We start from the raw sequence: 58,017 nt of genomic DNA, 5'->3' as shown, positions 1-58,017 counted from the left end.
GTAGGAGAGACGAGACTGACATGGACGAGACGAGGTTGACATAGACGAAACGAATGGCGGTTGAGGACGGCTGGGCATGGGATGATCTCAGGGTCGTGGGTCGATCAATAATCGGGCGCCAATGTTGAATTCGAAACAGGAAGACTGACGACATATCCAGACATTACAACGGGAACAGGTTAGTGGGAACGACATTTATTATACTAGTAGACGACGAGACAAGAGACCAAGACGAACGAAACGACTACATTGAAGAGTGAGAAAAGAGAAAAAGAGATCAAGTCTAAACGGCAAGATAAAGGGCCTGGGTAGCTATGGCAAATATGGGCGCGCAAGTAGCTACCCAGGCCAACGGAGCAAAAGGAGACAAAAGGTGCGTACGCAAGTGCATGCAGGCCAGCTAGAAAAGGTACGGGAGGAGGTACCTAACAATAGTAAAAAATAAAATAAAATAAAACAATGTTCCCGCTCTCTGTCCTGCTTTAGGTCAGGTTTTCAAGAACACCTATGGCACGCCATGCCGCCTCTTCGTAGCCGATGGGGGCGAAATTCTTTCCCGTAAGGGGACCTGCCAGGGTGACCCCTTTGCAATGGCCATTTACGCTGTTGCTGTTATGCCTCTCACAAACAAACAAGCACCACCCAGCTGTGGTACGCTGATGACGATTCCGCTGCTGGCACCCTTCAAGCCACACCCCTTTCCTGGTCTAAGTTATTGCAGCTGGGACCCTACTATGGGTACCACACCAATCCGGAAAAAAAACAGTTCTTCTGGTGAAGCCATCTCTCAAGCATGCAGCGCAGGAAATATTCGCTGGGACTGGGGTGAGAATTGTTACAGATGGTTGCATTTATCTTGGTGACGCCCTTGGGTCTGAGAGATTCCTGCACACATTTGTATCGGTTAAGGTTGATAAGTGGGTTTGCCAAGTCGAGCACCTTTCCGAACTCGCCACTACTCAACCACATGCTGCGTATACTGTGCTTGTGCACAGCATTATTTTGCGCTGGCGTTATTGCCTTCGGGCCATAACTTGCTCTCCCGACCTATTTAATAGATTGGATGATGCAATTAATAATTCCCAGCTGCTGCAATTGCTGGTGTGTCTCTAAGCAGTGACGATACCCTTCGTCAGCTTATGGGACTTCCATGCCGCCATGTTGGGCTAGGCATCCCCCCAGTTGCACCATTATGTGAGGCTGAGTATTCGCAGTGTACCTCAGCGGTGCGCCCAATAATTGAGGCAGCCGTGCCACAGCTTGCTGCCGATAGCACGCGAACCGCTGCGGGCCGCCCAGATGCAGCTGTGGAGTTGGCTGGGGTCGAATTGGCGGATGAGGAATCGTCCGGAGAGGCAATGGAGTGGAACTCAGTAACTAACATCAACAACGTGAAGGCTATGCCGCCTAATTCTGGGTCGGTGGATATTGTCTCTGCTGACCGGGAGCGCAGTGATGTTTTTTTCCGCTAAATGGGGTTGATGCGTCAGAGATTTGGCTCCCACTGCGTCCGCCGCGTCACACAGTCAACAATGAAACCGCTGATGAGTCTCTCACCTCATCATGGCTTCCGTCTCGGCCACCGTCAGCTTCCATGGGAATGCCGTCACGTTGTTGTTGTATACTTTATTTATAGTGGAAATCAAAACAGGCAAAATGCCTAATAACATTGGACCCACTGTGAATAAAATGTTAAAGGATATTGTGGAAAAGTAGATATAAGAGAAAAAGAGAAAGGAAAGAAAAGGGAGGGTTGGATGCAACGAACAGATATCAATCCAGTGAGCATTGGAAAACCTATGTCGCTGATAATATATACTGCAGGGCTTGAGATTTGAAATCCAAATACCTATTTGAACATTTTGCTGCTGGCGGCAATCTATTCCGCATAATGGCTCCAGCGTGCGTTAGGCGCTTAGCAAAATGAGCAGTGTTAGCAGGTGGGACCACAAGCAAGTTGCTTTGGCCTCCTCGAGTGCGAATTGAGGACACGACAGCAAAAAAGGACTGAAATAGGGTGCTACATGCATCATGCAAACATCGCCAGATGAAACAAAATATAGTCAAGTGCACAGAAACCTGTAGATCACATACATGCATTCGATTTAGAAGGGGAGCAGTACTGGTCCACGGTGGCGACTTGCAGACTGCCCGAGCGGCACGTTTGAACAGCCTATGTAGCCGTTGTTCCTGAGCAACTGTCAAATACGGGTAGTAATTAATAGAAGCATACAAACATTCAGTAGTAGGTGAGTCGGCATGGATATGGCAGCGAGGAAGCATGTCACAGCAGGACAGCAATTTTGCCGGCAACACGACGAGCAACATGGTCCAACATTGTGGTCCAACTCATGTCCGAGACAAAATGCAGGCCAAGTTATTTGGCAGATGTGACTACTGGTAAAACTTGTGAATTGCATACAACATTTATGTCAAGGGCTGTAGCTCTATGGTGTGGTATGGCGAGTATCTGCGTCTTGGTCTCCTGAAGGATCAGTCCACGTTTCTTCAACCAAGTGGCCAGGTATTGAACTGCTGCAGTGAGGCCCTGGGAGACAACTTCTGGCTGTGGACTGCTCGCACGCAGAGAGATGTTATCAGCAAACTGAATAGTGGTGACGTCATGAGGGGCGAGGTCGCGGGCAATATCCCTCGCATACAGAATGAAGAGCAGAGGTCCAAGAACTGACTGTTGAGGAACCACTGACTGGCTGTCATACGTTGTACTTCTGGTTTTTCCTGTCTCCACGCATTGCCGGCGATACATCAAGTACTCTGAAAATCATTGCAAAGCAGTGCTAGTGAGACCCAGTTCGAAGAGGTCCTCAACCAGAATGCTATGCTTTACCTTGTCGAAGGCTTTCGACATGTCGACAAATGCTACTCCTGTGTGCTGCCCGGCGGCTTGTGCTTCGTTGATGTTCTCTACAGCTAGCGCTAAGGCATCTGCTGTGGAATGCTGGTGTCTGTAACCAAACTGACTAGTAGGCAAGAAATTGTTCGTGTTAAGAGAGCATGTCTGAGAATACCAAAGTATGTGTGCAAGTGGATCTCTCCGATTTCGCTCAAAATTTGCAGGTAGATTCCCTTTGGGGTGTGGATCGACTGTGCAAAGCCCTTGAAAAGGTTTCTGAAGAGAACCTTGAAATTTGCATACACCTCAAAATGGCCGAAGTATCACATTATTTATGGGTCTAGAAACGAGTCACGCCACAGCGTATACGAACAAGCTATGAACAAAACTCCATCAAGCCAACATTGCCTCACCTTAGAAGAGTTCCTGGAGCAGTACCGCTTAGCCACGCCAGCATCCCAGAAGACGAGGTCCATCACCCCCTGACGCCACAAATGATCGTCTTGAAAATAGCCAATTTACAAGCGCTGGCAAAACAGCCAGCTACGTCCTCAATTGGCCAGAACTATAACCCGGCAGATAGTAGAACACCTCTTCTAGCGCTGAGGACATGCCCCCCATCTTCCTTTTGGGGTTTTCTTGAAATAAACCTTTTTGAATTTTTCCACTCGACCATGCTGAAATACGGCCAAAGTCATGCCAGCGCAGGAAAGCTCGCCACTCTGCGACGTCAGGCGAAATTACTGGTCAGTCGGCGTCACCCATTTTTCACAAAAATTTGCGTTTCACCTGCTGGGAGAGTATGCGTGTACTCGAGTCTCATCCTGAGCACGTTTTTTTCTTCCTTTTTTCAGCTCCAGTATAGCTGTATTTTTCATTGCAAAGCCGTCCTCGATTGTTGTGTTCGTTGTTCAAACGAAGTGGACATTCAATCATGAAGACAGAGGACATAGGAGCCTGATTGGAGTTTCTCGTGGCATAGGACGGCCACACAGAGACACTTTGGGATTTTCTGAATATAAAATACCGTACGCACGATGCTGAGATCAATTTGTGCGATATCAAATTGTTTGTGATCTACCACATCGAGCAGAACGGGATCCAAACACAAGCTTACCGACGGTAAGGCTGCCGACCTGACTGGACAAATGATCCCTGGCTTCACCAGACGCCAGACGTCGGACACGATGTCCTTTGCCGCGACGTCCATCTCCAAAAAGAACTCCATCTTCGTCGTGAAAAGGCTTGAAATACTCAATATTCAACCGAGATTCGCGGTCTCACCCTTTCTCAGATCGAATCATTTTTTGTTGTAGCAGTTGCAGGGCAGATCCCCCCGCCACTACTTCAACAGAAGATGGCTCCAAAGCATGCTTGGAACAAGCCATATCGAGGTTGCAAGCCACCCCTCTCAGCACATTTTTTGAAGAAATTCGAAATTTCAATGGTGGAAGATATACTATGAAGATAATTTCAAAAAGTATATTTCGCGGAGCGATCGCTCAACCTACGTCATTCAAACTTTGCAGGATGGTTCAGACGTACATGCTAGGCATGGAACCACAGAAGATGATATCATAGCTGACACACAGAGTCACACACACAGCAGATTCGTGTGCACAGATACTAAATTAGTGGACGTCGTCATCTTCTTCCCGCTGATCTCAAATGTACGATGACGTGCTATTTCGCCTGACGACGTCTCCTCAGCAATTTCTACTCCAACACTACTCCCAAGGCCGCAGAACAAAGTGTAGTGTTGATTCTGACAAGGAAAAGCAGCGGTAATCACTTGTCACTCCAAACGACAAGCTTCTCCTTGCGCCACCAATAATTTTTGTGCGACTTTTGATGCAAAAGTGACTGAAGGCATGAGCGCAATTCGTGAATTTCACTACAAGAGGCACGGTGAAATCACGTGCCTTGTGACGCAAGAATGCTAAGTCGCGCGATCGCGTGGATCACCGCTCACGAGATTTCAGAGTAACCTTCGTCAAGTGCGCTTGTTACTCGCCTTGAACGCGGTTGGTCTTGAAGTGATCACACTTGTGTTTTTACTGCGCTCAAGAACACGCTGACCGTGTTGTAGGCCTAGGAACAGGGACTTTCCCTGACCGCGAAGGTCGAAGACCAGTGAAATGATGATGAAATTACATTCTTTATGACGTAAGAAATCTCTCATGCAGTTCACGCGACAAGTTCGTGCAGCCAGTGCTGCTCGCCTGCCAGTCAACACAAAGCGACTGCGCTAGCAGCTTTTGTCGAGCATCGACAAGAAAAAAAGGGAATTTTACTGTTGGACTATGTTCGGGATTGCAGGAGGTAAGTGTGAAAGATGAATAACTCTCCATGCTGTAATGGGGGCATATTGAATGGCTTGCTGCCATTGCCACACTCCAAGGACAGTTTGCGAGGGTTCTCAGTAGATCAAGCAGGAAATACAGCTAATCTTACCCCTGCCATCATGCATGGTCTGTTCCGAGTACCGTTCCAGTCACGTTCGCGATCGATGGCCGCGTGTCGTGATCCAGGAAACGTCATCCTATGTCACAGAGCACGCGATCTCACCGTGCATCTTGCAATAAAATTCAAAAACTGCGCTCAGGACTTCAGTCACTTTTGCATCAACAGTCGCACAAAAAATTATTGGAGGCGCAGGGAGAAGCTTGTCGTTTGGAGTGACAAGTGATCACCGCTGCTTTTTCTTGTCTGAGCCAACAATACACTTTGTTCTGCGGCCTTGGGAGTAGTGTCGGAGTAGAAATTGCTGAGGAGATGTCGCGGAGGGGCGAGCTTTCCTGCGCAGGTATGACTTTGGCCGTATTTCAGCATGGTCGAGTGGAAAAATTCAAAAAGGTTTATTTCAAGAAAACCCCAAAAGGAAGATGGAGGACATGTCCTCAGCGCTAGAAGAGGTGTTCTACTATCTGCCGGTGTATAGTTCTGGCCAATTGAGGACGTAGCTGGCTGTTTTGCCAGCGCTTGTAAATTGGCTATTTTCAAGACGATTATTTGTGGCGTCAGGGGGTGATGGACCTCGTCTTCTGGGATCCTGGCGTGGCTAACCGGTACTGCTCCAGGAACTCTTCTAAGGTGAGGCAATGTTGGCTTGATGGAGTTTTGTTCATAGCTTGTTCGTATACGCTGTGGCGTGACTCGTTTCTAGACCCATAAATACTGTATTGTGATATTTCGGCCATTTCTGAGGGGTATCCAAATTTCAAGGTTCCCTTCAGAAACTTTTTCAAGGGCTTTGCACAATCGATCCACACCCCAAAGGGAACCTACCTGCAAATTTTGAGCGAAATCGGAGAGATCCACTTGCACACATACTTTGGTATTCTCAGACATGCTCTCTTAAAGTGTTAAAACTCAAAAACAAACAGCTGCAAGTTGTAGACAAACACGTTGAACACATCAGGGAACACTTGTCACACTGTCACGAGGTGTGACACCAAACAACTGCAACGATAACACATTCTCCTTCTGCACACATAGTTCTGGATCTAGTTTACCAGTATACAGAGCTTCTAACACAGCAAGATGTACCTTAGACCTTCCACGAGTCAAAATCGAAAACATATCATCACTATACAACTTGCGACAACTAGCACTGTCCGACAAATGACGCTTGATGAACAATGTCCGATCACTTAGATCCGTCACCTTCGACGCCTGTCGTTGTTCTCTTCCACTGGGCTTGTTTGTTTTGTTGCTCCGGTCCACACCTCCAACATCCGTTGATTTCATGGCCGTTTTCAATTCACTTCATGGTCTTCCTCGTTTCCTCTTGTTGATCGTTGTTCCAGTACTCCGGCTCTTCACCTTGCTTCTGGTAACTCTTCCGGTTTCTGTGAGCTCCAGTGTCACATTGGGTGGTTTTCGAGACAGTCTCCCTCGCTTCCTTACGCTAGTCTGAGATGGGCCAAGCTCCCCGCCCGTCGAGGCGGAGGCGCGCATGCGTACATCTACACTGGACGCAGACAAAGGCGTCCCAGTATCGGACTGGACAGCACATTTTGGAGGACGGCCACGATGAGGACGAGTACCACGAGCGTCAACAGGGACAAGACCTAACGGCACATGTTGACGGATGTGTGCGCCCAGGTGTTGAAGGGTTCTACCTACGTACCGATTTCACATTCTCGGCACTGAAAAATAGGTAAGGTTGCTTCTACTAAGGGTAGGTAGAACGTCCTTCTTCACACTGAACGCACGCGTCGTTCCAAGTACGACATACAATTTCACGCTCGGGTTGGTTGTGTTTATTTGAATTCGCAAACCGAACGGACTGAACATGTCCAATGACAGGGGGGAGGGGGGGGGGTAAGATGAACTGACAATGCTGCGCACCTCCTTCACGACTCGCGCAGAACCATCACCCACCCAGGGTAAGGGGTGTACCACGAGGCACCTGTCCGGTCCAAATGGTTTCGGATCCTGCGTGGTTGGTTTGTTATTAATACGTTTTGTTAGTAGTGACGAGGGGTATCCATTGTGTGTCAAAATTGATGTGGGCCGCCTTCAGTAGGACATGACCGTATATTGTGCGTATATGGCGTGTAAAATCATGTTTGTACTCATTGTCGTATGACTAGTCGACTTTTGTTGACTTTTCGTACGACGTGCGCAATCAGTAGGACTTCCTCCCTTTTGGGGTGACCTGTCAAAGCGATTTTTACTTCGTCAACACGGCAACAGCCAAGGTCGGAGAAAAAGTGATCGGTTGATTCTGAAGGATCCGACAGATCTGATTTGGATCTGGATCCGGATCCGACCAAATGATAGCCTAATACTACCAGAATATTGTCTGTCCCAAAAAATGGGAAAGATTGAAACCCTTCTTCATAGTTAAAACCAGATTTAAAATTTCTGGCATTTTGGAGCATTTTGCACAAAAACACATCCCAGCATTTTGCCTCTACTGTTGTATTGTTCTGACTAAATGTCTTTACGGTACTATCAATTTGTCGATTTGGGGGTAAATTTACATACAGTAAAACCTGTAACTAAAGACCACCGTGACTAGCGACCAGCCTGGTGCTACCGACCACTTCGCCATGTACGGAAGGTCTCACATTCAAAATGCACTGCGACTAGCGACTACCTGCTGAACGCGACCGGCGACCGCCTTTTCTTTTCCAAAAGACGATTTTTGACCCGTAACTAGCGACCGCGATGTGGGAAATCAAATGTTGCTCGGAGCTCCTTCTTGAAATTTTGCTGATTTTCCATGGTCCTGAAAGGAATCTTTCGATACTACAGCTGAACAAATGAATGCATGTAATTTTGACTGTGGAGTCGGTGTGGACTTACACTACGCCTATCAAAGTTTCAAGCACGGTCAAGAATAAACATGATAGCAAACGTCTTGGAGAGCACATGGAAAGCGCTCTCTGATCGATTTTACTACTCGGAGGAGGAACGAAGACTGGGCGGCTCTGTCACCCCAGTCATACAGACGGATCGACGATGGCATCAAGGAATCCAGAAACAAAGCAGCACCACAAGGTCCTGATGCTGAAGGATCGCGTTCAAGCAATCGAGGAGTCACAACAAGGACAGTCAGTACGATTGATCGCATGAACATATTTGAAGCCCAGCGCAAAACGAAACTTCCCCAGGGAACGTTGGACTCCTGGCTTCAGAAGTAGCAGCTGAATTTGAAGTCTGCAAAAATTAATCTTCTCTCTCTCTCTCTCTCTCTCTCTCTCTCTGTCTCTATCCATCTCTCCGTCTTTCTCTCGAAGGGTTTTTTGACCTGAAATAAGAATGACATTGCGCAAGCCCTGGGGAATTGCATTAGCTGCATTTTGACATAATGATACATATCATATAATGGGATCCATTATTATGGTCACGCGGTGCAAACCTCTAACTAAAGACCACCTGGTACTAAAGGCCGCTTTTGCTGCCACCAAGGGGTGGTCGGTAATCACAGGTTTTACTGTACTGCTGCCTTCAAGAAAATTGAAACTGCTGTGTGGATTTCCTTTACATTTCATAAAGATGTTCCTTTCATTGATGACAAAATCCATGGAAAGTTTCATGTTTCTGTTGCCACGAGAACATACCTTTTGTGTCGATTATAGAAGCTATTTTTGTCAAAACCACTACCGGAAAAGAAGAAAAAAGGTTTTACCGGGGAGGTTTGAACTCGCGAAGGGGCAAAAAGTAAAAACATTTCATAATATTTCTACTCCAAACCTGAGCAGAAGAATGCTCAGAGGACTAGTTTTCGATTTAGGTACGAGTCACCTTAAAAGAGTCAATACCTGTATCGATCAAACATCACCCGACATGGCCAAATTTCCGATTTCGCTCAAAGTTGGATCTTTTTATCCCTAGGTGGACCTCATTCACCCACTATGATAGTTTGGTCCACAGATTTCGACTAAAATGCACACTGAAACCAGTGGCGTGCACCGAGTCTTGTAAGGGGGGTTTCTAGAGTTGGTAATTTTTTTCTGGAGACCCATTGTATAAGCATGTATTTGTGCACATGCGCATGCGCATCCCCCGAACATCCCGTCGGAGATAACGGCGAGGGCTAGGGAGGAGACTAGGGGGGGGGGGGGGACTCAAGATCAGGGGTGCAGGGCACCAATGAACACTGGTGCTGATGAGATGCGGGGCTCGTCCGACTGCAATCATCAGATCATGCCGGCACAAACGCGTCTGAGAGGGCACCAGGCACAGGGGTAGAAAGGACAGAAATAAGAGTAATGAGGAATGGAGGGAGGGGACGATGTTACATGGAAATGTTGGTAGATCTACATGTACATGTATAACCGGTAGCAGGAAAAAACGGGCACGGGTTACCTTTTACATACCAGCACTTCAAAAAGTATTTGCAAAGACGCGGCAAATTAAAAATGTACTCATATACACTGTACATGTTTGTCACATTGAACCCGTAAAAGTTTTATAGGCCTAGCCGCCCAGGCTACATGAATTGTATACACTACAGTCTATAAGTATAACACTATGTCTATGGTACTTCACTAATCCACTCCATGCAGGCATGTTTGTTTCATCAAAACACTGCTTACATTCGACGTATCTTTCTTTCTGTTCTTATGACGAAGTTTTCGGCATGTATTGGCAATGTTCCACATGAGTTCAATAAAGAGTTATGGACCTTGCTTCGATGGAAGCTCGCGGGAGAAAAGCGAAGCCCCGAGCCCGAAAAAAGGTGGTTTCCAGACACCAAAAAACTCATACGGTGCACGCGCCTGGAAACAGCAAGGTACAATAATGAGGGGTCACTGCTGCTCACAATAATGGAACGCAGCCAAACCCACTATGTTCATACACCGATCCAAGTTATCTAGTAATGTTTAGCCATCCAATTTTCGAACGAATCGATCAATTCAGCCTGTCCAATGGCGGCCATTATTAAGGCCATCTTCAAGGGCTAGTAGCAGCTGGGTTATATAGCTTCTTACACATTCTCCCAGCCGCATATTCAGCATTGCGAATACCACAGTTCCTCCTGTGCTAGTCATTCTGCTGTCTGAGTATTTTCACACGAGACTTACGGCAGAAAAGGACTTGGTTGTGTCATAGCTGTGCGAATGTGGTACTACTGGCTCTGTCCACTGGACACAGAGCAATAGACGCAGCCTGAGGACCTTGGACAACTGTCTAACCATCAAGCATGTGGTTCACATCACAAATCCAAGGTTTTATTTGTATAAATGTTTTCGTTGAACAGATGTGGATGAATGTGACTTGAGGGTTGATGGTTGCACTGGTGTGGCATCGTGTGTTAACACGCTTGGTTCTTTCCGTTGCACATGCCCACCGGGATATAAGGCAAATGGCACTGGCTGTGAAGGTAAATGAAGTTACTGATGGTGGTCTCTGGTGTAAATCTCTCTCAGAACACATAGGATATGAATCTGTCGATGCATTTTGTCTGGAACGAGCTATGAAATTAATGTTCCTCAGCCACAATCTTCCTGAGTGTGCAATCAAGTCATATGGATAGAGAGATCTCCACTGTTGGGACCCGCCTTATTTCAGAGATAGTTTTGAACTTCATGCTCATCTTCACCCATTTGAATAAGGAGGCCAGCTGTCTCGTCATGCGAAATTACTGGTCAGTCGGCGACACGCATTTTTCACAAAAATTTGCGTTTCTCCTGCTGAGAGAGTATGCGTGTACTCGAGTCTCATCCTGAGCACGTTTTTTCTTCTTTTTTTCAGCTCCAGTAGCTAGCTGTATTTTTCATTGCAAAGCCGTCCTCGATTGTTGTGTTCGTTGTTCAAACGAAGTGGACATTCAATCATGAAGGCAGAGGACATAGGAGCCTGATTGGAGTTTCTCGTGGCATAGGACGGCCACACAGAGACACTTTGGGATTTTCTGAATATAAAATACCGTACGCACGATGCTGAGATCAATTTGTGCGATATCAAATTGTTCGTGATCTACCACATCGAGCAGAACGGGATCCAAACACAAGCTTACCGATGGTTAGGCTGCCGACCTGACTGGACAAATGATCCCTGGCTTCACCAGACGCCAGAAGTCGGACACCATGTCCTTTGCCGCGACGCCCATCTTCAAAAAGAACTCCATCTTCGCCGTGAAAAGGCTTTAAATACTCAATATTCTTCCGAGAATCGCGGTCTCACCCTTTCTCAGATCGAATCATTTTTTGTTGTAGCATTTGCAGGGCAGATCTCCGCCACTACTTCAACAGGCGATGGCTCCAAAGCATGCCTGGAACAAGCCATATCGAGGTTCCAAGCCACCCCTCTCAGCAAAAAATTCGAAGAAATTTGAAATCTCAATGGTGGAAGATATGGTATGAAGAGAATTTCAAAAAGTATGTTTCGCGGAGCGATCGCTCAAGCTACGTCATTCAAACCTTGCAGGCCGGATGGTTCAGACGTACATGCTAGGCATGGAACCACAGGCGATGATACCATAGCTGACACACAGAGTAACACACACAGGAGATTCGTGTGCACAGGTACTAAATTAGTGGTCGTCGTCATCTTCTTCCCGCTGATCTCAAATGTACTATGACGTGCTATTTCGCCTGACGTGTGCGGGATAGCACCAGGCATGCCTGTCGACACAACAAACATAATATACCGAACGAGGGAGCTTGGAAGCTCAGGGCCCTACGCTATGCTTTTTTGTCTTGATGACCTAGACAAAAAAAAGCATAGGGATGTTTTAAATTCTTTAAAAAATCCTTTTTTTAATACATAACCTGGGATTCGAACCCGCACTATCGCGCCCTGCATGCATCCCACGATACACTTCGCATACATACTAATTCTTCCAAGTTGCTTCACATCATGATCTTGCATTTGAAAGCCCTATTTGAATATGCATTGTGGCCAGCCGTCTTTGATGGTACGGTACGGTAGGGATAGGTACGGGAAAGGTACGATCGAGGGTAATACGACACCGTCTCCCGTACCGTACCATCAAACACAGCTGGCCACATACAGCTGCCCGCAACATTCAAATAGGGCTTTCAAACGCAAGATCATAACGTGAAGCAACTTGGAAGAATGGGTATGAATGCGAAGTGTATGGGGGAATGCATGTAGGGCGATAGTGCTGGTTCGAATCCCAGGATATGACTGAAAAAATAGGAGAATTGAAAAATTTATAACATTCTTTTGATTTTTTGTCAGGACCGGTGCGAGCACCGAAGCGCATTCTTTCAGGACACGGGGGAGATGCTGTCCGGCCCCGTAGCTTTCGACGCGTCGAGACGGCGCAGGAGGTGGTGAACATTCTGGATGCAGAATTGGACGTGGGTGAGTGGAGGATGTGGGTGAGAAGGCGCTGGGGTTTCAAGGTAGGCACGATGTAGGTCCCTGTCACCCAGGCTGCACTTGCCAGTAAAGAAGTGACCAAAGCAGTCAGCCTTCTCCTTGCTGGTAATGTGTTCCTTCCCGGCATTGTCGAGGAGGAGGGAGATGTCAGAGTTTCGGCCAAGACCGCATGCTCCTTTCAGGTTGCACTACCATGCCTTGTCGCGAAGCGAGCCACAGGTGAGTCGGGCCCGAAGGTGCCGTTCCTTCTCCTGCCTGGAGTGCTGAAGTGTGGTGGTAGAGCGGGTAACAGAGTCGATGAAGGATTGCTTCTTGACGTCATTGCCGAGGTCGTGCCGCCATTTCCTCCATTCTCTGTCCTAGATACGCATCACTTGTGTGCACTCAGGGGTCCACCACTTGGGATCAGATGAGCGGATGACGAGAGTCTTATGGGGAATGAACTGGTCCATGCCTGCAGCGATGGTATTTGTGCCTTGTAAGCAAGACAACTCTGGATCGTCCGTGATAATGGAGGCCCAAGGGACAGCCTTGCGGTGTGCTCTGAGTTGCCCCCCCCCCCCAGTCAGCACGCTCGTAACGCCACACAGTACGCGTTGTGGCCTCTCCCCGGCATGGTGACATGGTCGGGAATTGAGCTATCACAGTTCCATGATCTGAGCGTCCTGAAGGGGCAAGTACAGTGGTGCTGATGGGTTGTTGGAAAGTGGACATGATTTAGTCTAGTGTGTTGGCACCTCGAGTGGGCTCTCGGACATGTTGCGTGAGCTCGTGGGTGATACAAAGATCCTCGAGGGCATCCCCGGCCGAGGTTGACTTCGCGCTACCAAGCCAATCTGCACTATGCACGTTGAAATCCCAAGCGAGGATTACGTTCGGGGACAGCTCTTTCGCCTGATGTAGTGTATCGTCAAGTGAATCGATGAGACAGAGGTCGGTGGGGCTACAGGAGAGTGGACAGTACACAGAGCCGATCACCAAGCTTGTGCCACCACGGAGGCGGACTTTAACCCAGAGTGTTTCATGTTCTGCAGACTGGAGTTGGTCTAGAAGAGCAGAAGCAATGGTGGACTTGATCCAAACAGCAACACCGCCTCCGTGCTCGTTCCGGTCTCTGCAAAATGGGACGCCGTATCCAGGGATGGATGAGTCAAGGCTAGTTTTGGCATCAGAGAATTTAGTTTCAGTGATAATTGCTACATCTATGTCGTGCTGGTTGAGTGCATGCCTCAGGTCGTCCAGCTTGTTACGAGTGTTTGTGTGTGTGTGTGTGTGTGTGTGTGTGTGTGTGTGTGTGTGTGCACGCAGTGGTATGTGCAGCGATTTCCAATCGATAAGTTGCGGGTTCAATTCCCGACGATTATGGTCACACACGTCTTTCTTCTCTTTCTCATACTCCTAGCTCTTCTTTCATTCTCCTGGGTGGTTACCAACAGCCAGTGTATGCCGGAGTATGTGGTGTGGTGTGTGTGTAAAAAACTGGAAAAATGAAAAACAGGGATTCACTGGCCAGAAAAAACCACTTCAATCAGCTGTGTGGTGGATACCAGGCTAGAAAATAGTGGCGGTCAATTCATCAGCCTTGCCAGCTGTTGAATGGTGTAATCCCAGCACAAGTTTCTATGTCTAACATAGCTGTTCGCTATCATCGCTTCCGCGATGGGCATGTCTGAGGTCTGATGTGCGTGTGTGTGTGTGTGTGTGTGTGTGTGTGTGTGTGTGTGTGTGTGTGTGTGTGTGTGTTTACCTGCTTCTGTGCATGTGTGCGTGTGTTTTATTTTGTGGCAGACATCAATGAGTGTCTTGTGCCCTACCCACACTGTGAACATAGAAGGTGCATCAATGAGATTGGAGGCTTTAAATGCTGCCAACTCGGGTATATCGCCAATCGGACAATGCTGAACAGTGCCGGGATTGAAGAATGTACAGGTTAGTACTGTGGATCTTCATGCAGTTTTAATTCTTGGGAGAAACAATACTTCCAGACAGATGAGTTACTTCCGCATGGATTATTTGTATGAACTAAAGGCACATGTGTTTACATCTAGTTTTGAGTTGAGAGAACAATCATCAAGTAGAGAATTAAGTATATATTTGCCAGGGGTGTTCCTCCCCCCCAGCGCTGGGTGACAGTAAGCCCTGACAGACAGAAGAGATAGACTAACGGATGAAGAGTATTACTCCAGCGGAGGACGAAGATCAAATGACAAATTCAGTCTGTCATAGTAAGAACTAGAGGTGAAATGACTGAGTTGATAAGTCGATTGGCCAGTTGATAAGGTTGAGTCGATATAACGAAAACCCCTTATCAACTCGTACATATGAGAAAACGATACATGTGAAGCGGCCTGCTCCCCCATTCCCCGCAACAACACGACGCTCTGACTCATTGGTGTACGGGAGGGATTGTTATTATCTGATACTTGGCGAGAGAACGGGAGAAGAAGACAAGGAAATCACAAACGACTAACAGTTATATCCAGGATAAAAGGCGAACAGATCGAAACGACCAATGAGCCACCAGTACGTACGACACACATGACAAGAACCAAGACAGCAACGCCGTGGACGAATCACACCACTCTTTCACACCTGGACCTTACTCTCACAGCGCATGCTCCACATAGTCTACGCATGCCCCAACAACCAGTAGACAAATGCTCTCAGGCGGATGGAAGCAGATTCCCACACTCAACAACACATACTCCTGCATGCACTACACATACCATTTTTTTTACTAAAACCCATGTGGTGCACACAATGGGAACATGCAGCAGCCAGGGTGGTGGGGGCCAGGCGCGCTGTCGACCAACTAGCCTCGACATCGTCACGCTCTGGACGCACCCGATAAAATTTAATGGAAGTGAGAGGGAAAGAGAAAGAACAGGGGGAGCAGGAGGGGAGGGGTAAGATTGAGAAAGAGAGAGTACATGAGAGCGTGTAGTTCAGCAAGTTCATATCCGTCAAACATCACGCCCTTCACACCACTCCCAATATCTGGCACACACTGCACCACACCCATACGCACAGAAGACCATAATTATATATGACACTGAATTGGACAAAACGGCCAAGCTTGGCCACACCAAAACACGACACATTACTTGAACCATTTCCACCTAATTCTACTATTTTTTCCGCACACACAAATTAGGCTTGTACAAACACTGATTAATGGCTTCCAAAACTTTTAACTGTTGTCCATTACCATGACGACCACGTCACAACACAGTGAAAGAAGTCGGAATATGAATTGCAACAATCAGGACTAGCTAACAGATGATTGTACACTGAAGACTTCCTACTACGAAACCTATGCACAACACCAACACTCTCACCGGCACTCTCACGACCGCTCTCCTCGTCGCTCTCCGCTCATTTGCTCCCTTTGCTGCCTGCATACATCGTCGGGTACTCTCTTTGTTTCTTCTCCTTCAGTTCAAGCATGCCCGAAAAGCAGCAATTTTCTAGGCACCGTCACTGACATAACCAATGTTTTGAAGAGATTGACCTGCAATCCAGGATTGGCCTTGAAGCCGGGTGTACCTGCAATCCAGTACTGCGACGGTCAAGACTACTGGCCATTTTGCGTTGGTAAGTATCTGATATAGTTAACATTCATTGATGGTTTCATTCCACGTAGAGTAACGACGTCATAGAGCAGTGTGTTATATTACTACCACCCCGCATCATTCTATTTCCTATTTCTATTTTTCTCCTCAGCTTCTTCTTCATAAGCTGTTGACGGAGACTCCCTCGATTTAGGCTTAGGCCTGTGGAGAATCCATAAATGCAAAAACAAATACAAATGTGTAGTTCAGCCCAGTGTGTTGTGCAAAACCTACTGTATACGAGAGAGACTGAAGTGGGTGCACAGACTCTGGTAAGTGGATCCACTTTCAATTCTCAAATGGCGAAGTATATTGCTACGCTGAAAGCATTGCAGTTTTGAGTGAGTGGTAAATCGTTGGGGAGCTACTGCTCAGCGTCTAGGGCGATTTACGAAAGCTGTTATTTGTCAACTGCCAACGTCACCAGCAGTAAGTCCTCACCTGCGTCCACTTGAATATAATGTGCATACTATGAAACACTGAAAATTGAGTATGATGTTTTGCAGTACTATTCTCTATTGTCAGAGTGTGTAGTAGTTTGTAAATGTCGTGTTGTATATAGTGTTGAAACGATCTCACCGGATACTCGTTAGCTCGCTCGCCAGAACTCGGCTCGTTTGTGCGGCCAGCTCGTTTGCACTAACGAACACCGTACACCGTACTCCGTACACATGGCAGTACATGTCGCCTGGGGAGTCGTAAACTATTTTTCGACTCCCTGGTCGATCGAGAGTCCAGTCCCGCGCAAAGTGAAAATCACTCGCAGTTACAGGTGACTGTATGCCTGCACGACACTTGAGTTGTTTCAGTTGTCGTTGCAGCTTTGGTGGACTCTACTGATGTCTTGTTCCGCATCTTTTTTTTTTTTTTTTTTTACTACGTTCACATAACCAGCTCGAAAAGAATAAGGAAAGACAATGGTACGGAGACTAGGACAAACGTGGGTACTAATGAGCAGGCGCTGCACCGAGACGCAGCAGTGATGGTGGGGCATTGATGACTCTGCCGACCTGAGGTCTCGGCGTCACGGCCAAAAACACGGACCAAAAACAATGAAAAAAGAAGAAGATAGAGCTGTACAGGTGAGAAAGATGCAAAAACCCAAGGCTTAACACGAGCGATTGTGGGGGAGAAACTGTCTTAGCGTCATACTATTCATAGGGAATCGACTGCCCAGAGCCAATTTGTGCTGCGAAGATGGCGGTAAACATTCGTTTTGAATGATTGCATTCTCTTGCTGAGGGGAGGCTGGGATAGGAGAGCTGCAGGGAGGGAGTTCCAATCGCTGATGCTGCAGTGTGGGAACGAGCGCTTCAGTGCCAGCGGGGCAGATGCAGGCAGCTGGTGTTGGAGCTGGTGGTCATGGCCACTGACAGCACCGTGCTTGCTGCGAGTTCTGGGGTTGGTAGAGATGATGTGGCGCGGTGGCAACACAGAGAGCAGCTGCGGAGGACCAGGCAAGTAGTGCAGCTTGTACAGGCAGGCAAGCGAGGCAACAGTGCGGCGGATGGCCAGGCTGGGTAGGTGTGCCCCAGGGCCGATAGCATGAAGCGCGCGGCGCTGAACATTGTTCAGATGCTGGAGGGGGATCTGCTGACCTGTCGCAGGATATGCTTCGGTCACCTCTCCATTCGAGTGAAAGTTACGCTCAGTCGTTTGGAAGTTTTCTCCCGCGATGCAGCGAAGATCAGGGCTACTTGCAATCTTTGCAAAAAGGTCAATTCTTACAAAGGCTTATCGACGACGGCGCTGAAAAGACATATCGACACCAAACAGCAGTCCGAAGTGAAGCAGCAGCAACCCCAAATGCCGGCGGTGATAATTTGAACCAGCTGAAAAAAATCGAACTTAGAAAAAGAATTATTCCAAAAAATAATATTATTTGCCACATCAATGAAACTCGTTAGCTCGCTCGATAGCTTGCTCGTTAGTGGAACTGATCGCTCGTTTGTTATAGATACGCTCGTTTCAACACTTGTTGTATAGCACCAGTAATTTAAAATATTCCTGCACTACTCGTACCAGTCCTATTGTGATGAATGCATGCACGTGTGCCCATAAGCACATGTGCACAAATCTGAACTGATGTGTTGCCAGAGAATCACACTATCCTTCTACCCTATTCTCTATACCGTACGCGTCTACATGCAATTTGTGCAAGTCGAAAAAGAAGCTGGCTAGAAAAATCAAATTTTCTGTTGTTTTAGAGATTTTTCTCTCAGTGCTGGACAGTAGCGACTTTCACAGGTCAAGGAAGACCAGTCGTTGGCCAAGTACGACAAATTTCCAGGTTCGAACGTCCACCAAACACCAGGTCAAGAAGATAGAGCTCGGCACAGCAAGAAATGCGCTGTGCCCCAAGACCCAACCTGGACAAGAAGAGTTCACTGCGGAAGACGTTAGTCTTCAGTAGTAGCTGCCTTCCGTCTACGTTGCACAGTTTCAGCCTGACAGCTGCGTTTTGTGGCAGCATTGCAAGGAAGTGCTGCTCTACGCACGTGCAAAGACAATCTGAAGGAGATCGTATCGCAAGGAATATTGCAAGGAATTTTCTATCCAAAGTGTTAATTAATCTCTGCATGGTTGGTTGTTGGTTGTTTGGTTGTGTGTTATTTGAATTCGCAAACCGAACGGACTGAACATGTCCAATGACAAGGAAGCGAATGAAGTCCAAGTGACCCAGGAATGGGGGCACAGATGAAAAGAAATATGGGAACAGAAGGCTCCCAGCAAAGGAAGAAGAGAAAAGAAGGAAAGAAAAAGAATAAAGGAGAAAAAGAAGAAAAAGAAGAAAAATTGTGGTCAAGGCGAGAAGAAAGCTTTTAGCAAAAAGAGAAAAGGGGGAGACACATCGTGGTCATGGCCAAAGCCGGAGTAGCAGCAAGACACAGTAGACATAACAACAACAGGAACAAGCACGCATGAAGTATGGGCCATGCCGGCCCAGAAGCGGGAGACACCGACAGGAAGAGAGAAGAGAATAGAAAGTAATCGAAGCATTGCACATCTACACCCCACATCCACACACCCACACATCCACCTCCACACCCACACCCACACCCACACACACATACATGTACATAACCACACCTACACACACACATACCGGTACACATGGACTCCATGCCCTGCTCACCAAGAAGGGACAAGCCCATGCCGAAGTGATCCATACAGGACACATGCTCCTCGATAAGGTGCAATTTAGGCGTTATAATTGCCCGGCTTCCTGGCGACGATTTCCTGACGACAAGTGGCGAGTAAATTTCTAATGTGGTCGACCAATGTGCCCTTTGTGCTGTTGGAAATAGGGGTTGTTGTGGAGAAGATCGCTCTGCAAGCTGCGTACTCAGAAAGCAGACGATGGTACCTCACATGCTGGGATTTAGCTGTTTGTGCAATATTGGCAAGCTCAGCTTCAGCTGCTGGTGTGTTGAGGGTTGAAGACTTCGGTTGTTTACAACCTGCACTGGAGCAGACGTCAACTCTTTGAGCACCTTTGCGTCAAGAGCACGGTGGATGTGGTTGCCCACAAAGGCACCAGCATGGTAGGCTTGCCTTTTGATATTGTTCAGGAGGTCGCTCGTGTCACTGACATGCACTCTCGTTTTGTGTTACATGAAGCTTTGACTTTCGTTAGGGTTCACACTTTTAAGTCACAGGCTTTGTCTTCACCTTCTTTCGCGCCTGCTGATGGAGTTCTTGGCATGCAAGTGTTATAAGCTGGACGTTTTCACTGCAGTTGTCAGTTGTCTATAATAGACTATAGTGCTTACGAGTTCGGTGAAAGGCTTCAAGCAATTGCGGCTTGGAGCAAGAGTTTTCTAACAGAGTTCTCTTGATAGTCGCGAGCTGGTCCTTTGTGTGGTTTTGGTGTGTGTCGAGGCAGGAGCACGCCTCAACAGAACATATTGGTAGCGGAGGATGGTCGAGTCAACCTCGTAAGTGCTGAACGTTCCACCTAAGCGCAGCTATGGAGTCTCCAGTCGAAGAGGACAAGGAGAAAGACAGCCAAGCCGCGGAGGACGGAACCGCCAGCACCGAAGAAGCAAACCACCGAGATGAACCAGCGGCAGTAGAGAACAAGCGCGAGAAGCTTAGCGAGCTGCTTAGAGAAAAAATGGTAGCTAAAAAATACTTCACCAACGCGCGGCAGACACTTCTCGTGCGCTCCATGAATGGCGGAGTGCGAGGAGAGCAAGCTAATGACGAGCTAGCCGAGCTAAGCTCACATTATGACAACGCCACCAGTGCTATCATGAACCTCATCAGTCTGTACAGCTCAACCAACGAAGAGAAGTGCATGGAAGTAACGCTGCGGGAAGCGGAATTGCTCGAGGAACGATTCACCACCGCAACCGAGAGCATGTTGGAGGACGAATGTGGGCAGGTACGTAGTTACGCGGAGGGAAATGACTACCTGGGCGTCTCACAGCGGCCCCACCCAGTCCAGGCTCGACTCGAACTAGCTTCGGAGGTCGGGTACGTGTACAGCAGATCTGCCGCAAGCACTATGCCCAGTTGGTCTGGTGCCCGGAGCTACCTGCACGAGCACGGCAGAAGTTCAGTTGAGGCCTCGGAGTCTACTGCTGCACGTGGACTAGCGTACGACTACGGCTACCATGGCTACACGTACGAGCCGACGAGTCGATCAGCCGGCGTAGGGCAAGTTGCAGACGAGCACTGGGAAACGGAGTACGGTCTTGCTGAAGTCAGTGAAGACAATTTCAAGGCGGTCAGCGAAAGCGGACCGAAATGGGCACGGATGAGTTGCGACCAGAGACGCCGTTGGTCCACAGAGCGCTCACTCCGTCTCAGACCCAGGTCAGCGCTAGCAGAGCGGCAAGAGGCTCGCCTTTGTCCATGGCTGTGGCGCAGGTTGGAGGGATCGGCGCGCCAGCTGCTGCCGCTTTAGAGTCTGGCGCCACCGGGCACTTGGACAGCTCGAACAGAGCGACAAGCGGTCCGCCTTTGTCCGCGGCTGTTCCCCAGATGAGCACGAGCAGCGCCCCACATGCGTCAGATCCAGAGTCTGCACCAGTGCCTGCAACGCTATTCAGCGTAACCGGCAGGCCGCCTGGATCCGAGCCTGCGACGCTATTCAGCGCAATTGGCAGGCCGCCCGGATCATCCGTACCTGCAACGCTATTCAGCGCAATTGGCAGGCCGCCTGGATCCGAGCCTGTGCACACGTCGGAAATTCAGACCAGCGCGGACAGCGCACAGCCTGTGACCTCTGCAGGATCAGCGCCTTAAGGATTGATCAGCGAAAACAGCGCAAACGGCATTGGAGCGATTAGCATGACCAGCAACCTACCTGTGTCAACGGCTGAAACGTTAGCACTCCAGATTGCCAGCGCCAACAGCGCAAATGGAATGAGGCCAGAGATGCCTGCATCCTAGCAGACAGTCAGCGGAAGCAGCGCAATCGACAGGCTGCCTGGATCATCCGTACCTGCAACGCTTTTCAGCGCAATCGGCAGGCCGCCTGGATCTGTGCCTGCCATGCTTTTCCAGCAATCCATTTACACCTGCCGCACCACTACTCAGTCACCAGTAATTACATCTGCGTCTCGGCAGTGGGCTGGTGCCAGTGGTGTGGTCGGTGTGCACACTGTGCCAGCAGCTAGTCTGTGGAGCCCGCCCGCTCCACAGGCCATGGGTTTGCAACCAGCAGGGTCGACTGCCGCACCAGTACCGGTGCCATCAGTAGCACCAGGCCAAACACGGCATCAACAGTCATCGGACGAGATATTCCGGCGGCTGAAACCCATACAAATTCCAACGTTCACAGGCAACAAGAAAGCCAATCGTGCCTGGAGAGCAGCCTTCATGGCTTGTGTTGGGCAGACGAGCTCAAGTCCGGAGGTGAAGCTCCTGCACCTGAAGCAGTATTTAGGTGGAGAGGCATTGGTTGCCATCGAGAGCCTAGGCTACTCGGCCCATCCCTACGAAGCCGCCGTAAACCGAGCCAGGAAATTTGGTGGCGAGCAGAGGCAGACAAACCTCCAATTTGAGGAAATAGAGTCGTTCCCCGCCCTCCAGACAGTCCGGCCTGGAGACATGCAGAGATTCGCCGATTTGCTGGATGTGCTGATAGTGAACATGGTGGATGCAGGCAAGGAATATGTTATGTTATGTTACCTTTATTTTACTTCGCCATAGGTACAGGCATTGCTGCCTTCTTGCTGTGGATCATTAATGATGCCACAGCTCCTAGGCTATGATGAAAAATATAATAGTATGATAGATTAATATGATAAGATGTCATGACTGTCAGCAGGACAATTATAAAAATACCATGCAGCAGTGTATTTTATGTGTGTTGTGGTTGTACATGTAGGTAATATTGATGATGGACAGGGCACAGAACGTACTCGTGTGTCAATAGCTAATGGTGTTGCAAACCACCAGTTCTCAATTGGGAAAGGCTTTCGCGCTTATGGCATTGTATTCGTCGCAATGTTGTCTTTCAACTCCGCCGTACCGCTGATGTTGCTGCATGGCATACGCTATATGCGCTGTGTGTGTTTTGCTGTATACGCTGTTATGTCCAGTTTTATATGCGTATGTTTTTGCATGTATGCTGTTTTTGCATGCTATAAATAGCTGGTGTTATTAGTGTTCATTGTTAATTATTCGATGAAGTGAAATATACTGTCTAAAGGAAAAGTGTTGTCCTCGTGCCGTGTGGTCGTACGATCCTGACAATTTAGAGAATCTTAGAGGGTTCACAACATTTGGCGACCACGCCAGGATAGGAGCGAGCATGGCAGAGGAACTATGGAACAATTTGGAAGCCAGCTTTATCGACAATGGAGAGCGGTTAGGATTAGAAGGCGAGTTGTTGAAGGTACATGTGGAGCAGAGGCTCCAACAGTACGCGGAGCGTGAGGAGCGCAGTGCCAGACGGCGAGAGGAGGCGCTCCGCACCGAGTTTGCCAAAACACTAAAGGAGATTAACGAGCGCATCGCCAATGCGCATGAGGGTGAGGGTAAAGCCGCGATGGGAGGTACAGAGGAATCTCCCAGTCACAGCGGTGGGCGTCAACCGCTGATGAAAATCCCCTCATATGATGGGACGCAGCCATTGGAGCGTTATCTTGACCTGTTCGAGGACATCTGTTCCAAGAATGAGTTCGAAGAAAGCGAATGGCTGCTGCGACTGCGCATCGCGCTAGCGGGTAGCAAAGGGGAGAGGATATGTATTGGATGCAACAATTACGAGGAAGCAAAGCGAGAGTTGCTTGCCTCGCTCGGAAAGACTCCGGATAAAGCGTGGAAGACATTGCTGACAGGCAAGCAGCGGTCAGATGAGTCGTTTCATCAATACGTTGTCCGTGTTTGCCGAGAGGTAGAGGTGTGGGCCACACTCGCTATGACAGAAGATGGCGAGGTGGACACCAAGTATAGCGCCGATATAGGAAAAATGGCCCCGGTGCTGCAAGCAATGGCAAAGCAGGTAATCTTGGAGCAATGCGGACCTGAGATGAAGACGTACCTGGTCGAACGGCAGTGCTACGGGATGTCTCTGCGCCAGGTACAGGAGCACGGCGCGTCTTACCAGGTCGCACACGGACGACAGGGTGATACTGCCAGGAAGCCAGTAGAACGATCCGTGCCAAGGCCCACGGCGTCGGCACAGTGCATGGCGATATCGGTCGCAGATGCAGAGAAGCAGCTAAAGTCGCTGCCACAGGAAGGGAGAAAGGGTTTTCTGCAGCGCGAGAGACTCTGCTGGAACTGCCTTAAGTATGGCCATATGGCCAGAGAATGTCGGTCAGGCGCGAGATGCACGAAATGCCAGAGGAAACACCACCTGCTAATACATGATGTGTTGGATAGAGCAGGTTACAGCCGGGAGAAACCGACTGAGATAGTAACGGAGAAGAATGTTGGATCGTGCTGTCTACACTCGCCAAGTGTGCGGCTGATGACCGGAGTGGCACGAGTTGAGGGAAGAACTCGAAACGCGAAGGTTCGCGTGTTCCTGGACTCGGGTGCTGAGGCGTCATTCGTGACTGCAGCGTTGGTGTCAGCAATCAATGCAGAACACATTGGGGTTGAAAATGTAGAGGTGAAGCCGTTCGGCGCGGAACCAACCCAACAGCGCATGGATAAGTACGCCATCACGATCCAGAGTAGCTCTGCTAGCATTCGGGTACGCGCGTTCGTGAAACCAACGATAGAGCTGGACCTGAAGTGCGCTAGTCCGCAGACCATTGCGCAGTGGCACAGTTGGGGAGTAGAGCTGAGTGACCAGCCTCAACAAGGGACATCAGACGAAATACATATGCTGATTGGTGCAGACTATATCAACGCGGTACTGCACAGCAAGAAGGAAGTTAATGGTGAGACGGTGTGGAACACAGAGATAGGTAATATATTATCTGGTCCAGCGTCTGCACCAAGTCGTAACAGTCAGCCGGTGACCGTGTCATGTGTCACAGCCCACATCGACAAACTATGGCAGTTGGATGAACCTCCAGAACAACATCAGCACCTGCCATCTTTCCCGCTATGTCGCCAGGGCAGCGGGTACCAAGTGGGTCTCTTGTGGCGAAATGAGCGTCGCCCAACGGATAACTTTGCTCAAGCTAGAGTCATCGCAACGCGGCTTCTTGAAAAGCTGAAGAGGAATGGGAAGCGTGCGCTCTATGATGATGTGCTGATCAAGGAGTACCGTGAGCTTGGAGCAATTGAGCTGGAGCCATGTGAGAGCGATGCCGGGTACTATGTACCGCATCATGGTGTATTCCGCGAGCACGCTGCAACCACGAAGTTAAGAGTGGTGTTCAATGCCTCGGCGACGGCTCCAGATGGCAAGTCGTTGAACGACATGGTTGACCCTGGACCGTCGCTATTGCCGAGTCTCGCAGGTATGCTATTACGGTTCCGTGAATATAAGAGCGCGCTGCAAGCGGACATCCGCAAGGCTTTCTTCATGGTCGCGGTTAATCCCGAAGACCGTCCGTACCTGCGTTTCTTGTGGCCCGGTCGAAGCGACAGCGATGAACTGTTAACCTGGAGGCTAACGAAACTGCCATTTGGCGTAAACTGCTCGCCGTACATGCTTACTGCGGTGATTCAGCATCACTTGAAGGAGCTACGGGCGATGTCTGCACCCAAAGAGCGAGATCGTATTGATCTCTTGCTCACGAGTTTCTACGTTGACAATTTGGTCTCTAGTGTCTCAAATGCCTCGGCAGCCAAGGAGATGCAAGAGTTCAGCGTGCGTGTGCTTACGGATGCTGGCATGGAGTTACGCAAGTGGCGAGGCAACGAAATCCCGTGCGATCCAGAGGCCGGAGATAAAGTCCTCGGTGTGAAATGGAAAACCAGTGATGACTTGCTCAGCATAGCAGCGCTAGGCGAGTCCGATAGGCCGTCTGTTTGGACCCGGCGATCCCTCCTCAAGTGTGTTGCATCAGTGTTTGATCCGCTAGGTCTAGCAGCACCGGCAGTTGTGCCAGGAAAGATACTGCTACAGCAAGCCAGGAAAGTCGGAGACGACTGGGATGATATGTTGCCTGATGGCATCGCAGCCGCATGTGCGCAATGGTGGGGAGAGTTGGCCGAAGTGGTGAGCATTGACATACCACGTTGGATTTGCTGCAATCTTGACACGCCGATTGCGCTTCATGCCTTCGCTGATGCCAGTGAGAAAGCGTTTGGATGTTGTTTGTATGCAGTCGTCAATGGACAGTCGCACTTGGTATTTGCCAAGGCCAAAGTGGCACCTGTGTCTCCGCCCACGTTAGCCCGCCTTGAGTTACAAGCAGTATGTCTAGCGGCTCGCTACGCTGAGTTTGTGGTGAAGGAGCTGCGTGTGACCGTCATGCAAGTCTATGGCTGGACTGACAGTCTCACTACCGTTCATTGGATCAGTAATCCATCATACAAATGGAAAACATTTGTGGCTAACCGCGTCAGTCAAGTCCAAGAGATATCGAAGAAGGTCGGCATTGTGTGGAACCATTGCCCGGGCCTTCACAACCCAGCAGATTTACCGTCGCGTGGGAGTAGTGCACAGCATATCCGTAGTCCGTTCTGGAGGGGCGGACCAACCACGATCACGGAGCCCAATGACTGGCCCACCGCACCCTCAACCGCAGCTACAGATGAGTCCAATGTAGAAGTACGAGTGTCAGCCACCACCTGTAGTCGAGAATCTGATAAGGAATGGTGGCTCCGATTCAGTAAATGGTCGAGGGCACAGGGCATGGTGACTCGGATGTTGCAGTGGAAGCACACTGAGCCTCGTGCTGAACTCTATTTTGCAGCAGACAACGTATTGTACCGCATCGTTCAAGCCGCATGTTTCGCTGAGGATCTTGAGCTGATCAAGCAAGGTCAACCAGTGAAGCCTGGGTCGAAGGTGTATCAGCTTGCACCGTTTCTGGATGAGCATGGAGTGCTCAGAGCCGGGGGACGACTTCAGCACAGCGAGTTGGCGTATGGAGCCAAGCACCCAGTCCTGTTAGGCAAACATCATCTGACCGAGTTGCTGTTGGAGAAAATGCATGTTGAAAGGATGCACCAAGGTGTAGAAGGAGTCTTGTCGTTCATCCGTCAGAAATTCTGGATTATCGGTGGTCGACGGGCGCTACGCAACATTACTCAGCGATGTGTTACCTGCCGCCGCTACAAGGCTAAGGCTGCCTCAGAAGTCTGCCCGCCGCTGCCGGAAGACCGAGTTGTTCACGAGAGGCCGTTCGCAACTACCAGCATCGACTATGCTGGTTCGTTGTACGTGCGCCGTGGTGAGTCATCTCCGAAGGTATGGATAGCATTGTTTGTGTGTGCCACCACCAGAGCAGTTCACTTGGAGGTGGTCGATAGTTTAAGTACCGAGTCATTCCTGATGGCATTTCGGAAGTTTGTCGCGAGACGTAGTTTGCCGTCTCGGATCAGGTCTGACAACGCTACAACGTTCAAGGCGGCATCTGACAAACTGAGTGTGCCATGGATGTTCAATCCTCCAGCTGCACCATGGCATGGAGGCTTCTATGAGAGAATGGTTGGAACAGTGAAGAGTGCCTTGAAAAAGGTAATGGGAACAGCGTTTCTGAAGGTCCAGGAGCTTGAGACCCTCTTGTATGAGGTTGAAGCAGTGGTGAATAGTCGTCCGCTAACTTATGTGTCTGATAGCCTGGATGAGCCACCAGTAACCCCTGCAATGATGATGGGTGACATCTGGATGTCGTCAGAGAAGCCAGCAGGTACCCTGGACGCTGCGCAGATGTCATCGAGATTGCGTTACCTCAGTCGGACACTGGATCATGTTAAGAATCGTTGGGAGGTGGAGTACCTAAGTCAGCTGAACAAACACCAACAGACCATGTCGCGCCCTTTAGCTGTGGGTGATGTTGTCTTTGTTCTCGATGATACCAAGCGCAAACAGTTCTGGCGTTTGGGACGGATCATCGAGTTATTCCCTGGTCGAGATGGTAAGCGTCGTGTTGCCAAGGTTAAGTTGAGTACCAGTACCCTGTTGAGGCCGATCCAAAGGTTAGTGCCATTAGAAGTATCGTCACAGGACGTGGCTCCTGGGCTTGCCGATACCGCTCAACCTGCTATCGTCCCTCAGCAGCCAGCGTATGAACCGTCAGCACCGTTACCACCACCACGGCAGCAGGAGATGACGCGTTCTGGGCGCGTAGTCAGAGCCCCGGATCGTTTTTGACTTGTGTGCATTGTTGTACGGCGGTGAGAAGCCCTTTGGTGGGGAGAATGTTGCAAACCACCAGTTCTCAATTGGGAAAGGCCTTCGCGCTTATGGCATTGTATTCGTCGCAATGTTGTCTTTCAACTCCGCCGTACCGCTGATGTTGCTGCATGGCATACGCTATATGCGCTGTGTGTGTTTTGCTGTATACGCTGTACAGTTTTATATGCGTATGTTTTTGCATGTATGCTGTTTTTGCATGCTATAAATAGCTGGTGTTATTAGTGTTCATTGTTAATTATTGGATGAAGTGAAATATACTGTCTAAAGGAAAAGTGTTGTCCTCGTGCCGTGTGGTCGTACGATCCTGACAATTTAGAGAATCTTAGAGGGTTCACAACAAATGGAGTGAAGTGAGATCAAGATCTGAAAGAGATTTTTTGAAATGAGAATATGAGCTGGGCGATGGTCTTCTGTTCCGACAGCTGCAAAACAAGCTGCCGATGCCCATGCTGACCCAGCTTAACCGTTGGCGTCACAACAACACGAAACCCAGCAGTGTACCAACGCTGTTGGAATGGGTGGCCCTCGAGGCAGAATTCGCTACTGGAGCAGCGGAGATGGCCCACGGAGTCAGTTCTGCGAATGGTCTTCATGCAGCGGCGCTGCCGACTAAACCAGCTCCTGCAAGAAGTCGGCCAACGTTCGGTGGCAGCTCCGGAGCCCTACGCGTCGTCATTCCTGGCCTCTGGTCAGAGCGCTGCCAAAATCCAGTGTGCCGTATGTGATGCGCCCCATCACACATGGAGTTGTGACATCTTCAAGAGCGAGTCGCCCAGCAGGCGGTGGGAAACAGCAAAGAAGAAAGGCCTCTGCTATAGGTGCCTTGGCACTGGACATCGAGGGACATCCTGTACCAGAAACAGGAAGTGTGGTGTCAGTGGCTGCAGTCAGACACATCACCAGCTCCTTCATTATCGTCAACCGCAGCAGAAACGGAACCTGTCTGAAGCAGCCATAAGCGGTGATGCAGCATCGTCAAGCGCTCCCACAGCTTCAATCAGCACAAGAGGGGCAACAACACCTGCAAGAGAGCAAGCCTCTATTAATTGCTCCATCCAAGCATGCGACATCACGGAAGGGGAGCCGGATCTGGGAGAAGATCGGCCGTGTGGAGTACCATCAGTCTCGTTACGCATCCTCCCGGTGTCGCTTGTGCATGAAGGAGTACGGCTACGGGTCAACGCTGTGTTGGACGATGGCAGCACTACCACCTACATAATCACTGCAGCTGCCGGTCAGTTGAGGGTGGCAGGAAGACCGCAGCAGGCATCAGTTTCTCTTCTGAGTGGGCTGACGGAAACATTCGTCACTACGCCGGTCAACATCACAGTGGAAAGCGCTGACGGAACATTCCAGTCCAAATTAACAGCGCTAACCATTGATAACATTGCAAGCGACTTAAAGGCCGTTGACTGGGCGAATGCGGCAGCCCAATGGGACCACCTGCGCGATGTTCCCTTCCCGGCTCTCACCGAGAAATCAGTGGACGTTCTGATTGGCAGCGATCACAGTGAATTCCATTCTGCCTTGGAAGAAGTCAATGGCAAGCCAGGAGAACCGCTAGCTCGCAGAATGCCGTTAGGTTGGACATGTATCGGAGCTGTATTGCACCATGATAATGGACCAATTCGCGCCAACAGTACCTACTGTGGCGTACAGCTGAACCCGCTTTACAACTGCTTGCAACGGTTCTGGGAAGTTGATCAAGGCGGCATCAGCCCTGAGCCCCCCCCCCCCCCCCCCCCCCCCTGGAACATGAAAGACCGCAGTGTGAAGGCTGAAGTTGAGCAGTCAATGCGGCAATTCGACGGGGCTGGGTACGAGATTCGACTGCCATGGAATGAGCGGAAGTCGCAACTGCCCGGCAACTACAGCATGGCGTTGAAGAGGTTACGCAACACGGAGAACCGGCTGAACCGTGATCCGTCTATTGCAGAGGCATACAGCAGCACAATCGAACAGTATGAAGCCAAGGGCTATGTGAGGCGACTGGCGACAACAGTTTCAGCGGAAAAGGCATGGTATTTGCCACATTTCCCTGTCATCCGGATGAATAAGAGTACAACTAAAGTTCGACTGGTGTTTGACGCGGCTGCAAGGTGCGATGGAGTGGCCTTAAACGACTGCATAGATCCGGGCCCTAAGTTGCAGCGAGAGCTATTGGATGTGCTGCTCAGATTTCGACGCAACCCCGTAGCCATCGTCTGTGATATTCGGGAGATGTATCTTCAGATTCGAATTCACCCCGAGGATCAACCGTACTTGCGTTTCCTGTGGCGACCACCGCAGAGTGATGCTCAACCGGACGTCTCTCAGTTTGAGCGGCTGGTCTTTGGCCTGAATGTTTCTCCGTTCGTCGCCCATCTTGTGACGCAGGAACATGCATCAAAGTATCTGTCGACTCACCCGCTAGGCGCCAATGGTGTGTTGAAGTCCACATACATGGACGATACTCTTGATTCAGTAGCCAACGACAAACTGGCAGTGCAAATGTACCAAGAGTTGTCACTGATCTGGGCTGCAGCCGGCATGAAGGCACGGAAATGGCTGAGTAAATCGCCTGCGGTTCTAGCTGAGATACCCGCGGAGGACCGGCTGTCTGCACTGGAGCTCAATGATGGAAGCCAGCCGACGATGAAAGCGCTCGGAGTCAGATGGGTAGCGCAACATGATGTGTTCCAATTCCAGCCTGCCTTCCAGGAAGTGAACAAGGTGACCAAACGCCAGGTGGTGAGTCAAATTGCCAAGCTGTTCGACCCGCTAGTATTTGTGGCACCATTTGTAACGGTCGGCAAGGTGTTAATTCAGGAGCTCTGGGCACTCGGCGTCGACTTGGACGATGAGGTGATAGGGCCATTAGCCGACAAGTTTCGACGGTGGTGCTCGGGAGCAACACAGCTGTCTGCCGTCAATATACCTCGTTGCCTGTTCCCTAGCGGGCCAGCCGGAGACAGCTCTATCCATGTGTTCGTAGATGTGTCAATGGTGGCGTATGGAGCTGTAGCGTACAGCCGGGACCTAAGCTCGGATTATACTGTACAGACTCGCCTGGTAGCTTCAACTAGCATTCCACGATTGGAGCTATTGGCTGCCATTCTCGGTTTGCATCGGGCCGAAACTGTGTGCCATGTGCTGGAGTGGCCAATGTCCGAGGTGACCTTCTGGAGCGACAGTGCTGATGTTCTCTGGTGGATCAGAAGTCCAAGCCATAACTTCAAGCCATTTGTAGCGCACCGTGTTGGAGAGATCCAGACGATGACACAACCGCAGCAATGGCATCATGTGCCATCAGGACAGAATCCGGCTGACCTCGCATCTCGTGGCACTTCGGCTGCGGAGCTAAGTAGTTGTACATTGCGGTGGGAGGGACCGCCCTTCCTGCACAACAAACCAGCGCAGTGGCTAGTGGGACCCGCCTCATTCTCACACGAGGCAGACCAAGAGACCAGGAAAGTGATGGCAAACTCGACTGCTAACGAGCAAGAAACCGTCACAGGTGACGGAAGGGAAGAAGGAAGACTTGCGCCACATCGTTTCTCCGGTTGGCTGTTTTACAAAAGAGTTTGGGCTTTGGTCAACCGCTTCCTTGACAACTGTCGCCGTGCCGAGAAGCGTAGCGGGGAGCTGACCGTAGCGGAGCTAAGTGAGGCTGAGAACGATATCATCCTGGAAGCTCAACACGAAGATTTCTAGGATGCTATTGAACCCTTACCGGCCAAGTCACATCTAGGAAAGCTGCAGCCTGTGATAGATGATGCTGGTCTCTTGAGAGCGTCCGGACGAACCCGACTGGCAGACAATTTGCCTTTCGATGTGCGCCATCCAATCTTATTGCCGCGCCGGCACCCCTTAACACGTCTCATCGTGAAAGACCACCATGAGATGCGGCAGCACGGTGGAACGAACGAGACTCTTGCCGCGATAACCACCCACTATTGGATTGAAGGCGCGAGTGAAATGATTCGCGAGTGGGAACGAGAATGCAATACATGCCCTAATCGCAAGGCGAAGCCAGTAGAACAAGTGATGGCCGACTTCCCTGCTATGCGGTTGAAAACTCCACTGCGCGCATTTGCCCTGTGTTCTTTGGACTATGGAGGGCCATTCTCGACCAAGCAAGGTCGAGGACGAGTTCAACAGAAGCGATACCTCTGCCTGTTCACCTGTCTGCTCTCCACCTGGAGATGAGCTATGCACTAGACACCGACTCATTTCTGAAAGCATTCACGCGGATGGTCGGCCGACGTGGACTGCCGTTAGAGATGTTGTCCGATAATGGCACAAACGTCGTGGGAGCCAACAAGGAATTGCTAGCCCTTGTGCAACAGCTCGACCAAGATGCCATCCAGCGGTCTCTGGCAAACCGAGGAGTGATGTGGCATTTCAATCCGCCATTGGCCCCACACCATGGAAGAGTCCACGAGGTCATGATTAAAGCAGCCAAGAAGGCATTGACTGCTATTCTCGGCAACTCTCCAGGCGTCTTAACTGATGAGCAGCTGACGACGGCCATTGTCGGACTTGAGGCGCTCCTCAATTCTCGGCCTCTGACATACCAGAGCGCCAGTGCGGACGACAACACCCCGCTTACCCCGTTACACTTTCTGACAGGACACGCTAACGAGCAGCCTGCACCTGCGAGCGTCGACACGACAGAGTTCAGCCCAGAGAAGAGATGGCGGTTAGTGCAGGACGTAATATGCCAAGTGTGGAAGCGCTGGCTACAGGAATGGGTTCCGACGCTTTTATGCTTGTCGCAAGTGGATCAAGATCAATCGGGACTTGGCTGTTGGAAATATGGTACTAGTTCTTCATCTCGACACGCCACGAGGGCACTGGCCATTGGGAAGAATCACGGCAGTCTTTCCTGAGCCAGATGGACATGTACGAGTGGCTAAGGTGCTTGTGGGCGGCAAGGAGAAGACACACCCTATCACACGACTATGTCCGCTTGGCTTGTGCTAAAGCCCCTGGTGTCACATTGGCTAGGTGACAACAACCCGCGGGAGGCGTTTGTGAAACTGATTTCAAGGAAAGTTTGATTCACTGTTTCTTGAATGTGTTCACATTGTTCATTTGCTGGATTTCTTCAACAGCTTTTTTGAATAATGCTTTTGTCGCTTTGGATATTTGTTTGTTGAGTTGCGATATGCTTTTCGATGTTACTTTTCAACATATCGGGAAGGGGAGAATGTTCAGGAGGTCGCACGTGTCACTGACATGCACTCTCGTTTTGTGTTACATGTAGCTGTGACTTTCGTTAGGGTTCACACTTTTATGTCACAGGCTTTGTCTTCACCTTCTTTCGCGCCTGCTGATGGAGTTCTTGGCATGCAAATGTTATAAGCTAGACGTTTTCACTGCAGTAATCAGTTTGCTATAGTAGGCTGTAGTGCTTACGAGTTCGGTGAAAGGCTTCAAGCAATTGCGGCTTGGAGCCAGAGTTTTCTAACAGAGTTCTCTTGATAGTCGCGAGCTGGTCCTTTGTGTGGTTTGGGTGTGTGCCGAGGCAGGAGCACGCCTCTACAGAACAGATAGTGTATTGTTGCAACACCTGCTCAAGAGAAGAAAAGCAGGGACCAGCAGCCTTTTCCATTCTTTTCAACTAGTTTTTCAAACTCTGTTGAAAATGTTTGCAGGTCTTTTTCTGACTCCTCTAGACCCGTTTTCTTTTCCTTCCACTGCACCCGCAATGCAACCGCCAATAGCTGTACTGACTGTACAGGCAGGCCCTGTTGCTGAGCATACAGTATAACATACTACAGCTGCAGTTAAATGGCTTTGTGCTCTTGTTGAGCTTTAGCGAGAGTGGGTTTTTTTCTTCTATTAGATTCCTAGCCACGACTAGTGACCGGAACGTACTTTGGTCTGTTTCGGCCATTTCTTGGCCTGGACACTTAACTAGGTCTAAGTCTAGAGCTCAGTACAAAAGGCATAGTAAAGGTATGGAAATATGCCAAGATCCAGATGCAAAACTGGAATAGATACTTGCTCCCAAGCAATGGGCAAAATACAATACCTGATAACATTGTTGTGATACTTTGCATTGTGTAAGACAGCGCCAGAAGATGTGAATGTAGTGAAATCTCTCGAGAGTGTCTCGAGGCTGTGATTGCTGACGGGAGTGCGTTGCTCTCTCTCCACTTGCATGGCCTTCTTTTCAAGTCGCAGTGGCAAAACAAGCAAGGACGCACCCCACTGAAGCCCGAAAGGCCATAAATTGTCGTAAGGAACTCGTCATCCCCAGACAGATACATCTCCCTTCCCATGCTGTGTTCAGCAAAGTCTCGACCTGTGGTCTGTAGCGGCCAAGTGCATTTTCAAGATTGGCTGCAAGATCCTTGGCAGTAAAGAAGCATACTGGAACTGTGTTTTGAGGGGCATTGGGGTCGGGTACATTCAAGATTTGGCAGCAGAATTTGAAACTACCACCACCATGGTCACACACCCACCCCCCCCCCCCTCCCAATTTCACCCCAATTTCATCACTTGGCATGCCATCATGCCAGGTCAGTGTCTCCGCAGACTTGTGCAGTTCAAGGAGACGTGTAATGCAGGACACAAGATCTTCAATGTACACCATTGGTGCAAGACAAACACTGCCACCTCGTGCAGCAAAGGGAATTAGTTCTGTTTTGAACTTTGGCAAGTCTTGAAGAGATTTGCAAACTGTGCGTTCAGACTCTATGCACACACCAAAAGAAACCAACCACTTCTGCAGTTTCCTGTGCCAGGGAAGGTGCAGGTCTGCTTTAATGGCCAGTGCCGGCAGTGCCAGGAGATGCACTGCTAGGTCGAAGACCAGCCTCAACTAGAAGGGCATCACTATCCCTTTCGCTCAATTTTCTTCAAAGTGGAAGCGAGTTGTGTTGTCGCCCCAGCAACACTGCCACACACAGTTTCTGGCTGTTTTTTGAGATATGAGATATGAGATATGATGCTCTTCTCTTCAGCGTACTGGGACTGGCATCTGTACTGTCCACCATGGGAATAGGTGTCCTAGTCCAAACCTGGGGCCTCCCACCTGTCCTGACCTCTAAACTGTCCTTGTTGGCTTCACCTCGAACAAGGTGCGCCAGCCCTGTCTCACACACATTACCACGTAGCTTGGATGGTGATGCCGTAAGCAAATCGGTAAAGGTAGAACTGGCTGTAATAGTAGGAGGTAGTGGTGTGGATGGTGTGTCTGTGGGTTGTAGGGACATTCTGCAACATGAGCACGAAAATGCTGTAGCTGTACTTGTTTCATGCATCCTACCCAGGTAGACTCATGAAAGTCGCACCGCAACACCATCTGACCAAGTATACCAGCCACAATACGGTGCGGAGAAAGTAACTGCTGTGCATGAAGTTCCTTCTTGCAGAGAGGGCAGTTGTTGTGCATAGCTAGCCGGAAGGAAATACATGGTTTGCAATACAAATGGCTGCAACATGGTGACTCCACTGCTTGCTTGGCAATGTGGAGACAAATTGCACACTTCACTTCGGCATACGGTTGTGCAAAGCGTTCCGGTGCTGGCTCAGCATCTGCCTATATCTAGGTGTAGCTATTGCAGAAATAGTGTGCAATGTTTCGTGAAGTGTTTGCTTGGCACATGTATGTGTTGTTTGTGCACAAGGCTCAGACAATGCATCTGCTTTGGCAGAAGAGCAGCTGGTACGGCAGGGTTCAGAAGAGGAGGCGTTTAGCAATCGCAAACCACCAATTTTTCTTTCTTTTTTCTGCCCCCTTGACATAGTTGGCTGAGCCTTGTACATAGCTCACAGCCAGAACATCAATGTGGAGACCATTCTTGCAGAGGTCCACAACCCACTGAGCCAGATAAAGGCTTGTTTTCTTCATAAGATCTGATAATCGTTCTATGCCAATTACTGCACATTTGTGGTGCGTGAGTATTGCTTTTGTCAAGCAATATGTCCAATTTTAATACAGCTTTGCTGCTTCTGGGTAATTGGAGACCCTATAAGTCGTGCCATGACTAGTTGAGGTGGCCACCAAAGTGACAGACACGCTGAAGGTTCTCCGAATGTTTATCCATAACATACAAACATCAGTAAAAAGTAGTGTTGAAACGAGCGTATCTATAACAAACGAGCGATCAGTTCCACTAACGAGCAACCTATCGAGCGAGCTAACGAGTTTCATTGATGTCAAATATGATTTTTTGGAACAAATTTGTTTCTAAGTTCGATTTTTTCAGCTGGTTCAAATTATCACCGCCGGCATTTGGGGTTGCTGCTGCTTCACTTCGGACTGCTGTTTGGTGTCGAGATGTCTTTTCAGCGCCGTCATCGAGTAGCCTTTGTAAGAATAGACCTTTTGCAAAGATTGCAAGTAGCCCTGATCTTCGCTGCATCGCGGGAGAAAACTTCCAAACGGCTGAGCGTAACTTTCACTCGAATGCAGAGGTGACTGAAGCATATCCTGCGACAGGTCAGCAGACGCGGAACAAGGCATCAGTAAAGTCCACCAAAGCTGTAACGACAACTGAAACAACTCAAGTGTCGTGCAGGCATACAGTCACTGTAACTGCGAGTGATTTCACTTTGCGTGGGACTGGACTCTCGATCGACCAGGGAGTCGTAAAATATGTTACGACTCCCCGGTCGACATGTACTGCCATGTGTACGGAGTACGGTGTTCATTAGTGCAAACGAGCTGGCCGCACAAACGAGCCGAGTTTCTGACGAGCGAGCTAACGAGTATCCGGTGAGATCGTTTCAACACTAGTAAAAAGAGTATGTACAGAAGGCCACTGCGGGCGGAAAAACGTAGCTGCGGGAGCTTCGCATCCGCCAAAAGGGGAAGATGGTGGGTAATGTCACAAGGAAAAACTGACGCCCGCGCCAGGAAAACTACGCCAACAGCACAAATCGTGGGCAAAGGGCACCTACTCAGCAACAGCAAAAGGGCTACGGCGTAGGAAACGAAAGATTCGAAGACAGCAACAAAGAAGCACGTCTGCTTCGTCCTAGAAAGAAAAAAACTTGGTTCTCCAAAGAGCTCTCGTGATGGCAAAATATTCCAGCGCGGTGGAGAAATCAGCTGTCCAAGGGACTTTTGAGCATTGAAATCGATGCAGAAAGCTGCAAACTGAGAACCACAGTTTGAACTTGAGAACGGGAAATCCCCGAAAATCACTCAACACTCGAGGTCTCGCTCCCGGATCGAAGTGGCAGGATTCTGCATGCATGTAACAGCCGTGCATATGCTGTCTGATGAATGTTTTCACACGAAACTCCGAGTAACAGCGGAAAGAGATTTGTTTGCTTCATTGCTGTGTAATCTTTGTTTATTTGAACAGATGTTGATGAATGTAGCTTGAACATTCATAAATGCACTGGCATGGCAACATGTGTAAACACACACCGGTCATACCAGTGTACATGCTCACCAGCATTTCGCAGTAATGGCACCGACTGTGAAGGTAAATTATTATTATAGATTTACACACATGCTTTGAAATTGGCCAAAAGGAGTGTGCATACCGGGCATTATAATGTAAATCGAAAAGGTGGTTCTCGACACGCCCTGTATGTAAACCCAGAATATTTATATTTGTATCTTACTCAATCTGCGGACAGAACTGTTTCGTCCTTTGTGGACGAATCAGCGCAGCACAGAGAAAATTAGGCCGAACCTGATAGAAATGAAGCCTTTAAACCAGGCCCGAATGTACCTTGCCAGAGTGCTCAAACTGACAAGTCAGTTAGCTCTGCGTAACGCAAACAACGAAGGCACTACCCCACACCAGAGTGCTCAACTGCTACAAGAGCTGGAGCGAAATGTGTGTGTTTGTATGTGCGTGTGTGTGTGTGTGTGTGTGTGTTTGTGTGTGTGGTCGTATGCACATGTGTGCATGTGTATGTATGAGTGCGTACGTGTACCTGCATGTATATGTGTTATTTTGTGGCAGATATCAACGAGTGTCTTCTGCCCTCGACGCCCTGTGAATATGAAAGGTGCATTAATGAGATTGGAAACTATACATGCTGCCAACCCGGGTATATCGCCAATAGGACAATGCTGAACAGTGCCGGGATTGAAGAATGTACAGGTTAGTAATGTGGATCTTCATGCAGTTTTAATTCTTGGGAGAAACAATACTTCCAGACAGACGAGTTACTCCCGCATGGATTATTTGAATGAACTAAAGGCACCTGTGTTTACATCTAGTTTTGAGTTGGGAGAACAATCATCAAGTAGAGAATGAAGTATGTATTTGCCAGGGGTGTTCCCCCCCCCCCCCCCCCCCGCCCCCCAGCGCTGGGTGAGAGTAAGCCCTGACAGACAGAAGAGATAGACTAATGGATGAAAAGTATTACTCCAGCGGAGGACGAAGATCAAATGACAAATTCAGTCTGTCATAGTGAGAACTAGAGGTGACATGACTGAGTTGATAAGTCGATTGGCCAGTTGATAAGGTTGAGTCGATATAAGGAAACCCCTTATCAACTCATACATATGAGAAAACGATACATGTGAAACCGCCTGCTCCCCCATTCCCCGCAACAACACGACGCTCTGACTCATTGAGCCACCAGTACGTACGACACACGTGACAAGAACCAAGACAGCAACAACGTGGACGAATCACACCACTCTCTCACTCCTGGACCTTACTGTCACAGCGCATACTCCACATAGTCTACGCATGCCCCAACAACCAGTAGACAAATGCTCTCAGGCGGATGGAAGCAGATTCCCACACTCAACAACACATACTCCTGCATGCACTACACATACCATTTATTTTTTTACTAAAAGCCATGTGGTGCACACAATGGGAACATTCAGCAGCCAGGGTGGTGGGGGCCAGGTGCGCTGTCGACCAACTAGTCTCGACATCGTCACGCTCTGGACGCACCAGATAAAATTTAATGGAAGTGTGAGGGAAAGAGAAAGAACAGGGGGAGCAGGAGGGGAGGGGTAAGATTGAGAAAGAGAGAGTACATGAGAGTGTGTAGTTCAGCAAGTTCATATCCGTCAAACATCACGCCCTTGACACCACTCCCAATATCTGGCACACACTGCACCACACCCATACGCACAGAAGACCATAATTATATATGACACTGAATTGTACAAAACGGCCAAGCTTGGCCACACCAAAACACGACACATTACTTGAACCATTTCCACCTAATTCTACTATTTTTTCCGCACACACAAATTAGGCTTGTACAAACACTGATTAATGATTTCCAAAACTTTTAACTGTTGGCCATTACCATGACGACCACGTCACAACACAGTAAAAGAAGTCGGAATACGAATTGCAACAATCAGGACTAGCTAGCAGATGATTTTACACTGAAGACTTCCTACTACGAAACCTATGCACAGCACCAACACTCTCACCGGCACTCTCACGACCGCTCTCCTCGTCGCTCTCCACTCATTTGCTCCCTTTGCTGCCTTCATACATCGTTGAGTACTCTCTTTGTTTCTTCTCCTTCAGCTCAAGCATGCCCGAAAAGCAGCAGTTTTCTAGGCACCGTCACTGACATAACCAATGTTTTGAAGAGATTGACCTGCCATCCAGGATTGGCCTTGGAGCCGGGTGTACCTGCAATCCAGTACTGCGACGATCAACACCTCTGGCCAGTTTGCGTTGGTAAGTGTCTGACAAAGGTAGCATTCATTGATGGTTTCATTCCACGTAGAGTAACGATGCCATAGAGCACTGTGTATTTCTATTTTCTCCTCAGCTTCTTGTTCATAAGCTGTTAACGGAGACTCCCTCGATTTATGCTAAGGCCTGTGGAGAATCCATAAATGCAAAAACAAATACAAATGGCCCAATATCTGAGAAAATCGACCTTCCGCTATTTTGGTGAAAATGACTTTTTCATTGTAAAATGATTTCTGACCTGTGTAGAGTAGTTTGACAACGTTTCACGGATTTCAGAGCAATATTCACCATGTAGCAATGCATTTTATGAGTAGGAGTCAGATTTTGGATTTGCACATCTTAACATTGATTTGAAAACTCAGTATGGTTGGTACTACTGTTTGTTTCCAATTTGTTACAATAACAGAAAACAGTACAGGACTACAATAGAGTGTATAAGCACTTCTTTTCCAGCTTTCACTCTGTTGGTAGGGTAGCTGCGACAGCAGCAACGGCAGTAGGAGCGGGGCAGGTGATGTCTCTGTTCTCCTCCTGACAGTGCTGACGAACCTGCTTGAAAAGGTAGTCGGCACGAGCGTGTGACATCCCGGCTGGTTGCAGGGCAGGTGGAAGGACTTCCGTCTTCAATGTGCTGATGTCAGCATCCGGCTTGATAATCGACAAGGTCTTGTCAGCCTCCGTCGATGATCCAGACATCTCCACCATCCCAGGCTTGTCAGCTGAGAAGTGGAAATTCTGGTATTTCGTGATGTTTTTCACGGGCTTGAAAACAGTGGAAAGGTATGCATCCCACTGTCTCCAATCCTATGAAAACAAAACGGCCTTGTTGAAGGCTGCTGATTTATCTGTTGCATCAGCTAGCTGCTGAAGTGTATCGACGTCGGACTTCCTGTAAGTCTGCTTCAGCAGCCCAAAGCCGCCATCGACAAAGCATCGAGTGTGCCCAACGCGCATGAAGCACAGATCGATGGATTCGTTGAGCCCCACAATGACTCGCCAGCAGAGGTACCCAACGACTGTTTTGTTTTTGTTTTGTCCGCAGCAATTGTCGGCGTGCAGACCGATGTCGTGTGCGCCCTTGGCATGCTGCCGAAGATGGAAATGGAGGAGTGAGACCACTGAGTTTGGCCCATGGCATTTGCTGCCATCAACTCCGATGGTCTCATTTTCGCTAAAAAAATAGTTGTGCTGTGCTGGCACAGCCTCCGCTGCAACACCAAAAATCTGGATCCGGCGCGGAAATTTGAAATACAATGCACCTACTTCCCGGGCATGGTGTGGAATGTGCGCCTAATGAAGGACACAAGATCTTCAATGTACACCATCGGTGCAGAACAAACACTGCCACCTCGTGCAGCAAAAGGAATTAGTTCTGTTTTGAACTTTGGCAAGTCTTGAAGGGACTTGCAAACTGTGCATTCAAACTCCATGCGTACACCAAAAGAAAATAACCACTTCTGCAGTTTCCTGTGCCAGGGAAGGTCTGCTTTAATGGCCAGTGTCGGCAGTGCCAGGAGATGTACTGCTAGGTCGAAGACCAGCCTCAACCAGAAGGGCATCACTATCCCTTTCGCTCAATTTTCTTCAAAGTGGAAGCGAGGTGTGTTGTCGCCCCAGCAACACTGCCACACACACAGTTTCTTGCTGTTTTTGAGATAATTATGATGCTCTTCTCTTCAGCGTACTGGGACTGGCATCTGTACTGTCCACAATGGAAATGGGTGTCCAAAGTCCAAGCCTGGGGCCTCCCACCTGTCCTGACCTCTAAACTGTCCTTGTTGGCTTCACCTCGAACAAGGTGCGCCAGCCCTGTGTCACACACTTTACCACGCAGCTTGGATGGTGATGCCGTAAGCTAATCGGTAAAGGCAGTACTGGCTGTAATAGTAGGAGGTAGTGGTGTGGATGGCGTGTGTCTGTGGGTTGTAGGGACATTCTGTAACATGAGCACGAAGATGCTGTAGCTGTACTTGCTTCATGCATCCTACCCAAGTAGACAAGGCTCAGACAAGGCTCAGACAATGCCTCTGTTTTGGCAGAAGAGCAGCTGGTACTGCAGGGTTCAGAAGAGGAGGCGTTTAGCAATCGCAAACCACCAATTTTTTCTTTCTTTTTTCTGCCCCCTTGACATAGTTGGCTGAGCCTTGTACATAGCTCACAGCCAGTACATCAATGTAGAGACCATTCCTGCAGAGGTCCACAGCCCACTGAGCCATATAAAGGCTTGTTTTCTTCATAAGATCTAGTCGTTCTAATCGTTCTATGACAATTGCTGCACATTTGTGGTGGGTGAGTATTGCTTTTGTCAAGCAATATGTCCAATTTTAATACAGCTTTGACTGCTTCTGGGTAATTGGAGACCCTATAAGTCGTACCATGCCTAGTTGAGGTGGCCATCAAAGCGAAACACACGCTGAAGGTTCTCCAAATGTTTATCCATAACATACGAACATCAGTAAAAAGAGTACGTACAGAAGGCCACTGCGGGCGGAAGAACGTAGCTGCGGGAGCTTCGCATCCACCAAAAGGGGAAGATGGTGGGTAATGTCACAAGGAAAAACTGACGCAATGGTTCAGGAAAACTACGCCAACAGCACAAATCGTGGGCAAAGGGCACCTACTGAGCAACAGCAAAAGGGCTACGGCGTAGGAAACAAAAGATTCGAAGACAGCAACAAAGAAGCACGTCTGCTTCGTCCTAGAAAGAACAAAATTGGTTCTCCAAGGAGCTCTCGTGATGGCGAAATATTCCAGCGCGGTGGAGAAATCAGTTGTCCAAGGGACTTTTGAGTATTGAAATCGATGCAGAAAGCTGCAAACTGAGAACCTCAGTTTGAACTTGAGAACGGGAAATCCCTGAAAATCACTCAACAGTCGAGTTCTCTCTCCCGGATCGAAGTGGCAGGATTCTGTACGCATGTAACAGACGTGCATATGCTGTCTGATGAATGTTTTCACACGAAAATCCGAGTAACAGCAGAAAGAGATTATTTTGTTTGCTTCATTGCTGTGTAATCTTTGTATATTTGAACAGATGTTGATGAATGTAGCTTGAATATTCATAAATGCACTGGCATGGCAACATGTGTAAACACACACCGGTCATACCAGTGTACATGCCCACCAGCATTTCGCAGTAATGGCACCGACTGTGAAGGTAAATAATTATTATAGATTTACACACATGCTTTGAAATTGGCCAAAAGGAGTGTGCATGCCGGGCATTAAAAGATGTAAATCGAAAAGGTGGTTTTCGACTCGCCCTGTATGTAAACCCAGAATATTTATATTCGTATCTTACTCAATCTGCGAGAATGAAATTGAAGACACCACTGCAGCTGTACTTATGGTTGATAAATATGGTGGTAAAGACACACCTGGCAATATGGCGGTAAACACACGCCTGCCCACACACGCTCTCTAGGCTGCAAAGTTCTGGCACAGAGCTCTCCTTCTCACCATTTATCAACCATAAGTACAGCTGCAGTGGTGACTTCAATTTCATTCTCCCGAGTCAAGCTCCGTATGAAGAAATCCAAGAAGAAGATTGCCTGATGAGTCCAGCGGGGACGAAACGTACGTCGCAATCGAGCTATGTCGTTGCTGTGTCATCATCTATGTGCCATGCGCTACTTGATGTACCAGCCTGCTATGCCGGATACCGCCAGCCATGCATCGACCAGGCGCCAGGCGCGAACTGATGGTGGTGGTGGTGAGAAGGAGAGCTCTGTGCCAGAACTTTGCAGTCTTTGCAGTCTAGAGAGCGTGTGTGGGCAGGCGTGTGTTTACCGCCATATTGCCAGGTGTGTCTTTACCACCATATTTATCAACCTTACTCAATCTGTGGACAGAACTGTTTCGTCCTTTGTGGAAGAATCAGCGCAGCACAGAGAAAATGAGGCCGAACCTGATAGAAATGAAGCCAAGTTTAAACCAGACCCGAATGTACCTTGCCAGAGTGCTCAAACTGACAAGTCAGTTAGCTCTGCGTAACGCAAACAACAAAGGCACTACCCCACACCAGAGTGCTCAACTGCTACAAGAGCTGGAGCAAAATGTGTGTGTGTATATGTGTGTGTGTGTGTGTGTGTGTGTATGTGTGTGTGTGTGTGTGTGTGTGTGTGTGTGTGTGTGTGTGTGTGTGTGTGTGTGTGTGTGTGTCCCATATGGTGCAGTGGTATGTGCAGCGATTTCCAATCGATAGGTTGCGGGTTCGAGTCCCGACGATTATGGTCACACACGTCTTTCTTCTCTTTCTCAGACTCTTCCTGACTTTTCTTTCATTCTCCTGGGTGGTTACCAACAGCCAGTGCATGCCGGAGTATGTGGTGTGATGTGTGTGCGGGGAAAAAAAATGAAAAGACCAAAAATAGGGATTCACTGGCCAGAAAAATCACTTCAAATAGCTGTATGGTGTAGACCAGGCTGAATAGTGACGGTCAATTCTTCAGCCTTGCAAGCTGTTGAATGGTGCAATCCCAGCACAAGTTGCTATGGCTTCTGCCGTAGCATTGCTATCATCGCCTCCGGCGATGGGCGTCAAAGGTCAAAAGGTGTGTGTGTGTGTGTGTGTGTGTGTGTGTGTGTGTGTGTGTGTGTGTGTGTGTGTGTGTGTGTGTGTGTGTGTGTGTGTGTGTGTGTGTGTGTGTGTGTGTGTGTGTGTGTGTGTGTGTGTGTGTGTGTGTGTGTGTGTGTGTGTGTGTGTGTGTGTGTGTGTGTGTGTGTGTGTGTGTGTGTGTGTGTGTGTGTGTGTGTGTGTGTGTGTGTGTGTGTGTGTGTGTGTGTGTGTGTGTGTGTGTGTGTGTGTGTGTGTGTGTGTGTGTGTGTGTGTGTGTGTGTGTGTGTGTGTGTGTGTGTGTGTGTGTGTGTGTGTGTGTGTGTGTGTGTGTGTGTGTGTGTGTGTGTGTGTGTGTGTGTGTGTGTGTGTGTGTGTGTGTGTGTGTGTGTGTGTGTGTGTGTGTGTGTGTGTGTGTGTGTGTGTGTGTGTGTGTGTGTGTGTGTGTGTGTGTGTGTGTGTGTGTGTGTGTGTGTGTGTGTGTGTGTGTGTGTGTGTGTGTGTGTGTGTGTGTGTGTGTGTGTGTGTGTGTGTGTGTGTGTGTGTGTGTGTGTGTGTGTGTGTGTGTGTGTGTGTGTGTGTGTGTGTGTGTGTGTGTGTGTGTGTGTGTGTGTGTGTGTGTGTGTGTGTGTGTGTGTGTGTGTGTGTGTGTGTGTGTGTGTGTGTGTGTGTGTGTGTGTGTGTGTGTGTGTGTGTGTGTGTGTGTGTGTGTGTGTGTGTGTGTGTGTGTGTGTGTGTGTGTGTGTGTGTGTGTGTGTGTGTGTGTGTGTGTGTGTGTGTGTGTGTGTGTGTGTGTGTGTGTGTGTGTGTGTGTGTGTGTGTGTGTGTGTGTGTGTGTGTGTGTGTGTGTGCATGTGTATGTATGTTTGTGTACGTGTACGTGCATGTATGTGTGTTATTTAGTGGCAGATATCAACGAGTGTCTTCTGCCCTCACCGCCCTGTGAATATGAAAGGTGCATTAATGAGATTGGAAAGTATACATGCTGCCAACGCGGGTATATCGCCAATAGGACAATGCTGAACAGTGCCGGGATTGAAGAATGTACAGGTTAGTACTGTGGATCTTCATGCAGCTTTAATTCTTGTGACTACTCGATGAGGTGTTTTAAATGGACCGATGCACCTGTATTTACAAGTCACTGAGCTCTGCGTAACGCAAACAGCAAAGGCACTACCTCACACAAGCGTGCTTTAAAACTGCTACAAAAGCAGAAGCGAAATACTCAATCTGCGGACAGAACTGTTTCTTCCTTTGTGGAGCACAGATGATTATTTCTTTATATTTCTTTACGTTCGTCAGCCGTGGTTGGCTTTCACCCCCTCCCTTCCGATAAATGCCATATAGGATGTTGAATAAGTTAACAAGAGAGCTTGGAAGCTCAGCCCCCCCCCCCCCACCGCAATGCGTTTTGCCTTGTTGACCTTGACAAAAAAAGCATAACAAAATAGTAAATTATCGTATCCGTTCCCGAAGGGAACTCACGACGGCCGATAAACCCTAGCGGCAGATGCAGCGCCTAACGGTAAACATAGGGATGTTATAAATTTTCTTATACATTTTCTTATAAATTTCTCCTACTTTTTTTTCAAGACATAACCTGGGATTCAAACCCGAACTAGGGCCCTGCATGCATTCCCCGATACACTTTGCATACATACTAATTCTTCCAAGTTGCTTCACGTTATGATCTTGCATTTGAAAGCCCTATTTGAATATTTTGGCCAGCCGTCTTTGATGGTACGGTACGGTAGGGAGGGCTCGAATATGCTTGCGCATATTTTCGCATATTTTGGTCCTTTTGACACAAGGTCGCATAAAGTAGCAAATCTAGCATATTGTACCGAATGTAGCATATTTTGCTACAAGGAGCAAAGAATTCGCATAATTATAGGGCTGATTGCGGAAATGGACAAGGAAACTTACCACGGCACGCTCGGTCAGGGAACACTTCCAACCTTAGCCCGGAAGGAAAAATGCTCATCCAAACACGGGGCGAAAATTTGACCCGAGAAGAGAGTGTCTGCAAATCAAGGTCGCATAAAGTAGCAAATCTAGCATATTGTACCAAATGTAGCATATTTTGCTACAAGGAGCAAAGAATTCGCATAATTATCACTGATATCAGTTCATATTTCGAGCATATTTCGCGCATATTTCCAGCATATTTTTCTGCTTTTGTGTGTTTTCGAAGCATATTTTGAAGCAAGTGGCCAATATGCGAAAAACATAATATGCAAAATTGTTGAGCATATTTGGGCCCTCCCTACGGTATGGTACGGGACAGGTACGGTCGAGGGTAATACGACACCGTCTACCGCCTTGATGAAAAAAAAGCATAGGGATGTTATAAAACTTTCAATTCTCCTATTTTTTCACGGCATAACCTGGGATTCGCACCGTGGCCACACTATTGTCCTACATGATTTTCCCGGCACACTTTGCATTCATACTCATTCTTCCAAGTTGCTTCACGTTATGATCTTGCGTTTGAAAGCCCTATTTGAATATTGTGGCCAGCTGTTTGTTGCCAGCTGTTTGTGGCCGGCTGTTTGTGGCCAACTAGCTGTCTTTGACGGTACGTACGGTACGTGGGGGTTGATACTCTTGGTAAAATGTGTAGGGCATTGAAACACTCTCGCAGGAACGTATTGATTGCGTACCGTATTTTCCGGAGTATAGTGCGCACTTTGGATGTGCTATTTTAGGCCCTAAATTGCAGGTGCGCACTATGCTCCGAATATGAAATGCATGTTCTTCAATGAAGATAGAAGTGCGCACCCCCAATGAAGATTGGGGGTGCGCGTTATACTAAAGGTGCGCACTATACTCCGAAAAATACGGTATGGTACGAAATTCCGCTCGAGTATTATTTGCGCCCGTTGTATTTTGTTCTTATCTTGTAGAGTCCGATGTCAGATGTGGTAATTATATGGTCTAAGTGTATATGCGAGTATGGTGTAATGTGTGACGCTTATGGTATGTAGTGCATGCAAAAGTACGTGCTGTCAGAGTGTGAGAATCTGCTTCCGTCTGTGTGAGGGGGACTGTCAAGTGAATGTCCTGCATGCGCAGCGCTAGTTTTGGTCTGGGAGTGAGAGTCATGTGTGATTCGTCCGTGGTCTGGTTGTCTTGGTCTTAGTCATGTACTCTCTATGCATTGGTCGCTGAATGGTCATCCCGATTTGGCGTCACTTTATCACTGCTTGTTCTTTGTTGTTTCTTCGTGTCTTCTCCCTTCGCCTTTTTGTTTGGGTTATGCATTTCCTTTCTCCTCCTGTGCCCTCGTCGTTAATTGTCAATAAGAAATGATATGGAATGAGACGCACAATCAAGAGTTTGCTTTGCTGTACGGCGGGGGCCTGTGGGAGAAGGTAACAACACACCAGTGGTGGTTTGATCTATGCTTATACTGCAGATATTGATGAATGCGATGGGCCCACGAGCAGCAACTGCAGCCTGGCATCAACGTCATGCTTCAACACTCCCGGCTCCTTCGCGTGCTGTAGTCCTGGCTACCAACCATTCCAATCAGCTTGCGCCAGTAAGTAGCTACAGTCCATACATTGGAAACTAGCACCCTAACTTTTTGGTGTCTCTCTCACGTAGTTGTAGATATCGTAAAACAACAGTACATCCTGCATTGTGTGACCTGTGCAATTACTCCTTGCCGCATTTGAGGCCAGAAAAGTCCAAGAACAGGGAAATAGAAATTCAGCCAGGTTTTACAAAATTAGGACAGGTATGCCCTGGCAAAATGTATGGAGAAGCAGATCCGAAACCCAATTTTTTGGAGATTTAAAGTGGGCTTTTGATCCTCAAATCGACCCAAATACGACTTTCAAAAGCCAGCGGGACAGTTTCCGATGAATGGACTGTAGTACCCTTGGACATCTCGTATCCGGGCACCTTGGAACTGGGCACTGCCCGTATGTCAGATTTGCCTGCACGTCAGGACAATCCCACCTGCCGCGCATCATGCTACTACTACAAGCTTTGAAGCTATTTGGCATGTATTGCACTTGTCCAAGATTTAAAAAAATCCATCGATTCTGAACGTGTGAACTGCAGAGGTTGGCAAGGACAAGACTTTTAAAAAGGAGCATGTGGATGCACACCATTGAGGAAAAATTCGAGAACAATGCACTTTTGTCATAGCAACTCGGGTTGAAGGTGGCAGGTGCATTGACTTGCCCACATGTGAGAAGTCCGGATAAGAGATGTTTGAGTGTAATTTACCGGGGAAATTGTCGAAGTAGTGATTCCCAAACCTACCTACTGAATTAATGTATAGTCCGGGCGTAATAAATAATTTCACGGTCTGCGTGAGACACGGCTAGGAAGCCGAGTTTTCCGGGCATAGCGGCTTCATTCGTACTTTAATTCCCGTAGCTATGCAGAGGACGTTACTTCAGTAACGTCTGGCGCTAGCCAGGGTCCACACAGCTTTAATTTGGTATTTGTGTGTTTGTTTGTTTGTGTCACGCCTGGCGCTATCCGTATCTGACGGCAAAAAAGCATAGGATGTTATAAATTTTTCAATTCTCCTATTTTTTCAGGCATATCCTGGGATTCGAACCCGCACTATCGCCCTACATGCATTCCCCCCATACACTTCGCATTCATACCCATTCTTCCAAGTTGCTTCACGTTATTATCTTGCGTTTGAAAGCCCTATTTGAATATTGCGGGCAGCTGTATGTGGCCAGCTGTGTTTGATGGTACGGTACGGTACGGGAGACGGTGTCGTATTACCCTCGATCGTACCTGTCCCGTACCTATCCCCTACCGTACCGTGCCATCAAAGACGGCTGGCCACAATGCATATTCAAATAGGGCTTTCAAATGCAAGATCACAATGTGAAACAACTTGGAAGAATTAGTATGTATGCGAAGTGTATCGGGGGATGCATGCAGGGCGCGCGATAGTGCGGGTTCGAATCCCAGGTTATGTCTTAAAAAAAAGGATTTTTTTAAAAGAATTTTTAACATCCCTATGCTTTTTTTTGTCTAGGTCATCAAGGCAAAAAAGCATAGCGTAGGGCCCTGAGCTTCCAAGCTCTCTCGTTCCCATAGCTATGCAGAAGACTTTACTTCAGTAACGTCTGGCGCTAGCCAGGGTCCACACAGCTTTAATTCCCATAGCTATGCAGAAGACGTTACTTCAGTAACGTCTGGCGCTAGCCAGGGTCCACACAGCTTTAATTTGGTGTTTGTGTGTTTGGGTGTTTGTGTCACGCCTGGCGCTATCCCGTATCTGTCCCGTACCGTACCGTACCACCAAACACAGCTGGCCACATACAGCTGGCCGCAATATTCAAATAGTGCTTTCAAACGCAAGATCATAACGTGAAGCAGCTTGGAAGAATGAGTATGAATGCGAAGTGTATGTGGGAATGCATGTAGAGCGATAGTGTGGGTTCGAATCCCAGGTAATGCCTGAAAAAATAGGAGAATTGAAAAATTTATAACATCCCTGTTCTTTTTTTGCCATCATCAAGGTGGTAGACGGTGTCGTATTACCCTCGACCGTATCTGTCCCGTACACGTACCTGTCCCGTACCGTACCGTACAATCAAAGATGGCTGGCCACAATGCATATTCAAATAGGGCTTTCAAATACAAGATCATAACGTGAAGCAACTTGGAAGAATTAGTATGTATGCGAAGTGCATCGGGGGATGCATGCAGGGCGATAGTGCGGGTTCGAATCCCAGGTTATGTTTAAAAGCAAAAAGTAGAAATTTATAAGAATTTATAACATCCCTATGCTTTTTTTGTCTACGTCATCAAGGCAAAAAAGCATAGCGTAGTGCCCCGAGCTTCCAAGCTCTCGCGTTTGGTGTTTGTTTGTTTGTTTGTGTGTTTGTGTCACGCCTGGCGCAATCCCGTATCTGTCCCGTACCGTACCATCAAAGACAGCTGGCAACGTACAGCTGGCCGCAATATTCAAATAGGGCTTTCAAACGCAAGATCATAACGTGAAGCAACTTGGAAGAAAGAGTATGAATGCGAAGTGTATGGGGGAATGCATGTAGGGCGATAGTGCTGGTTCGAATCCCAGGTAATGCCTGAAAAAATTGGAGAATTATTGAAAAATTTATAACATCCCTATTTTTCACCGTCATCAAGGCGGTAGACGGTGGCGTATTACCCCCGACAAGAGTTCATAACCCCCAAGAGTGTGCAACTCCTGATCAGTTCCTGTATGGGAGCCCACTCGGAGGAATTCCTTCATTGCGTCATTTTTGGTGCAGTGCGATGAGTCACGTCGATGAATTCTTCTTAAAGGTACAGTCAAACCAGGATGCTTCTTCAGGGTAAACTGCCTAAACTTCCATTCTGATCTACGTCTGAGCCTCACGAAGTAAAACAAAGCACACAGACAAAACTATTTTTCGATGCCAATGCATGGTGCAGCCTGTGGCTCTTCATCGCCTTCGTCTTTCGCCATTGCAGTCAGTCTCTTCAAGAACTATTTCATCCCCGGGCCTTCGGCATATTTCCGGTGCTTTCCTCGAAGATGATTTCAAATGATTGAGGAACTTGAGAATACGTCGAAGGATCATTTTTTGGCTGAGTTGCAAAGCTATCAGAATGTTTGTCCTCAACGGCAATGCAATATTTTATAGCAGCGTCCTCACTTCTTCTTGTCGCAATTTCCATGGATTCTTGGAGAAAGAGTTTGTTTTTGAGAAAGTACGACTTGTACGTCCGAAATGTCTTCAAAATGTCGAGGCTACAACCCTGAGTTAGCCTAACTTAGGAGCGGTCCCGAGTATAGTTTCCAGAAATCTCAAGGAGCCCAAATTTTCCCCCGGATGACAAGTTGCGCATGACGTAATGTAGGAATTTCGCCGAGCGCTGGGTCTATGTCTGTTGCACAATCTTGGGGGTTATGAACTCTTGCCCTCGACCGTACCTGTCCCGTACCTATCCCGTACCCGTCCCGTACCGTACCGTACAATCAAAGACTGCTGGCCACAATGCATATTCAAATAGGGCTTTCAAATGCAAGATCATAACGTGAAGCAACTTGGAAGAATTAGTATGTATGCGAAGTGTATTGGGGGATGCATGCAGGGGGGTAGTGCGGGTTCGAATCCCTGGTTATGTCTAAAACACATAAAGTAGAAACTGATACACTAATAATCTACGTGGAGATAAAAGTTTAATAATAGCTATGAAAAGTATGAATGCCGCAGACATCACCACGCAACATGACAATTTGTTCAAGGTTTGGTTTTGTGTGTTTCCAAAATCGATTTTTACGCTCCGATCATCAGTGGAAATACGGAACTAAAGAGATAAAGGGAAAAACAAAGGTTAAAAATCCAAAGAAGTGTGACACATGACAGGTAACTTGTGGTAAGTATTACAAAAAGTGAGAACTAAAATAAAGAGTAAGTGTGACAAACGGGCATGAACAGTGCAGAAACAACTCATGAACACGGGGTGCAAACTCACGAAAATAACCTTAGTGCTAAAACATGTTCTTTTCCCTTACACAAATCGGGCTGATGCGTACGAATACAAACAGCTTCAAGGACTTTCAACTGCTGGACATAACGGGCACGACACAGTACAGAGAAGTGGGAATCATCATACACACTCAAACAATCGGGACGATTTTGGATTTTTAACCTTTGTTTTTCCCTTGATCTTTTTAGTTCCGTATTTCCACTGATGATAACCTAATTTTTGGATTTTAACCTTTGTTTGTCCCTTGATCTCTTTCGTTCCGTATTTCCACTGATGATCGGAGCGTGAAAATCGATGTTGGAAACACACAAAACCAAACCTTGAACAAATTGTCATGTTCCGTGGTGATGTCTGCGGCATTCATACTTTTCATAGCTATTAGAAACTTATAAGAATTTATAACATCCCTATGCTTTTTTTGTCTAGGTCAGCAAGGCAAAAAAGCATAGCGTAGGGCCCTGAGCTTCCAAGCTCTCTCGTTACCAGGGGACCTTGTAGTGATTGCTGAACCTTCCTGCTTTTAAAACATATTGTCTGGGCATGGTGGCTTCACTCTAGCCTTTATCTGCCATGACTGCCATGACTAGCTTCATCGCTACGGTCCTTTAACCCAGCGTCTGCTCCAGAGCCGGGTCAGCCGTTTCGGCGACCCAGTTGGGTTTGGGCCCGCATGGGAAAAAAACACCGGGGGTCACTTGTGACCCGGTTGGGACTCAATCAGGACGTCCTAATGCTCTCTGATGTACAATAGCCGCGATTGAGTCTTGTACCCGGGACTGACCCGGTTGCAAGAGTTATGCCAGGTAGATCTACACGTGTACCCGGTTGGTTTGAAAACCTAAAGCAGACACTCTAACCCACTGTTGTGTGAGGATGTGTGGATAACAATGAACCTCTCAGTACAGGTCTACCCGGTTTTTTTTTAAACCAAAATACCAAAAGCGTCAAAATGCGAAAATTTGCATGAAACTACTTCCTCCGTTAACAAAAACTTCGTGATGGATTTTGATGGATATGAAAACGCTTAGAACAGGTCAAGAACAGTTTGTATCGACTGCAAATCACTGGACGAAGGTGATTCAGCCTATGTACAGCGTCTTTACAAGAGAAACTGTTGGCGGAATGAGCAGAGAGTTCAGTTTGCGTCGCTTTCACTTGACTCATTTTTGACCCTGCGTCGCTGTCGTCATCTGCTGCACGCGAGTCGTCATCTGCTGCACGCGAGTCGTCATCTCTCTCGAATCATTGTTCAGCTCGTCTCGGCCTTGGCTCGGCTTCTTTGATCACACTCCGCTGACCTTCATGTCGCCGTCGTTCAAGTAAGTAGTTGGCTTTCGAGCTGCGTGATCCGCCGCGATGGCGATTCCTCGTTTCCACCAGGGGGTCGTAAAAATATTTTTGACGGCCAAAAGTTTCATTTCGAGATCGGCCAAAGTTTCACACCGGCCAAAATTTGTTGATTTACAGTATGGTTTTTTCGTACAAATTTTTGCACTTATAGCTATCATGAAAACAACAGTTCATCCTGCATTGTGTGGAACGTGCAATTATTCCTAACCAAATTTGATACCAGAAAAGTCAAAGGACACAGGGCATTACAAAATCAGCCTGGTTTTACCAAAATTTGGAAAGGTACTCCATGGCAAAATGTGTGGAGAAGCGGATTCCAAACACGGATTTTTGTGCCTCGATTCTGTCAAAATTGGGCTTTCAAGAGCCAACGAGACTGGCTCAGGTGAATGGACTGCTGCGTCGTTGATCCCGAGAGCAGATCAGATGTACACTTCACCTCATACTTGTCCAAGTGAATGTGCGGTGCTCTTTAACCCAAGCATCACCCATCTTCAAGTTTACTCATGGCTTTACCAACGATGTCATGGCTTTACCAACGATGTGCACATTCTACTGTTTGTGTACTGTCGTTCTGCAGGAGAGTACAGAGGCAATCTTCTGATACTTGATCCAGTCAATTATCCGGCAATGAATTTTTCCAGGGCCGCTTCACTATGTTCTCAGCTAGGGTTAGCGATACCAAGTAGAACGGAGGAAAAAGATATGATTGTCCAGGCAACCAGAGATTTGATAATCAGTGACTTTGTGTGGTTCCGGATGTTTGCCGAGCCATTCGGGCTGGGACAGGTATTCCTTGCCCAAACTAATGCGTCCCGCGAAGATTTGCATAATGTTGCCTGTGCAAGTAAGTATGGCGTGCTATGCGCCAACGCTATGTGTTATATGCTACATGTGTGCCGGCAGGCGATGTAACCATGTTCGGATAGAGCTCAGGCATATAGCTCCTGCAGAGCCAGCACAATCCGGTCAAGGCACCAGCAAATGGCCATCATCCAGTGCTGCGGAATGAAATCCAGTCATGTCACTCAGATCTGCACCTTCTTTTGCAGCCCAGTGTTGTCAGGTCTAGGGCTGGGCAACGCCCCGGCGCGTACCTGAGTGCCGCGGCTGGATTTCATTCAGCAGTGCTGTAGCACAGCAGTCAGACCTCGCTTATCCGGTCCTCTTTTATCCGGACCCCTCGCCATCCGGAAGAAAATCGTTGGCTACCGATTTACAGCATATACCATGCATGCATACATACATCACGTGTGTTCGATTACCCGGTTCCATCGCCTATCCGGATATTTTTTTGTGGAAAACGGATATTTGCGTTTATGCGAGGTCTGACTATATTATCGTCAAAATAGGTGAAAGGGCATGTATGGGGTTGCCGATGGCACAAAGTTCTCACACTGCAGATCTATGAGTAGGCAAACATTTGGTAGCCATGTGTTAGGAAAAGATCATGTTTCCCGGATCACACAACATCGCATACAACAAAATACAACAGTGATATTAGATGTTTGCACTTGACCCTACAAGATCACACAACACTTGAAGATTTCAGCAGCGAAACAGTTCACCAGAAACACTCCACAATTGCAAGTAGTTCCTGTCATCCTTTGGAACAAAGCGAGACTTGACAGGAGTAAAACAAAATTTATGGAGCCCGGTTGGTGAACTGTCTTTGTCTTCTGCAAGCGTCATTTGGTGGTTTTGGGTAAAATGAAAATGCTATTACTCCTACTGTATAATATAGTGTAAATATACACAGACCGAACAAAGATGTCAGCAACGATTTAACAAATACAATATCAACACCATCCTCACGTTGACAGTCAACGAGAGAACAGACACTTAGCATCATATGTGTGTTGGATTCTGTTCCGCTGGGATGTTATGACTTTCCCCTGGGCGTTCGTGAAAAACAGAGAGCAGCTGCGATTTACCCCCCCCCCCTCCTCCCATGAGTCTGTTTGCCACCCAGGTCTAGTGTGAAACCCAGGTACACAGACGTGCTGCGTACCGTGCGTGTCAAGTCAATAATATAATGACCTCCAAAGTACAAATACCACACAGAGAGTAGTATGAATATGATCCTTGCCCTGCATGGTATCATCCAGGACATTTGCATTGCAACAAGCTAATCACAGCCATAACCGGTCCACTCTTGCCTGCACAGCTGTAGAACTGTACCAATACAGTCGTCCTTCTTTAATCCATCACTTTACAAACCGGCAGCACCCTCTATGAACCAGCACAATTTTCAGTAGCCAAATAATGGCAAAATATATTCGCCCAAAAATGGCTTCTTCATGCAAATTGCAGCAGTAAATCAGATTTGTTTATCCTGCACACTCGCTAATCCAGCTCAATTTCTGAAGCACAAATGGTGCCGGATTATAAGGGACCAGTATCGTTCAAAAACATAATAAAGTACGTCGACGACAGTGTCCCGTCTGGCTAGAGTCTCCCACCTTGGTTTTACACTCAGGGGATGGAAAGCGGTATGGCTGAGCTCAACTAACTGTGTTTTGTGCGATGTGAGAACCCTAGTGTTTTAAGGTCACACCGGGTGTGTGTGTGTGTGTGTGTGTGTGTGTGTATGTGTGTGTGTGTGTGTGTATGAGTGTGTGTATGTGTGTGTGTGTATTTGTGTGTGTGTGTTTGTGTGCGTGTGTGTGTGTGTGCGTGTGTGTGTGTGTGTGTGTGTGTGTGTGTGTGTATGTGTGTGTGTGTGTGTGTGTGTGTGTGTGCGTGCGTGTGGGTGTGTGGGGGGGGGGGGGGGTGCGCGGATGTATGTGTGTGTGTGTGTGTGTGTATGTGTGTGTGTGTGTATGTGTGTGTGTGTGTGCATGTGTGTGGTGTGTGTGTGTGTGCGCGGGTGTGTGTGTGTGTGTGTGTGTGTGTGTGTGTGTGTGTGTGTGTGCGTGCGTGTGTGTGTGTGTGTGTGTTTGTGTGCATGTGTGCGCGTGCATGTGTATAGCAAGGTATGTGTTCTTTGACCAATAGACGGTATGCAATTGCACCATCAGTTAACTTGCTGTGGCAAAGTCAAGACGGACTCGCTGCACATCACTGCACCCCCCCCCCCCCCTCTCCCTCCCCCCCCCCCCCTTCCACTGGCACTACCTACTCACATTGTATATTTTGCACCCAGTAGAAATTCACTTGGCCCGCAATAAAAAATCCGCCATTAAATCATCCGCATTCAACCGCTATAGGCAGGACACAACGGACACAAAACGACGACATGGTGGGGCGCTCTCGCGGCACTTTAAGGCGCGGGTCGAAATAAACTCTGCTGCTCTCTCTCTCTCTCTCTCTCTGCTCTCCTGTTGCAGGATATACTGGATGCGCATCTGGTTGTGGCCAGAATGAACACTGCTCCAAGGACGGGTCGTGTGAATGTACTTTGCCCTACTATAGAGCTGACAACGGGTCGTGCCAACGTAAGGTTTAGTGCTTCCCTGCCTCGATGACATTTTGCCAGAGCATATTAAAATTTAATATCTTATCATCGCTTGTGTTATCATACTGGTGTTGTTACATGTTCTTGTTCTTTCAGGCATACAGCAAAACCTGTAACTAAAGACCACCCTGGTTAGCGACCAGCCTGGTACTACAGGGCACTTTGCCAGGCATGGACGGCGTCACATTCATAATTATACAGCATCTGTGTTTAGCGACCACCTGCTCTTAACGACCGTTTCTCCATGCACCCACAGTTCTACACAGACACTGTGGGACCTGGTTCTAAAGACCACCTGGCTTTAACGACCGCTTTTGCTTGCACCGTGGGGTGGTCGCTTAAACCAGGTTTTACTGTATCTGGAAAACTGATTTGCCGAAAATGTGTCGCCACCGAACCGTTGATTTTGGGAAATGCCATTAAAATTACACCACCGAAAATTTCCGGTTTCACAGTACCGTTATTTTCTCTGAATATTAGTCTAACTTTTCACACTAGCTGTCAAGTGCAGGGAACTTACAGTTGAGCATGACTTTCTACTTGTGTGCATATTATTGTAACATAATTAGCTCTAACCGAGTATTGAGTATTGAGATGCCTTTTGTTGGCTCTTCTGCCTGGATTTCATTGACAGATGCGATCCTTCCATGAGTGACATGCGAACTGTAACTATTATTATTATTATTATAATTTTAATAACGAAGGTACGTGTTAGGTCGTAAGTATCCACGCAAACACACATCCAGTCAAAATAAGGCACTTGTCAAAGTATCCGAACGTTTTCGGTCCCTTCTCATCAAGGATTATACAGGGAATGGCTCAAGTTGGAAAGACTAAAACTTATATAGCGTAAAGATATGAGATAAGAACACTCGTGACAAGGTGAAAAAAAGTATCAAGTTCAGCACGACACAAAACTCGAAGGACATAATAATAGCGACAAGAACATAGTGAGCACGTACCTTCGTTATTAAAGTATTATCCGCCTCCGACTTCTTGTAAAATTATTATTATTATTATTATTATTATTTTAAAACGAAGGTAAGTTATGGGTCGCAAGTATCCACGCAAACACACATCCAGTCACAATAAGGCACTTGTCATAAGGATCCGAACGTTTTCGGTCCCTTCTCATCAAGGATTATACAGGTGTTGTGAAACCACAAGTTCTCGAGAGTGAAAGGCCTTCTCGCTTGTGACATTGTGTTCGTTTCAATGCAGTTGTATCTCGACTCCGCCGTACTGCTGATGTTTACGTGGCATACACTACATGCCCTATCTGCAGTTTGCTGTGTGCGCTGTAGTTAAGTTGTATGTTGCATGTGTATGCTTTTCTCATATACATGTACGCTGTCATTTCCCTCTATACCTACCTGGTGGTTTTAGTGTTATTCATTCATTGTTCATTCATTCATTCATTCATTGTTCATTATTATTAGTCGATGGAAGTGAAATATACTGTTGAGAATTTATAGTTTTCCTCGTGCCGTGAGGGGTCGTTCGTTCCTGACACTTTAGAGAACCAGAGGGTTCACAA

At 48.1% G+C, this 58,017-nt stretch overlaps 1 protein-coding gene and 1 long non-coding RNA gene across 2 annotated transcripts; both read left to right on the top strand.

Annotated features, from left to right (window-relative positions):
- The first annotated feature begins 5,157 nt into the window (after positions 1 to 5,157).
- LOC135813031 (fibrillin-1-like) lies at positions 5,158 to 42,801 on the top strand. Its single transcript, XM_065326250.1, has 9 exons — positions 5,158 to 5,176; positions 10,572 to 10,694; positions 12,518 to 12,643; positions 14,450 to 14,590; positions 16,100 to 16,255; positions 37,306 to 37,428; positions 37,918 to 38,058; positions 39,463 to 39,618; positions 42,671 to 42,801. The coding sequence occupies exons 1-9, from the start codon at positions 5,158 to 5,160 to the stop codon at positions 42,799 to 42,801; spliced, it is 1,116 nt and encodes a 371-aa protein (XP_065182322.1).
- A 2,325-nt stretch (positions 42,802 to 45,126) lies between these two features.
- LOC135812727 (uncharacterized) lies at positions 45,127 to 56,462 on the top strand. The gene is made up of 4 exons (XR_010552937.1): positions 45,127 to 45,241; positions 47,610 to 47,735; positions 53,604 to 53,870; positions 56,353 to 56,462. It is a non-coding gene; the product is annotated as an uncharacterized LOC135812727 (long non-coding RNA).
- The last annotated feature ends 1,555 nt before the right edge of the window (positions 56,463 to 58,017 follow it).

Source organism: Sycon ciliatum, chromosome 3 (assembly GCF_964019385.1).
Source record: "Sycon ciliatum chromosome 3, ocSycCili1.1, whole genome shotgun sequence".
In the NCBI taxonomy this organism is placed as follows: Eukaryota; Metazoa; Porifera; class Calcarea; order Leucosolenida; family Sycettidae; genus Sycon; species Sycon ciliatum.
This window is presented reverse-complemented; position numbering and strand designations above follow the sequence as displayed.

What these genes read in the sequence shown, in the direction of transcription:
- LOC135813031 (XM_065326250.1), top strand. An exon ending in CGGGATTGAAGAATGTACAG is followed by an intron (nt 14,591 to 16,099) that starts GTTAGTACTGTG and finishes CTTCTCCTTCAG; the next exon opens with TTCAAGCATGCCCGAAAAGC. An exon ending in CGGGATTGAAGAATGTACAG is followed by an intron (nt 38,059 to 39,462) that starts GTTAGTAATGTG and finishes CTTCTCCTTCAG; the next exon opens with CTCAAGCATGCCCGAAAAGC.